A 72089-nucleotide genomic window follows, 5' to 3' on the forward strand; every position below is an offset into this window, starting at 1 on the left:
TCGCTTGAGACTTTGTTTATATTTTGGCAAAAGAAAGATGGCGGCGTGGTCCGACTTGCCGAAAGGACTAAGAGCCTGTGACTTGTACCCATTCTTAAATTGCGAGTATAAATGGTCTAATATGTTCTCGCCTCTGGTGGGACAGGTCACATGCTGATAGAAATTCGGCAACACCTTTTTAAGACGCGCGCTGTTGAAATCGCCTAGAACCAAAATGGCAGCGTCAACATTAGCTGTCTGAAGTTTATTTACCTCATCGTGTAGCTTTGAAAGTGCGGCCCCAGTGTTCGCTTGTGGTGGAATGTACACTCCGATGAGGATGATGGACGTTAGCTCTCTCGGGAGAAAGAAGGGTCGGCATTTGATGGTGATATACTCCAGGTCCGGGGAGCAGTGGTTAGACAATTCCTTTGCGTTGCCTATATCGCACCACTCCTTGTTTACCATGAAAGCAATGCCGCCTCCTTTCGTCTTTAGTGATTCCGTCGTTCGGTCCTTGCGGAGAACGAAGAAGTGATCTGCCGGTTCTATTGCATGGTTCGGAACGTCTGGAGACAGCCAAGTTTCTGTGAAACAGAGGACGTTGCAGTCCCGAATGTCCCTCTGGAATTGGATCCGTGCTCTGATGTCGTCCAGTTTGTTTCCCATCGATTGCACATTGGCCAACAATATGCTGGGCAATGTGGTTCTGTGCCGTTTGGACCTCAATCTATTTCGGACGCCTGCTCTCCTTCCACGTCGTCGCGCCTTCTCCTGGCCTTGGCCACAACAAAGGATCTCCGCTGGCCACTGATGTTGTTCAGCAATCCGATCCAGAGAGCAATCCAGTCGGTAAGTTTTCCTTAATCCAATGTCAATGAGTGACTGACGGTCATACACATATAATGCACCCACAGTTGGTGCAAATAAAACTCTTAAAACTATAAAAATTAACAAAAGTAAGCACAGTCTCGACAGAGCGATCAGAAAGGCAGCCGTTCGGTGCGCCAACGTTATCTACTTGTTGCTACATGTTCCGTAAATATGACTTTGATATTAGGACTGAGATTATGACTGTAAAATGATGACTGAATTATGACATTGATATTATGACTGAGATTATGACTGTAAAATGATGATAGTGTTATGGTTTGACACCGACCCCAAACGCAACGACACAAGAGAGTAGATTCAGAGTTGCCAAAAACAAGGGCTTGTTTATTTACACTAAATAAACAGCATAGACTTGGTAGAATCAAACAAAGACTGGAATACAAGCATGGAAGAATGTTGCTGCTCTGCAGCTTCTCCCGGGATGGTAGTCTGGGGAAGCAGACGATGACGTCAGAGCCGCTCTGCAGACTTCTCTCGGCAGAATCTCCGAGGTGGTAGCGGGACCGAGAGGGAGAGAGGGAGCGAGTTAGCTCAGAGTGCAGTTGGAACAGAGCAGGTGACAGGAGAGGTGACTTGTACCCAAAAACAGAGAAATCCAAGTGACTGAATCTTCGGTGTATATACACACTGTGAGTAACGTCCCAAACACAATTCCACGTGATAGAAATCTTCGGTGCAAAATAAACACTGTGAGCGAAGTCCCAAAATACAATTCCAAGTGATAATATCTTCGGTGTGTAAACACACAGTGAGCGATGTAAAGGCCAAAATATTATCCCAATGAAACAATCCAAAAAAGCTGAACGCTGGGTGAGTGACTGTGGAAATCTTCAGTGTTATATAAACACACGAAAAACGGATAGGATAAAAGACAGTCATAAAAACTCACCCAGGCGCTGTGCGTAAAGAGCGTTGGAACAAAACGGAGCGAGCGCGTCGCCACGGGAAACGGGTGTCCAAGAGGAATACTTCAGGAATATCCTGGAGGCAAAGCACAGGGAAAACAGCAGGCAAAGCAGGAACGGCGAATGCAACTGAAATATCAAAACGATCCAACAAAACTTGAATGGGGAAACGGGGTATAAATAATCAGGGAATGCTTAATTGACAAGCAGTGACAGCTGAGGGATGTGATTGACAAGCGTGTGGTTGGGGGAGCACCAATCAACGACGTCTATGGGAAGAAGCGTGTGAATAGGGGAATGCAATGATTAACAGAAAACAAAAGGAAAAACAGAGCGAGTAGGCTTAAAGGAACAGAGCGAGTAAGTGAGCAATGGACAAAAACCTCACAGTACCCCCCCCTCCACGGGAGCCACCCGGCGACCAGGCCGACCCGGCTCGTCAGGATGGGCACGATGGAAGTCAGTGATCAAGCCGGGATCCACGATGAGCTGCCGGGAGACCCAGCTCCGCTCCTCAGGGCCGTAACCCTCCCAGTCCACCAGGTATTGGAACCCCCGACCCCGCCGACGAACGCCCATCAACCGGCGGACTGGGGGTGACCATCCACCAACACGGGAGGCGGAGGATCAGGAGCTGGAGGCATCAGGGGACTGAGGGAGACGGGCTTAACCCGGGAGACATGGAACACGGGGTGAATGTGCATGGACGCAGGAAGTTTCAGGCGCAGGGCCGCCGGACTGAGTACCTTCAGGACCTCGAAAGGTCCGACGAAACGGGGGTTGAGCTTCTTGGCCGAGGATCGAAGCGGGAGGTCCTTCGCGGAGAGCCACACCCTCTGCCCAGGGTGGTAAGTCGGCACAGGAACCCGGCGCCGGTCGGCCCCACGACAGGCGCGCTCAGATGTCCGGAGCAGCGCGGTCCTGGTGATCTCCCAAACTCGTCGGCAGCGGTCGAGGTGGACCTGTACGGAGGGAACTGCCACTTCCGCCTCCTGTGCGGGGAAAAGAGGGGGTTGGTAGCCCAGGGAAACCTCAAATGGTGAGAGGCCGGTGGCGGAACTGACCATTGAATTGATGGAGTACTCAACCCAGGGAAGGAAACGGCTCCAGGATGCCGGTCTCTCGGCTGCCACACACCGAAGAGCAGACTCCACGCTCTGGTTCATCCTCTCCGTCTGTCCGTTAGTCTGGGGATGATAACCAGAGGAAAGACTGACCGTCGCCCCCAATCCCTTGCAAAAGGCCCGCCATACCTGGGAGGTGAACTGGGGCCCCCGGTCAGAGACGATGTCCTGGGGAAACCCATGAAGGCGGAACACGTGGTGAGTCATGAGGTCCGCCGTCTCGGCCGCCGAGGGAAGCTTGGAAAGGGCCACGAGGTGAACCCCCTTGCTGAATCGATCCACCACGGTCAGAAGGCAAGTGTTCCCCTGGGAGGAGGGAAGACCTGTGACGAAGTCTAGCGCCACATGTGACCAAGGACGGCTTGGAACGGGAAGTGGCTGTAAGAGCCCGGAGGGTGCCTGGTGCGAGGCCTTGCTGCGGGCACAGACCGCGCAGGCCAATACGAACTCCTTGACGTCGTTCCGCATGGTGGGCCACCAGAAACGACGAGCCAGGAAGGAGAACGTGCAATGGACGCCCGGGTGGCAGGCGAACCGGCTGGTATGGCCCCAAAGCAGCACCCGGGACCGGACAGAGTCGGGGACGAAGAGACGATGAATCGGAACGTTGCTTGGAGCACGCTGGAAGCGTAGGGCACGTCTAACCACACCCTCGATGCCCAAGGTGATGACTCCAACCACCCGGGCCTCCGGGAGGATGGGAGTCGGGTCCTCAGAGGGTGGAGCCCCCTTGGAGTGTAACCGGGACAGGGAGTCGGCCTTCGTGTTGCGGGAACCGGGACGGAAGGTCTGCGAGAAGTCGAACCGACTGAGGAAACTGGCCCATCTTGCCTGCCGACCGTTGAGGCGCCTGGAAGCGCGGATGAACGTCAGGTTCTTGTGGTCCGTCCAGATGGTAAAAGGCTCCTCGGCCCCCTCTAGCCAATGACGCCACTCCTCCAACGCAGCCACGACCGCCAGCAGCTCCCGATTGCCGGTGTCGTAGTTCCTCTCGGCAGGGAGGAACCGACGCGAGTAGAAGGCGCAAGGATGTACCTTCTGGTCCGAAAGCGAACGTTGGGATAAGACAGCGCCCAGTCCAGTATCCGAGGCGTCCACCTCTACAATGAACTGTCTCTTGGGGTCAGGGTGGAGCAGAATAGGGGCGGAAGTGAACCTCTTCTTGAGGGAGCGGAACGCAGCACATGCCGCTGGGGACCAGTCGAACGGCAGAGCGGGAGAGGTCAGTCTGGTAAGTGGCTCCGCCACTTGACTGTAGTTCCGGATGAACCTTCGGTAGAAGTTGGCGAACCCGAGGAAACTCTGTAACTCCTTCCGAGTGGTGGGTTCAGGCCAATCCTCCACAGCTTGGATCTTGCAAGGATCCGCTCGGGTCAAGCCCTTCTCAACGATGAAGCCCAGGTAGTCGACGGAGTCGGAGTGGAAACGGCACTTCTCCGCCTTGACGAAGAGCCGATTGTGGAGGAGGCGCTCCAGCACACGGCGGACATGCTGGATGTGTTCCTCGAGGGACCTGGAGAAGATGAGGATGTCGTCCAGGTACACCACCACGAACACCTCCAGCATGTCACGAAGGACGTCGTTCATGAGTGCCTGGAATACCGCCGGGGCGTTGGTGAGGCCGAACGGCATCACTAGGTACTCGTAGTGGCCCCTGGGGGTCTTGAAGGCGGTCTTCCATTCATCGCCCTCACGGATACGGACAAGATGGTAGGCACTCCGGAGGTCCAGCTTGGTGAAGACGGTTGCCTGGGTGAGTGGCTCGAAGGTGGAGTTCATGAGAGGTAGAGGGTACTTGTTCTTGATGGTGATCTCGTTGAGCTGGCGATAGTCGATGCAGGGTCGAAGGTCCCCATCCTTCTTCCCAACAAAGAAGAAACCGGCCGCCACCGGGGAGGAGGAAGGCCGAATGAGTCCTGCTTCCAATGACTCAGAGATGTACAGATCCATCGCCTTCTTCTCCGGAACGGTCAGACTGTAAAGGCGGCTGCCGGGAAGGGGAGCCCCTTGGCGGAGGTCAATGGCGCAGTCGTAGGGGCGGTGAGGTGGAAGGGCCTGAGCCCTGGATTTACTAAAAACCTCCAAGAGGTCGTGGTACTCCGGGGCGGGGGACAGGACGCCGCCTGCAGACACAGGGCGTGACAGGAGGAGCTCCAGCCCTTGATGGTACCGGAGGACCAGGCGATGTGGGGCTCGTGCAGCGCGAGCCAGGGCCTACCCAGGACCACCGGGACAAGGGGGGATCGGGTGATGAGGAACTGGATTCTCTCGACGTGGTTCCCAGCGATGGTCAGCACGACTGGGCCGGTGCGTTGAGAGATGTCGGCCAGGCGGTGTTGGTCCAACGCAAAGATCTCCAAGGGCCTCACCAGGTCCTCAAGTGGAATGTTGGCTCGGGTAGCAAACTCGAAGTCGAGGAAATTCTCGTCTGCCCCAGAGTCGATGAGGGCCTCCACCGTGGCTCGTTGGTTTCCCCAGGCCAGGGTGACGCTCATCAGATGGCCAGGTGGTGCGCGGCTCTGGGAATGGGAAAAACGGCTCACCAGGATTTCCCGGGGTCTCGGCGAGCCTGGTCTTTTGGCCGGGTGGGGCAGTTGGCGATTCGGTGTCCCTCCCTTCCGCAGTAGAGGCAGAGACCGGACCTGAGCCTTGCCTCACGTTCAGCCTGGCTCAGATGAGAGCGTCCCAGCTGCATGGGTTCCTCCTCGCGAACCGAACGGGAGGGTCCGCTACCACCAGTCGTGTTGAGGGCAGGGCGACCAGCAGTGACGTCATGCGTCCGGGGAATCCGGGGTCCCTCAGGAGGTAACAGTCGGGTCCTCTCGCGCCTTCTCTCCTGGAGGCGTCCGTCGATGCGGATGGCGAGGCTAAACAGGTCCTCGAGGGAGTCGGGCACCTCCCGGGTAGCGAGCTGGTCCCTGACTGCGTCACTGAGCCCCCTCAAGAAGGTTAGGCGAAGTGCAGGGTCGTTCCATCCACTCTCCACCGCCGCCAGTCGAAACTCCAGGACGTAGTCAGTTACCCCGCCGCTCCCCTGTCGGAAGGTCCCCAATCGGGCTCCAGGGTCCAGACCACGGGCTGGATGGTGGAACACTCTGCGGAGCTCCGCCACGAAGTCTGGATAGGAGAAAACAAAATCTGCATCCATTGCCCAGGAGGAAGTGACCCACTGGGCAGCCCGGCCTGAAAGCAAGTTTGTCATATAGGCCACTTGGGCCCCTCTAGAAGTGAATCGACTTGGTTGATGACGGAAAACCAACTCACATTGCATGATGAATGTGGCACACTCCTCGGGATTGCCGTCGAACAGCCGTGGGATGGAGAGACGGGGTTCCCGAGGTGCGGGATCGGGGTACGTGGGAACTGCTGGGGCTGCGGGGAATGCTCCTGAAGGAAGTGAGGGAAGCAAAGCGTTAACGGTGTCGCTCAGCGAGTGAAGCTGAACGAGAATACCAGACTGTTGTCCTGCCAGAGCAGCCAGTGACCCTTGAATTGGCTGGACTTGTTCCCTGAGATCCTGCACCGCAGCCGCAGCCCTCTCTAGTTGGTGACTGTGATCCTTGGTCAACTCGATCTGATTAGCTAGTGCGGTTCTGACCCTCTCTGTGTCGGCTGGGGTCGTCATTTTGGTTGGATCGTAATGTTATGGTTTGACACCGACCCCAAACGCAACGACACAAGAGAGTAGATTCAGAGTTGCCAAAAACAAGGGCTTGTTTATTTACACTAAATAAACAGCATAGACTTGGTAGAATCAAACAAAGACTGGAATACAAGCATGGAAGAATGTTGCTGCTCTGCAGCTTCTCCCGGGATGGTAGTCTGGGGAAGCAGACGATGACGTCAGAGCCGCTCTGCAGACTTCTCTCGGCAGAATCTCCGAGGTGGTAGCGGGACCGAGAGGGAGAGAGGGAGCGAGTTAGCTCAGAGTGCAGTTGGAACAGAGCAGGTGACAGGAGAGGTGACTTGTACCCAAAAACAGAGAAATCCAAGTGACTGAATCTTCGGTGTATATACACACTGTGAGTAACGTCCCAAACACAATTCCACGTGATAGAAATCTTCGGTGCAAAATAAACACTGTGAGCGAAGTCCCAAAATACAATTCCAAGTGATAATATCTTCGGTGTGTAAACACACAGTGAGCGATGTAAAGGCCAAAATATTATCCCAATGAAACAATCCAAAAAAGCTGAACGCTGGGTGAGTGACTGTCTGATAAAAAGCAGGAAATCTTCAGTGTTATATAAACACACGAAAAACGGATAGGATCAAAGACAGTCATAAAAACTCACCCAGGCGCTGTGCGTAAAGAGCGTTGGAACAAAACGGAGCGAGCGCGTCGCCACGGGAAACGGGTGTCCAAGAGGAATACTTCAGGAATATCCTGGAGGCAAAGCACAGGGAAAACAGCAGGCAAAGCAGGAACGGCGAATGCAACTGAAATATCAAAACGATCCAACAAAACTTGAATGGGGAAACGGGGTATAAATAATCAGGGAATGCTTAATTGACAAGCAGTGACAGCTGAGGGATGTGATTGACAAGCGTGTGGTTGGGGGAGCACCAATCAACGACGTCTATGGGAAGAAGCGTGTGAATAGGGGAATGCAATGATTAACAGAAAACAAAAGGAAAAACAGAGCGAGTAGGCTTAAAGGAACAGAGCGAGTAAGTGAGCAATGGACAAAAACCTCACAGATAGTGAGATTATGACTTTGATATTATGACTGAGAAAATTATGACTGTGAGATTATGACATTGATATTATGACTGAGATTATGACTGTAAAATGATGACTGTGAGATTATGACTTTGATATTATGACTGAGATTATGACTGTAAAATTATGACTGTGAGATTATGACTTTGATATTATGACTGATATTATGACTGTAAAATGATGACTGAGATTATGACTGTGAGATTATGACTGAGATGATAACTGTGAGATTATGACTGAGATGATGTGGCCCCAGGTAAAAGCATATGCTACAAAGAAACCTTTCTTAAATAACTATTTAAATGTGAAACCCATGCATGTTAGATGAAGAAAAATCTAAGACCAATTTTCACTTGCATTTAAAACTGTGTACCAGCAGATGGCGCCACAAACCCGTAGTCAGCCAGCCTACAGTAACATGTCACAGCCATAGAATAAACGGTCACAGCTCTCAGACTAGTTCCTGCCATAGACTCATAAGCAAATAATGTACCTTTCGCCTCGGACCCCCTCCTCTACCGGAGGATATCCTTGCAGAGGCCCAGTGAGAAAATAGCCAGCATAATGTTGGGTAGAGAAGCAAAGTAGTCTTCATTTAGCTGGGGACACTGTCTTTGAGGGGGTGACCCCAACTTTGAGAGCCTCTCTGACCCTACCAGACGAACCCTCGTCTGTTTTATTCCTAATTCTGATATTGAACAACGTCATTAGCATTCTAATATGATTTGTTTGCAGTTGATCTGTTGATCTATGATCTGTTTGCAGTTGGCCTATAGGGCTCCTTAATTAAAGACTAGGCTTTTATACGACAGGCCTAAGCCTATTTAATTTATCCCAGGTTACAACACAATCATCTTTTATGCTAGTTACCCCTTCCCCTTGACTTACTGGGGTTGTAACACAGACTAAAGCGAATGTTAAAATGATTGTTGATCCATGAAAGACAGTAGCAGTATGCCGTAACTGAAACTACACTACAGCAAAATGCTGACAAAACTGAACCATTACTTCAGTCATACAACGAGGCCATCTTGTGGCCTAATGATGTAACTGCGTACTTCAATTATGAGAGAATAATTTAGGGCAATATTGCGCGTCTCTACATTTCGTAGCCGCATTTCTGCAGACCCCTCTCTGGTTGGTTGAGCGAAGCCCCTCTCTGATTGGTTGAGCGTCATGGTACAGTTAGCGTAAGTGGGGAGTGTAAACAAGTTGAACGCGTCGCGTGAAATAACGTTATGTGAATAAACCTATAACGTTACAATGTACAGTTTCTGATTAACCCAGTTAATGCTTTAGACAGTTACAATGTAACATTTCTTTAGACAGTTACAATGTAACATTTAGATTAACACAGTTAATGCCTAACTAGACAGTTACAATATAACATTTAGATTAACACAGTTCAAGTTTCAAGTTTCAAGTTTCTTTAATAGTTGTCATACAGAAGTACAGAATACTTTCATACAAAATGCTTCTTACTGTTACGCTCCAGAGACTGTGCTAGACAAGATAGTATCAAATAACATAGTATAGCATGTAATTTAGAAGAAGAAAATGAGGTCACAGTGTTCGGTATAGACATATGTACAATGTTCTGAGTTACCATATAATATACAATACTATGCAGTGTACTAATGTACAGTACTATATAGTGCAAAGCAGAAATGGGATGAGGTACAGTTTAGGTACAATTTACAGTAAGGTGTACGAGTTGTAGTGCAATCCTTCATCAATAAATATAAAGTGTGGGGAGTGGGTGCTACAGTGTGTTTGTTTAAAGTGGGTGTGTGCTATAAAGTGTGTGGAGTGGGTGCTACAGTGTGTCTGTTTAAAGTGAGTGTGTGCGTGTGGATGTGTGTGCTATGTGCGTTTGGTGGTTGTTGTTGTGTAGTGTTCATTGTTCGTTTAGCAGTCTGATGGCCTGGGGATAGAAGCTTCTTCTGAGTCTTTCTGTGCTCGCCTTGAGACTCCGGTATCGCTTGCCTGACCGCAGAAGTTCAAAGAGGCAGTTGTTCGGGTGACTGGAGTCTTTAATGATTCTCTTAGCCTTGCCCTTGCAACGCTTGTTGTAAATGTTCTGGAGGGTGGGGAGCCCCCCTCCAATTGTGCGTTCGGCTGAACGTGTCACTCTTTGTAGTCTGCTTCGGTCTTGTGCAGTGCTATTCCCAAACCAGGAGGTGATGTTGCCAGTCAAGATGCTCTCTATTGTACATGAGTAGAAGTTCTTAAGGATCTTCTGACTGACTTGGAACTTCCTTAGGCGCCTGAGGAAGTAGAGGCGTTGTCGTGCCTTCTTCACAACACTGTCAATGTGTGTGGTCCATGTCAAGTCCTCGGATATGTAGGCTCCGAGGTACTTAAAGCTGTTGACTCTCTCAACCGGTGCACTGTCGATGCTGAGGGGGCTGTAGTCCTTGACCCCAGACCTCCTGAAGTCCACAATCATCTCCTTTGTTTTGCTGACGTTCAGGGAGAGGCTGTTTTCCTGGCACCATCCCGCCAGGACCTTGACCTCTTCCAGGTAGGCCCTCTCGTCGTTGGCAGAGATCAGGCCCACCACCACTGTGTCGTCAGCAAATTTGATGATTGTATTGCTACTCCGCTGAGCCACACAGTCGTGTGTGTACAGGGAGTAGAGGAGGGGACTCAGAACACAGCCCTGGGGGGCCCCTATGTTGAGGGTGATGGATGAGGAGGTGCAGTTGCCTGCTCTCACCACCTGGGGTCTGCCAGTCAGGAAGTCCAAGACCCACTGGCAGAGGTCATAGTTCAAGCCCAGGTCCCTGAGCTTGGCTATGAGTATGGAGGGGACTATGGTATTGAATGCCGAGCTGTAGTCGATGAATAGCATTCTCACATAGTTCCCCTGCCTCTTGTCCAGGTGTGATGCTGCTGTGTGCAGCACATGGGCTATGGCGTCCTCCGTGGACCTGTTGGGGCGGTATGCAAATTGCAGGGGGTCCATGTTGATGGGGAGGGAGGAGCAGATGTAGCCCTTTACTAGCTTCTCAAAGCACTTCATGGCTATGGAGGTGAGAGCTACAGGGCGGTAGTCGTTGAGGCAAGCAGGCTTGGATTTTTTGGGTACAGGGATAATAGTGGACTTCTTCAGGCAGGTGGGGATGACAGCCTGTTCTAAGGACAGGTTAAATATGTCAGTGAATACCGGGGCTAGTTGGTCGGCACAGACTTTTAGGACGCGGCCGGGGATGCCGTCCGGACCTGCTGCCTTCCTGATATTCACTTTTTTAAAGGTCCGCCTCACCTCATGCTCTGTTACCATGAACACTGAGTCTCCATCAGCAGCAGACCCCCCCCCCCCCCATTGCCGTGGCTTGTGGGCTGGTGTTGTTATTACCAGCATCAAACCTTGCATAGAAGGTATTGAGGTAATTTGCTAAGGAGATGTCACTGTTCAGTTTGAGGGAGGCGCCTTTGTAGTCTGTCATCGTTTTGAGCCCCTGCCACATAGCTCTAGAGTCAGCTTGTTCAAACTGGAGTTCAATTTTATCCCTGTAGCGCCGTTTGGCCTCTGTCACTGTCCTCCTTACGTTGTATCGCGCCACCTTGTGGTCATTCATGTTGCCTGCCACTAGGCCGTCGTTGTATGCTTTGGTGCGCTCTCTCAGAGCTTCACGGACTCTAATGCCTAACTAGACAGTTACAATATAACATTTAGATTAATTAACCCAGTTAATGAGAGAGGCTGGTGCCTGGTGGTCAAGTCAAGTCAAGAGTTTTATTTGTCACAAGTTGTTTATTTGCATACAAGTTTACAATGAAATGCGGGTGGTCAGAGAGAGGCTGGTGGTCAAGTCAAGTCAAGAGTTTTATTTGTCACAAGTTGTTTATTTGCATACAAGTTTACAATGAAATGCGGGTGGTAACTGTACATTGTAACGTTATGTTATTTCGCGGCCTGCCCATTTGATGTTCCCAAATCACTGCAGGTGATCTAAGAACTGCAGGTTTTCAGCCTCTCTCCTCTCTCCTGGAGCTTAAGGGGGAGCTTAGTATTCCTGCCTCTGAGGAGCGCGTCGCGGCTCATGCGCATGCACGCGCTCGGCCAATCAGAGAAACGCGGAAGCGCATGTTGGTTGCCTAAAGTGTTCACGCGGTCCGGCGCTCTCAGGTCCGGCGGTCTGGGGCCCGCTCCGCAGCGCCACCCACCCAATGGCTGAATTGCCAATGGCTAAATTGGAGTATTGGACTGTGCGGGCACAGCTGTGAGATCCGCGCGAGGCCAGATATCTTGAATGAATGCGTTTATTTAAACTTTAATTAACAGATTGCAGAATGGGTACAGTACAGTACAGCTCAATACACACAATTGTTAAGGGGATGCAGAGTTGCAGACCAGCTAGCCTAGCTTAGCACAAATGAATGGAAGCGGATACGGACCAGCTAGCCTAGCTGTTGGCCAAAAGCACCAGTTTTAAGCTAGGCTAGTGGTCTGTATCCGCTTCCATTAATTTGTGCTAGGCTAGGCTAGCATGCAGCCGGATAGCTTTCTACTGAACGCATAGAGAGGAAAGTGGTGTCCATCTTCTCGTCTGACTCTGGAGAAGATGGTGAGACTCACGAGAGAGAGAGAGAGAGAGAGAGAGAGAGAGAGAGAGAGAGAGAGAGAGAGAGAGAGAGAGAGAGAGAGAGAGAGAGAGAGAGAGAGAGCAGGAAGAAGAACATCTTATTTAGCCTGCCTCTTACTCAAAACGATACATAAGTCAGAATTAGACTGGTGTGGTAAGTTGGTACGTACCGGAGCGCCCGCAGTCAGAGCAGGACACCAGCTCCTCCGACTGGCCCGTCTTGTGGTTGGTGTTAGAATCCCCCAGGCAGAAGTCACAGTAGTTATTGGGCAGTGCCAGACCATCTGGACCTTTCTTATAGCTGACAGGAAGAAGATTTATTATTTTACTGTCAATTTACATTATTAGGTTATGGTGAGACAACACCAGTCTGTGTAGACTTTTAATCTCTTTGATGAAAGTTCTACTGGGGTTCTACTGTGTTTGACTGGAGTTCTACTGTGTTTGACTGGAGTTCTACTGTATTTGACTGGAGTTCTACTGTATTTGACTGGAGTTCTACTGTGTTTGACTGGAGTTCTACTGTATTTGACTGGAGTTCTACTGTATTTGACTACTGGGGTTCTACTGTGTTTGTTCTACTGGGGTTCTACTGTGTTTGACTGGGGTTCTACTGTGTTTGACTGGAGTTCTACTGTGTTTGTTGACTTACTCTTGACCTCGTCAGGCGGGGGCGGGGCCGCAGCGCGGGGCTCCTCCTCCTCTGCAGGCCCCCCCCCCCCCCCCCCCAGGTGAGCGTGTGTGTCATAGTAGCTCAGCGCGGGGCTCCTCCCCCTCCAGGTGAGCGTGTCATGGTAGCTCAGCCCGGGGCTCCTCCTCCTCTGCAGGCTCCTCCCCCACCAGGTGAGCGTGTCATGGTAGCTCAGCCCGGGGCTCCTCCCCCTCTGCAGGCTCCTCCCCCTCCAGGTGAGCGTGTGTGTCATGGTAGCTCAACCCGGGGCGGTTCCTGTATCGCTTCCCGCACGCTGAGGCCAAGAAGCACAAAACAGTGTCAGTGTTGGAAGACGTGTGTTTGACAACGATTATATCGCAATGTTTTGCGTGCCAATATTATATCGATACATTGACGTCAAGTATCGATATAAAAGAAGACAAAAAAATTTTTTTTTAGCTTGACATCCCATTTTACTGCAAGAAACATTATTCACAGAATGAAAACGTTATCTCATTAGTTAAAACAGATGATGTACTGGAGGCTATTTTTATTGCAGATGTTAACAAGGCTTTCTGTTGGGGACATAATTTGCAATTGATATATCGCAATATTACAATATTGTGACTCTAGTATGGTGATAATATGGTAATATGTGGCCTCTGGTGACTCACACACATCGCTAAGATAGAAGAAACTATTAGTTGGATCGTTGTAAGACGTTGTTTTTTCTTTCGCAAAGCAGGTTAATACTAAAAATTTGCTTCTCTCTACCTCAGTGCTTCCCAATCCCAATCCTCTCCTCGAAGCACCCCAGCCGTTCCATGTATTTATTAAATTCCACCACCAGCACACCTCAGGGCAGCTCTGGCTGCAATTGTAGCTTACCACCACAGGTATGACTGTGTATGAACGAATAATGGACTCTGTGAAGCGCTCTGGGTGTCATGAAGAGCGCTATATAAATCCAAGTCATTATTATTATTATTATTATTAACAAGCCCTTTATTAGTTGAATCAGGTGTGCAGTGTGCTGGTGGTGGAATTTAACAAATACATGGAACGGCTCGGGTGCTTCGAGGAGAGGAGCTGGTTCATCAGTGCCCTGTCGCCCTCTAGCATCAGGAAGTGCTAACTGCAAGTAAATGAACGGGAGTGAACTGGTTAAGAGTGTAGTTTATGGTGTTCTAGTTATTTCAAACCTTAAAGGAGAGTTGTGATGGAACCCTCAACCCTGGTCCTATTTGCTACTTGCTGTCTCCCTCTCAGCCTTCCTACTGTCTCAATAAATAACCTTCTCCCCTGTGTCTCATCTACTCTGTCTCCCTCTCAGCCTTCCTACTGTCTCAATAAAGAACCTTCTCCCCTGTGTCTCATCTACTCTGTCTCCCTCTCAGCCTTCCTACTGTCTCAATAAAGAACCTTCTCCCCTGTGTCTCATCTACTCTGTCTCCCTCTCAGCCTTCCTACTGTCTCAATAAAGAACCTGCTCCCCTGTGTCTCATCTACTCTGTCTCCCTCTCAGCCTTCCTACTGTCTCAATAAAGAACCTTCTCTCCTACTCTGTCTCGCTCTCAGCCTTTAAAACAGCGGGTACCAAGTTGAAACCTTGACTTACATTTCCTAAAATGTACACGCTGTGAGTGATAGACCTACATTAACTGAACCCGCAACGATGTCATTTATCCAATCCGGTGCGTTTCACGTGGGGAAATGGGAAGTAGGGAGGGGATACATGCACACAAAACATGAAAACAACAACATTCATTTTGGACCCGCCAACACTTTTAAAAAGACAGGAGGCATGTGGTAGTCTACACCCTCCCCAGACCAACAGAGGAGGCATGTGGTAGTCTACACCCTCCCCAGACCAACAGAGGAGTCTACACCCGCCCCAGACACTTTTAAAAACACAGGAGGCATGTGGTAGTCTACACCCTCCCCAGACCAACAGAGGAGACATGTGGTAGTCTACACCCTCCCCAGACCGACAGAGGAGGCATGTGGTAGTCTACACCCTCCCCAGACCAACCGAGGAGACATGTGGTAGTCTACACCCGCCCCAGACCAACAGAGGAGGCATGTGGTAGTCTACACCCTCCCCAGACCAACAGAGGAGGCATGTGGTAGTCTACACCCTCCCCAGACCAACAGAGGAGGCATGTGGTAGTCTACACCCTCCCCAGACCGACAGAGGAGGCATGTGGTAGTCTACACCCTCCCCAGACCAACAGAGGAGACATGTGGTAGTCTACACCCTCCCCAGACCGACAGAGGAGGCATGTGGTAGTCTACACCCTCCCCAGACCAACAGTAGGTCAATGTGCACAATGACCAGGAAGGGACTTGGCATAACAACTAAATCGATAACAACAATTTGATGCCGGTCTGTAACACACACGCACGCACGCACGCACGCACACACACACACACACACACACACACACACACACACACACACACACACACACACACACACACACACACACACACACACACACACACACACACACACACACACACACACACACACACACGCATGCACACACAGAGGAGACACAACAGGCAGGCAGCAGAGAGGGAGAAAAGGCACAGGCAGGCAGGTTGGAGGAGGCAGGCAGGTTGGAGGAAATAGAGAAATAAGATAAATGTACCTCTTTCAGAAGGTTTGGAAATGTGCTTTTGTTTGATAGTGTCTGGAAGAGAGAAAAGGAGAGAGAAAGAGAGAGAGAGAGAGCAGAAACTCAGAGAGACAGGTCTGAAACTACTTTGATGAGGGTTAACTGGGCCTGTTGTGTTTGTTTTGTTTCTTTCTCACAAGCTTGGGGGGCGACAGTGGCTCAGGAGGTAGAGCGGTCTTCTGGTAATCAGAAGGTTCCTGGTTCAATTCCCACTCCTCCCGGGCAGCATGTTGAAGTGTCCCTGAGCAAGACACTTAACCCCTAATTGCTCCCGATGTGCAGGTTGGCACCTTGCATGGTCGCCTCTGCCATCTGTGTGTGGATGTGTGAGTGAATGGGTGAAATGTGAGGAACAAATTGTAAAGCTTTGGATAAAAGCTGTTCTGTAAATGCACCATTTACCATTTACCTGCTTCCTGCAGTGTTTTCCATTGATGACCCGATGCAGGAGTTGTTCACCTTGACACACAGCGTGGTCCTTGTCCATAACCAGCTTGTCCATAGCCTAACCTTAACACTCTGTAGTGTATACGAGCAATTTTTTTTGTTATTTTGTTATTTCATCTTTGAGTTTGTATCATGACATCATTTGAACTATGAATTATAAAAATGCAGGGTTTATGAATTATGATGAAATATGAAAACTGAGGATTGTTGATAATTTGATTGACAAATCATGATTTACAATATGTGTACTTCCCCTTTAAGAGACCTACCTGAGCTATTCACCTGTATGGTTTACCTTAATAAAGGGTGGTGGCTTGAGTGGGAGAGGAGGACCGGGAAAGCAAACAGTTTTTCTACTGCATTATGAGATGATTATGAGAGTTTTGTTTGTTATGCAAATCGGAAAAAAATAAATTATTCATTGTATACAGCCAAACGGATGGATCAAACGCTTTATTATGTGCACATAGATAGGCTATTCCCGGAGTGGAAGTGGGAAGTAAGAAATCCAAAATAGTTTGTAAATTTCCACTATACACTCCTTGTATATAGCCTAACCATAACGCTCCTTGTCCATAGCCCAACCTTAACACTCCTAGTCCTTAACCTAACCTTAACCTAACAAGGAAAACGTCAAAATAGAACCTAAAAAAAATATAACATGTTGACTATGAGATCTGTGGCCACCACCAGCGTCCATCAGCAAGGTCCTCTGTGTCTCCAGTTACAATGTCCAGTCTTCAGTTGTGTGATGGCTGAGATGTGTGTCCTGCATGGTGTTTACCGTTCTTCTACTGGATACAGAGAAACACTACAAGACAAGTCCCATCCATAGGTCCCATCACATGCTTGAGTTGTGTTGAAAATGGAATCCAATAATGAGTGCTACAGTGACACCTAGTGGAGTGGAGATGTTATAGCAAGGCTTGTTGGTTTACACTGTAAATGTACAGTGGTTCTCTAGTCTTAGCATGTCAAGAACCACCATATTGGTGCATAGTGATAGGATTTTATCCCAGGGACCATCTGAGAAGACTGTAGTTTCTAGTGAATAAAATTATAGTGAAATTAAACTATTTAGTTGGGCACCCCCTGGAACCCTCGGACGCCATTTTGAGAAGCTGTAAAACACACAAACAAGCAACACTGAATACTGACACCAGCGAGGATGTGGTCTGTTACGACCCCTGAATACTGACACCAGCCAGGATGTAGTCCTGAATACTGACACCAGCCAGGTCTGTTACGATCCCTGAATACTGACACCAGCCAGGTCTGCTACGACCCCTGAATACTGACACAGGCAAGGTCTGTTACGACCCCTGAATACTGACACAGGCAAGGTCTGTTACGACCCCTGAATACTGACACAGGCAAGGTCTGTTACGACCCCTGAATACTGACACAGGCAAGGTCTGTTATGACCCCTGAATACTGACACAGGCAAGGTTTGTTATGACCCCTGAATACTGACACAGGCAAGGTCTGTTACGACCCCTGAATACTGACACCAGTGAGGTCTGTTACGACCCCTGAATACTGACACCAGCGAGGTCTGTTACGACCCCTGAATACTGACACCAGCCAGGTCTGTTACGACCCCTGAATACTGACACCAGCGAGGTCTGTTACGACCCCTGAATACTGACACCAGTGAGGTCTGTTACGACCCCTGAATACTGACACCAGCGAGGTCTGTTACGACCCCTGAATACTGACACCAGTGAGGTCTGTTACGACCCCTGAATACTGACACCAGCGAGGTCTGTTACGACCCCTGAATACTGACACCAGTGAGGTCTGTTACGACCCCTGAATACTGACACCAGCGAGGTCTGTTACGACCCCTGAATACTGACACCAGTGAGGTCTGTTACGACCCCTGAATACTGACACCAGCGAGGTCTGTTACGACCCCTGAATACTGACACCAGCCAGGTCTGTTACGACTCCTGAATACTGACACCAGTGAGGTCTGTTACGACCCCTGAATACTGACACCAGCAAGGTCTGTTACGACCCCTGAATACTGACACCAGTGAGGTCTGTTACGACCCCTGAATACTGACACCAGCAAGGTCTGTTACGACCCCTGAATACTGACACCAGCAAGGTCTGTTACGACCCCTGAATACTGACACCAGCGAGGTCTGTTACGACCCCTGAATACTGACACCAGCCAGGATGTGGTCTGGTACAATCCCTGAGGTCTAAGGGTACATTTACATTTACATTTACATAAAGGGCTGTATCATAAAAATTGGTTGACGGAAATGATGACCAGGTTTGTAAACAAAAAGGATATTTATTAACATAAAAGGAAGCACAGGTGGGCGGCTACGTGGTGCAGTGGACAAGGCGCTCACCACGAATACTGGAGACGCTGGGTTCGCCTGTTCGATCCCAGCGCTCCACATTGCTTTCAGTTTAGCTGGTCGTCCGTACTAATACACATTGGCAGTATTAGGGGGTGGGAAACTGATGCGTGGGGATCGGGCGTTGTGGACAGCGACTCCTACAGGTCGGTTGGTGCGCCTGCGCAGTAGAATCAGGAAGCGATGGGGGCAGCGCCCCTCCAAAGCGCAGACCCCTGACGCTGAAAGATCGCGCCGCGCAGGTGGAAAGATGCGACTGCTGTTACCTCGAGGGGACTCGTGCTATGTATGACTTAGTCCACATTGCAGCCGGCTTGTGGGAGGCAAGAAACAGCGTTCGAGACAGGGGAGGGTTGAATTGGATGATACGAAATTGGGATGGGAGAAAAATAGAAAATGGGATAAAAAATGGATAAAAAAAGGAAGCACAGGTAAGGGTGAGCCAAGGCCAAAATAACAAACACCACTATCTCAAAACAAACCAACCTAACCTATGGTAAAGGAAAATACATTCAGTAACCTAAACCATTAACTAACAAAAACAGGAGAAAACGGTGGGGCTAATCGAAAGGACTGGACACGGACAAGTTAAACAGCAATCAATTAATTTAATATAACAGTCCGGTTCTGTGTTTGTTGGTGTCTGTAGATTGTTGGTGAACAACTAACTTTAGGTTAGTTTAACTTGTCGTGTCCAGTCCTTTCGATTAGCCCCACCGTTCATTGTAAACAATGATGCATGTAACTGTGTGTTGTTGTAGCCACCGGTTAATTCACGATTTTTTTATTGGTTTGTCATGACAAACCAATTACATAATCCAACAGGGGCTTGTCGCGGCTCATGCGCATGCGCACGCTCGGCCAATCAGAGCAACGCGGAAGGGCTTGTTGCTTGCCGAAAGTATTCACGCGGACCTGAGAGCGCCGTGCTCTGCGGCTCTGCAGTTGGATACTATTGACTCAAACACTCTGATTGTCATCCAATCCGGTAGGTGGCGCTGTCTTGAAAACACGATGGTCTCCGGGGCTGCAGCGTCACGTTCCCAGCAGTATCCTGCTTCCTTCAGTGAGTGTGGTCCTGCTGCTGCTGCTGCTGCTCGGCGTGGGACCGACATCTGAGCCCCGTCCTCCTGGTGATGGAGGATCGTCAGGTAGTGACTGACATGTGTTTTCTAGCTGCATGTAGAGAGTGTTTGAGGGGAGTTCTCCTCTTACTGTGTTGTTAGCAGCGTCCACAGCTGCTGCTTATCGTCGTGGTGGTTGATGTTGGCCTAGTTAGCACAGCCAGCCATTAGCGCTCTCTCTCGTTTGGTTTATTTGTTTTCGGTCTTGCTCCACGTTCATTCCAATAGTTTTCATTACTGTTATTAGTTTTCCTTCTGTATCTGGAGCTAGTGTCTTCTTAGCTGGTACCTCTGTATCTGGAGCTAGTATCATCTTAGCTGGTACCTCTGTATCTGGAGCTAGTACCTTCTCAGCTGGTACCTCTGTATCTGGAGCTAGTATCGTAGCTGGTACCTCTGTATCTGGGGCTAGTATCTTCTTAGCTGGTACCTCTGTATCTGGAGCTAGTGTCTTCTTAGCTGGTACCTCTGTATCTGGAGCTAGTATCTTAGCTGGTACCTCTGTATCTGGAGCTAGTATCTTCTTAGCTGGTACCTCTGTATCTGGGGCTTGTATCTTCTCAGCTGGTACCTCTGTATCTGGAGCTAGTATCTTAGCTGGTACCTCTGGAGCTAGTATCTTCTCAGCTGGTACCTCTGTATCTGGAGCTAGTATCTTCTCAGCTGGTACCTCTGTATCTGGAGCTAGTATCTTCTCAGCTGGTACCTCTGTATCTGGAGCTAGTATCTTCTCAGCTGGTACCTCTGTATCTGGAGCTAGTATCTTCTCAGCTGGTACCTCTGTATCTGGAGCTAGTATCTTAGCTGGTACCTCTGTATCTGGAGCTAGTATCTTAGCTGGTACCTCTGTATCTGGAGCTAGTATCTTCTCAGCTGGTACCTCTGTATCTGGAGCTAGTATCTTCTCAGCTGGTACCTCTGTATCTGGAGCTAGTATCTTCTCAGCTGGTACCTCTGTATCTGGAGCTAGTATCTTAGCTGGTACCTCTGTATCTGGAGCTAGTATCTTAGCTGGTACCTCTGTATCTGGAGCTAGTATCTTCTTAGCTGGTACCTCTGTATCTGGAGCTAGTATCTTCTTAGCTGATACCTCTGTATCTGGGGCTTGTATCTTCTTAGCTGGTACCTCTGTATCTGGAGCTAGTATCTTCTCAGCTGGTACCTCTGTATCTGGAGCTAGTATCTTCTCAGCTGGTACCTCTGTATCTGGAGCTAGTATCTTCTTAGCTGGTACCTCTGTATCTGGAGCTACCTCTGTATCTGGAGCTAGTATCTTCTTAGCTGATACCTCTGTATCTGGGGCTTGTATCTTCTTAGCTGGTACCTCTGTATCTGGAGCTAGTATCTTCTCAGCTGGTACCTCTGTATCTGGAGCTAGTATCTTAGCTGGTACCTCTGTATCTGGAGCTAGTATCTTCTCAGCTGGTACCTCTGTATCTGGGGCTAGTATCGTAGCTGGTACCTCTGTATCTGGAGCTAGTATCTTCTTAGCTGTTACCTCTGTATCTGGGGCTAGTATCTTCTTAGCTGGTACCTCTGTATCTGGGGCTAGTGTCTTAGCTGGTACCTCTGTATCTGGGGCTTGTGTTACTGTGTTAGCTTAGCTGGAGGTAGTGTCGTCTGTAGATGTCCACAAAAGTCTTCACAGGGGGACATATCCGCGGGGTGATGTCCACTTAAAAAGGAAACTAAAATATCATTTGACATTTATATTTTTGAGCTCTTCTAAACAATCTAGGGGTGCACCGATACATCGGTCGGGTATCGGTATCGGCCGATAACTGCCTTGTTGACTGCCATAAGCTCAAATGTGCCGATGGCAGTAGCTGATAAATATCCATCAATTTGTCGCGTCAATCTGGCCCACACGTTCAAACATTGAAAAAAGTTTCAGTCAAGCGACCTGCACAACGCCGCCCCCACACACACACACGCTACTGCATCAAAGTTACTTATGATTAACAAAGGCATTCGTTTTGTGGCATTAACGTTATATATAGTTACAAGTTCAATAACATCAGCGTATTTACCCGACCATATAGCATTGTTGGTCATTCATATCTCAGTTCCTTCCTTTGCTCAGAGAGCCTGTACTGAATTGTACCCATTCTGCAATCTGTTAATAAAGTTTTCAATCAGACAAATGTATAGAAAAGCTTTTATTAAAACATTCGTTGCAGTAAAATTAGTGCGGAGCGCTGGTAATCTACTCGTGGGCCGCGGGGAGCTAACTTTATTAGCTTTGTTGTTGAGCTCATCAAAATCAATGGCGGACTTCCTAGAACTAAAAAACGAATAAGCGTTTGCCGATTGGTGGTAAGAACAGCAGGAGGTGGGTGCTAGCGGTGTGACGTAATTGGCAGAATCGACTGTCAATCAAAATGGTTTGGTTGTACCTGACACGACACATGCATTGCAAACTCAGATTATGGAGATATTACTGGAGAACATGGAGCTTTGTTTGAGAGAGATACAGTGAGTGCTGTCTCTTAAACTCTTAAAACTCATAAACTTTTTTCCAGTGGGTATTGTATGACTCAGACTTTAGCAATAATAATGAGTCAAATGATCAAATCAAATCAAATTTATTTGTAAGGCCAGACAACACACGTTAACGGTTAATGTCCCCATGGGCCGTACACGTCTTCTTTAAACAAGTCAAGAAGAACCCTATTAGTCAAGAACAGAACAAGAACACCATAGGTCCAACAAATTTTAAATAAATGCAAATAAATTAAAGAATGAAAGAATGCAAGCACTCCCAGACATACCCCACGCGAAGGTAAGGAAAAACTCACTAAAACCTAACAATAGGGAAAAATGCTCCACAGGCAGTGTGGAGGAGAGAAACCTTAGAAGGGCCATTCAAGGGGGGATCTCCCTTCTTAGATGTCGGTGATAGTAGTGTTGCAGACTAACAGTTGGTAAGCAAAATAAAATATATAAAAAACATGATGGAATACCATAAACATATTTCTTGGCTGTTTCCTTTTTTAAGTAAGTAAAGAGGCCTATGTTTATCGGTGAGCACAATTTGTAACACAAAAAGAGAGACGTTTAGCCTATTTATTTATTTATTTATTTATTTAATATTTTATTTATTAATTTTATTTATTTTATTTGTTGCCATGCCTAAAATAATAGTCAAGCATAGGGCTAACACATTTTCATAAACAATAATATCATTTTTTGTTATATGGTTATAATAAAAGCTTTTCGGGGCGGTTAGGTGGCGTAGCGGAGATTGCGTTCGTCACCAACCCCGAAGCTGTGAGCTGGATTCGCCTGTTCGAGTCCAGCTCACAGCTCCGGGGTTGTCACCAGCTTGGCTGGCCGTTCACACTAATACAATTGGCTGTATTAGAGGGTGGGAGAAGCTGGCGGGGTGGGTCCGGGTCGTTGTAAACAGCGACTCCTACAGTTCGGTCGGGGCGCCTGCTAAGCGCGGATAGGACCTGAGTGGGATAGTGTGATCCTTCCACACGCTACGCCCTCTCAGGGAGGATCCGCGCTGCCAGGTGAAAAGAAGCGGTTGATTGGCTGGACGTGTGTCGGAGGAAGCACGTGATAGCCTCCACTCTCCCAGATGATCTGACTGTTGGGGGTAAGTGCGCAGCGACCAGGAAGGGATTGCGAATTGGCATACGACTAACATTGGGATGGGAGAAAAATCGGAGGAAAATGGAGGGGGAAAAAGATCAATAAAAAAAAAAAATAATAATAATAAAAGCTTTTCTATACATTTGTCTGATTGATTGATTGAAAACTTTATTAACAGATTGCAGAATGGGTACAGTACAGCTCAATACAACAACAGTGCTAAGACTGGAGGATGAAGACCAGAAAAATACTTTAGGCTTTTTTACATAAGGGTCCTCCATTTTCAATTCATCAAAACATTTAGTTTCATAAAAAAAAATTCAATTTTTCGATGTCATACATCACTCTCCCAGCAGCTTTCTGTGGGGGGGCAGGTGTGGAAGTAAGTAGTAGGCTGATTATGGTGATTTGTGCGTCGCCCTCCCTGCCACAGGTGATTTTATTTAATTTTTTTGCATAAATCTTTTACAAAATAATGATGTAGGATAAATATAATTATAAAAAAAATCATATCATATATGAATATCATACTCCAATCAGCAGCAGTATCCAATTTTGTTCTAGAATGAATCTCAGAATCACTGTCTGACACTCCATGGGCGACTTCTCTCTGGCTGCTGATCGCCCCTCAGTCCTCTTGTACATTCATGTGTTGGCATTTTCTTTTTCAAACACCACAACCTCCAATGCATTTCTATGGGTTGTTTTAGTGCAGGGGTCGGCAACCTGCGGATCCGGAGCCGCATGCGGCTCTTTAGCCAATCAGCTGCGGCTCCCTGACCCAAAAAAAAAGAGATTTTTTTTACTTTTTTCTCTTTTCTTATTTTGGAGATCGATGTCATACTGTGACACTGAAATGAAAAAATATTTTCATCAACAAAAATATTTCATCAACTAAAATATACAGTACGTCACACCCCGCGCCTCTCCCTGCCGTCTGCAGGTGGCTAATCTTGAGTTTCCGACCCCCCAGTAAGCTAACCATGGATAAATCCAAAAAAAGGAGTCTGAGGAAAATAGATGGTTTAATTCAGCGTGGACAGATTAATTTGCTTTCACGACTAACGATGCAGGCTTACCTGTATGCCTGATATCTGGTGCGAAATTTGCGAACATCTGGTGCGAAATTTGCGAACAATGAAAATTTAACTTTTTATTTTATAGATTTTCCACAAATATGGGAAGGACTCAAATAGAGCTGCACTCTCTATGGCAGGGGTGGCCAACCAGTCAGAGACTAAGAGCCACAAAAAAATGACTGTGGTACCACAAAGAGCCACACCATATACCAGCGTTTCTCAACCTTTTTTTTCAGTCATGGCACCCTTCATGTGTTTATAGGTCTCACCCTCTGGCCTCTGAAGTTGCTAATGTCTTTTTTATTTGGGCCTCACAGGGTTAAAAGTACCCTGTGAGACCCACGGTTGCAAAATTACAAAATCACTTTTAGCCATTTAAAAAAATAATGTTTATTTAAAAAATGTTAAAGGGGAACTATTTTACTATTTCTTTCACTATTTGGGCACTTTTACACAATTCCTGTGAGTCTATGGAACACCTAGGTTTTTTTCCAAAAAAATGCATTGTTTTGTATTTCTAATCAAGTACTAAAAAACGCATTTTTCTACCTCAAGATCTTAAGCCGTTTTGAGGCTGGGCTCCAACCACTGTGTGGCCTGGTGCCAACTGCCACATCAACTGCCACATTATTATGCAGCTGAGAAATCTCTGACATCACAGATATGCACATTTTCAGATGACTCAGTTCAGTGAGGGTGAATATTGTGAGAGGAGAATTGGAAGAATTCGCCAATATGAGAATTCGAGACATATTATATCCTATTAATATAAGTCCACATAGCTAAGAAACAATGGTAAACACTGAAAAAAGCCATTTATAAGATAGTTCCCCTTTAAGCACATGTATAGTCAATTGGTCCTGTTGTTCAGTCTCACAATGCTATTTGATAGTAAATGTGTTTATATGTCCCACCCTCTGGCCTCTGAAGTTGCTAATTTCTTTTTAATTTGGGCCTCACAGGGTTAACCTCTTAAGCCCGAGATATACAGTAAAAGTGTATATTTTCAGCATTATGTTTGTTTACCAATTATTTTAACTGTTATTAGTGAAATATAAGATTATAGAAATCTCAGGGCATTGAGTCGGAAACCGGCGCATATTGACAGGAGGAAGTGGCACAGCCAAAAGTGAGTGTAGTCTTTTGAAGGAAGAGACTCAGGGCTTTCAAATTTCGAAAAACTACCCTACCCAGCTCACACCAGCCCCTGTCAATCATCTGACTTCTGGATTTACTTTTTAATTTCTCTTATTTTTTGGGATTATCTCCCACAAACCTGAACGTTATTGCCATAAAACAGAACGCAGTTAGTTTCTCTACCTTTCTGTGAACGTCTTGCAAAAAACGGTGTTGCAATATGATGAAGAATGGTGGAGAAATTTACATTATAAAAAAGATGGCAGAATTCAGTACTGTATCTACAAAACCTTCTGTTTAATCATCTTCCCTTTATTCATTTGCTTAGATTTTTCAGGTCTGGTAAATTTTAGCATGGTGTTATTTACAGTCAAAGATAATATTTTCTTTAAATAGAATTGATATTCTCCTTTGGTTCATTACAATTTACTCAAGCCTAGTAACAGACACACTATTTCTGACACTGATCCATATATGTCCCTAGATTCAGATACCAAGAACATGGAAATGGACCATTTAAAAAAAAAATTGTAAATGTTTATTCTACGTCCTTATGGAATGAGTGACATAAAAAAAAAAAAGTAAAAAAAAAATGTTTTATTTTGTTTTATTTTTTTTTATGGATGGAAGAGCCGCACATTGACGGGCAAAGAGCCGCATGCGGCTCGCGAGCCGCGGGTTGGCCACCCCTGCTCTATGGGGTCTCGGCTGCTTTCTGCCCTGAAACTCGCGTGCATCCAATCGTGACGTTGCCAGAAACCCATGTATTATATCATGTGCCAGCTATAGCTAACGTGTCTTTGATTAAACGTTTTTTTTAAATGATTTTATTCCAGGTATCGCCATAGCCAGTGTGTTTGACGGCATGTTTACTGAATGGAGAATCTGGAAAGAAAATGTGCACGTCGTGCTTCGAGACAACGCACGCAATATGGTGAAGGCAATGGAGGAGTGTGGTGTTAAAAGCCTGGGCTGTATGGCTCATTCGGGGCAGTTAGCAGTGCACAATGCAGTATTAAGCCAGCGAAGAGTCATTGACTCTTTGGCTATAGCGAGAAAAATAGTTGGACATTTTAAAAGCTCCCCCCTTAGTACCTCTCGGCTGAGAGACATCCAGAGAGACATGGGGATGAAGATCAAGATGCTACAACAGGACGTCCCGACACGATGGAATAGCACATTCATGATGATGAGAACTATCCTGGAACAGAAGCGCGCACTGGTTATGTACAAGGCTGACCACGGACTGCCTGTATTTCTCAACGCAAACCAGTGGAGTCTCATTGACAAAATGACTACACATCTGGCACCCTTTGAAGAATTGACAAGAGAGATTAGCTCTCATACAGCTACAGCTGCTGACGTGATCCCATCTGTTGTGGCACTCAAGCGTTTTCTGAACAAGACAGCCGAAACCGACAGTGGGGTGAAAACAACCAAGTCTGCACTGCTTGAAGCCGTGAACAAGAGATTCGATACCACTTTCTCCGAGCAACTCTACTACTTGGCAACAATCCTGGACCCGAGATACAAAGATCGCTACTTTGACACAGACCTCAAGTAAGTGGCAAAAAACAAGCTAGAGAAAGAAGTGGACAAGATGACAGCGGCAGCGACGACCAGCGCCAGTGCCACAGTGCCTACACCAGACGCAGAAGACGATGAGCCAGAAGAAAAGAGAATGTGTATGCCAAGTGCAGGCCATTAGTTCCTGGACATGTTCGATGAAATTCTGGAGGAAAAGGAGCAGGATGAACAGGCAACGGGTCTAACAAGTGTGCAGGTAGGCCATGTTTCAAGTTTCTTTATTAGTTGTTGTCATACAGAATATTTTATATGAAATGCTTCTTTCTGTTTTGCTCCTGAGAGTGTGCTAGATAAAAATAGATATAGGTATAAAATAAGTAAAGTGTAAACAAAAGTGTTCAATATACATAAATGCTGTCAATATGTCATTTATTGACAGTCAAATCTCATGCAAAACTGTGGTAGTTATTATTCAACTTGTAGGATTGCTGGTGCACACCACGGCTAACATGGGTGCATCATTCTCAATAGTCTGTCTCATCTAAAATTCAGTGATAGGCCTGTAATGGGTCTACTGGGCTGACCAATGAATGGGGTAGGTGCTCTCTCCAGTGGATAGATGGTGAAAACAATCTTATCAACTGGCTACTACATTGAAATTACTAGGCCTCTTACATATACTGGGACTTATAGAGTTTACTTTTCTGAATTCAGAGTTTTGGCCTCACAAGAAAAATAGATAATTGAATGAACAGTTATTTTATTTCATTTGGTGTCATGAATGCAAATGTTGAATAATAATTTCCTGATGATTTGCCAGAGATGTATATTTACACTTGACTTGTCTATATTTCTTTTAGGTGCATGGTTACCTGAGTGAGCCCACCATCCCCAGAAACGTGAACCCGCTGCAGTACTGGCAAAGCAACATGACCCGCTTCCCTGCCCTCGCCTCAGTGGCACGCAAGTACCTGTCCGTTCCTTGCACTAGCGTGGATAGTGAACGTCTCTTCTCTGCTGCTTCAAATGTTGTCCGTGAAAAGATAAATGGGATCGGTACAGAGAGAGAGTTTGTTAAGCACAACATTTGTCTGCTTCCAAAGCCCGGGAAGGCCACGGGTTAGGCCTAACCCTAAAGTACTGGGCAGTTACTGTACTTAAAATTCAGAAGACTGCAAAAGCCAATGTCTGTTCAGTTTGTTCTGGCTCCATTTTCACATTTTATCTTATAAATACCAATACTGTTGGCTTTGGCCATTTAAGGCCTACTACTGTCCTCAAAAGTTTTGAACTGTTGTACAATGTATTTTTATTTAAATATTTTTTTTTCATTTAACATGTTTTGGTCTTATATTTATATCAGTAATATCAGTCATTTCTGAAAATAAATTACAAAAGTAAAAAAATGTGTTTTGGAAATAGTTCTTTATTTGATTATCATAAAAAAGTGTTTTCTATACAGAGATATCGACATCGGTATATATATCAAAAAAAATATCAAAGGATCTAAAAACGTAATATTACGTGTTTTGGCGCTCAAATGTTGGCGAGGAAACACGTAATATTACGTGGTTGGCGCTGAATGAGTTAAGTGTGGGGTCCCCAAAAAAATCCTAAATAAAATGGGGTCACGGTATGAAAAAGTTTGAGAACCCCTGGGCTATATACATATTTTAATTAAATCAATATCTTCCTTTTGAATAAAATAGGCTCAGGAATCAGGATTGTTAAAGCTAATTAGCCTAATCCATGTCAAAAAGAGTAGCCTATAGTAAAGTTATACATACACACACAAGAGGGGGTATAGCTGATAGCAGACTTAATGATTTTACAATATTTTTGCTAATGAAGTGAAATATTTATTATCATCAACTATCCAGTTAGTTTTTATAGTGTAACGCTACTTCAAATCATTGGACGTACAGAGAGATAGACGGGCTCATCCCCCCTCACCCCCACCCACCTTTCCTCACTATTGGTGGGGGCAGCGGGCTCAGCCCCTCCCTTCCAGCTGGAGTTTACTTGAAACACGGAAGTTATCAAATGCAAGCGAAGTCCTGGCTCTAGGAGGAATCGTGAATATGAATGAATTACCTTTATTTATATAGCACCCTGCACAGCACGAATGCACAGGGTGCTTTACACTACAGCTAGTATATAAAAACACAAATCTGAAAGAAATGACAACAGACGGCAGTTAAAAACGGTGAAACCAAATAAAATAATAGAATAAAATAATTTAAATAGAATCATCAGAGTAGTGGTTAAAAGTGAATAGTGGTTTAAGAGAAGTTATTTATATTTTGAACGTGATTCATTGGGCACTAGTTAGATTATATATACATAAATGCTGTCAATATGTCATTTATTGACAGTCAAATCTCATGCAAAACTGTGGTAGTTATTATTCAACTTGTAGGATTGCTGGTGCACACCACGGCTAACATGGGTGCATCATTCTCAATAGTCTGTCTCGTCTAAAATTCAGTGATAGGCCTATAATGGGTCTACTGGGCTGACCAATGAATGGGGTAGGTGCTCTCTCCAGTGGATAGATGGTGAAAACAATCTTATCAACTGGCTACTACATCCTGTAAGGGTGATTGATATTGCAACTGGGATTGTTACGAAGCAAATAAGTCAACATGTGAATGCAGCGTGACGTGAATGCAGCGTGACATGAATGCATAGGGGAATAGGAGCGAGTGTTTTAATGCAACTGATCTCCATATTGATGCAAATACATCAGAATCGTCATTTAGAAATGAGATCGCATACATGTATGAATCGAGATCGCGATTTTATCGTGCAGCCCTATTTGCAATTTAATATTTCAAAATGTTTTACTAGTATCCTCAGGTAGGGGTGGGACGATACACCGATCCAGATCGATACATCGATCTAATTATCAAGGATCCAATAGGATCGATGCAACGTAAAAAGATTGGTTCATATCGATTTGAAAATCCCGTGCCAAGTCTCATATCCGCCCAACAGCACTAGCTCTGTGTGTGTCCGCCGATAAGTCCCTGCTTTTTTCCCCCGCAACAGGTAAAATGCATCTAACATGCTTTGCATCCATTTGTTTATGCCCACGTCGCGTTAAAGACTTAAACTAACGTTAGCTGCTTACGCTAACTAAGCTAACCCTGATCAGAGGCAGAGAAAACAGCAGAGTTCCAATAGTGGGGAAGGGGGGGGGGGGGCATTCTCCCTTTCCGTGTGTGTGTGTTTTCACGTCCCATCTCTGGTCTTTGGAAAGACCAGATGAGGTGAGAGGAGTTTGATAGCATTATTGAGGATGGACAGATAATGTTGATATTTAATATAATACATAATAAATTAATACATGATCAATCATGCAACATAAAAAAAAATTGTTGTAGGAACGGGTTGCGAGAGAGAGGTAGGGAGGGGTTTTAGGTTACGAGTTCAAAAAAATGTATCTTAAAGTTTAAAGCTCAATATATCAAAACGTGGCACTTTACAGTGAACAGGTCTATTTGTATTAAAAACAATAGTTTGTTTTTCATTTAAATGTCGAAGAGCTAAAAAATTTAAATGTCAAATATTTTCATTGCCTTTTTTGAGTTGATCTTAATGTTACTGATTGTGTTAAATGGGCATATGATATCGTCTCATATCGATCGCAGGCACCTGAATCGTATCGTATCGTGGCAGACTTTGTGATATTGGCAAATATCATATCATTGTCCAAATAATCGATATTGTATCGTATCGTGATGAAACTGGTGATTCCCACCTAGGGCTGGACGGTATGGTCTAAAATGTATATCACGGTATCATTTGAAGCGTAGACGGTCGGTAACGGTATATCACGGTATATTATCTTATCTTAAAATGTCTATAATACATGCTTCTGAAGGGGTAAACACTGGCAGCTATTACTGTACTCTTGTATTACTAGGACATATTTCACATAGTACAGAGGTATTTTAAGAACATTTATTGTGCAAAACTGCAATAGAAAAATGCAAAACCTTTTCTCAAGTGTCTGCAGGCAGGTAACGCATATCTTGGATCGTGTTTTGAGAATGGGTCTCATTCCCAAACGAATTTACGACCAAAAATTTCCTCTTAGGAAGATTTCTGCCCATTTAAGACATATTAGGGCTGGGAGCGCGAGTCCCCAAATTTTCCTGAGATCAGATTTGATCGTGGCTGAGAGCAGATTTAAGAGTGCTGAGGAGCACTCTTATGATTGATTGACTAATTGAACATTTTATTAACTTGACAGACTGTGTTCTCATAGTGATTCCTTCATGTTAACGCTCCAGGCCTCCTTGGAATTAATTACGTAATCATAATTAAAATAAATATGACAATATTTGTACGATAAGAAATTACGCATTTGATGTCGGAAAAATAAATAATATGGATTCATCTGATCACAGGGCAGCTGCTTAACCATATCTGAACCAGCTATTTTGGACAAATGTATAATTACTTTAATTACTCAGATATTCAAACACAATTATGCAATTATTGTGAAATGATTGAAAATAATAATTATTTAATGCCTTCTGTGGAATTTGTATTTCTTATTTGTTACACATCTGTTTTAATGATTAATTATATACATTTGAAAGAATGCAGGTCAACATGCAATGTATCCCATTGATTGGTATACAATGGGACAGACCTTTGTTTGATTGATTGAAAACTTTATTAACAGATTGCAGCATGGGTACAGTACAGCTCAATTACATACAATTGTTAAGGGGATGTAGACCAGAGAAGGACTTTAGTCTTGTTTACATAAGGGTCCCCCATTTTCAATTCATCATAACATATGTCACACACGACATACAGATAGACAGTACTGCTACATCTATACATTTATGACATACCAGATTTGCAAATACAGTACTGTTTGTGATACAAAAAGTGTCCAGAAAAAGAGTGTATATACATTTGACGTAGAAACTGTTGGAGGAGGTTGGGTAGGAGGGGTGCGTGGGGGACACTGTACAAGCAAAACTGTACATTGGAGGGGGTTGATATAGCTATAAACCTGCATTCCTTCGAATATATCATTAATCAATTAAACTTATATTGAAATACACTATATAGCCTATACACTAACACGAGAGAGAGAGAGAGAGAGAGAGAGAGAGAGAGAGATGCTGAAGCTACATCAACAGGCTGCTAGTAGAGCTAACGTTAGCTTTCTGAGGCTACATCAACATTTAACATTACTTAAGATTTTAGCGCGATGTGGGCATTCCAGAATGGCGAAGATGCAAAACATGTTAGACCATTGGATCAGACGCAGAGTTTACATTACACATAGAAACTGCGCGACTCGCGAGAGAAGTTGTCACACAGCTGTGTGCAACGCAGGGCTGAAGTGCTAGTTTGCTTCTAGAATTGAAGGTCTGCTCTGTTCCGTGTCTATTATGAAATGACAATTGCGCGTTGACACGCCCACTATGCAAAGCCTCTGTGCTCCTAAATAATTTTTCCAGTTCAGACATATCTATTTTTAGGGGGAAATCCGAGTGAAATAGTCGCACTGTGGAGCCCTGTCTCGGCGGGCTGGTGTTGGCTCCGCTCCTGGCAGCCCCCTCCCCCCACACTGTGTTGCTCTACCGGTCACAAGGTATAGTCAAAATCCATACCGTAGCGCAAATTCATACCGTTTATACTGTATACCGTTTATACCGTCCACCCCTATCCTCAGGTCACATGGGTAGTTGCCTCTTTGACACCACCTACTGAATACCCAGAGTAGATGAGCCATGCAGTTTATTTATGTCTATAAATGCTGTGTAGTGTGGATGCCCACTGTATATGAGTAGGGTGAGTAACCTACATGCCATTACTGCTTTTTATCTATTGACTCATTATAGCTACTTTATTATCTTGAAATAATATAACGGCGAACGGATGCTATTTGCAGATTTTAGCTCTGTGTTTGATACTGTTCGCCCTCACCTGCTTGTCCAGAAGCTTATGAGTTTGGGATAAACCCCTCAATAATCAAATGGTTCTATTCTCTTCTTACCAACAGGACACAACAAGTCAAAGTGAATGACACACTCTGAGGTCAAATTCTGCAGCACCGGGGTGCCTCAAGGTGTGGTGAGCTCCCCTCTCCTATTTACACTGTACACCAATGAGTGTAGCAGCAGTCAGCCTAACAGTCATGTCCTGAAATGTACACACACACAGACACAATATGTGTGACGTGGCTTGGTTTCATGTTTTGAGGTACCTTCAATTATCTGTAAATAATACATAGCAGGGGGAATACTGTATCTAAATTAGCCCTTTCCTGTGTGAGTGTTCCATCTGGTCATAATCACACATTGTGTTAAGATATTATAGATGGAAATAGATGAAATATTATTGTCCCTGAGGGCAAGTTGTGTTGTTGTCTTGATATATCTACAAATAGCAGACGGATAGCCGGTTGCCTCAGGATCAATGTCTAATATTGAATCATATTATTAGCTATTTTTAACATCCCTAACTCCAACAGTCAAAAGAGGCTTGTTTCAACTTGATACATGAAAAAACCCACACACTCAACAACATCCACCTCAAACACAACAAGAGATACAATTTTTTTTAAAGAATGATGATAAACAAGAGAACAGAGCATCTCATGAACTTATGTCGTGGACTTTATGGATGCACTGTCAGCTGAACTCCCACCAATGCATAGGGAAATAGTCAGACATCCCAGAATTATTTCATAATACAAAGTTTCTGAATGGACGTTTGGATCAAACCAAGTTGTATGTAGTGATGAAGGGTCTTTCCCCGCGGAACACAAGTTACTTAACGTTACACAGGTTGCACTATGCATGCTTAGCTTGCTAACGTTAACACATTGGTTGTCACGCCCCTTTGCCCAGATAACCCCTTGAGTGCCAGCGCTTTAGTCAATGGGAAGTTGGGGATATTTGCGAACGCTTAAACTATATCTTAAATTATGGCTATGGGTCTAAAACACCCCTCGCTTATCAATGACTTGCTTGCAGTCAACATGTACGAAACGGATAGTTTTTTCATTGGTACATTTCCGTTTTATACCGTTTTGAATAAGAGTATAGTTTCGGAGAGTTCTAGTAATTTCAGAGAAATTCCGCGATAATAGCCCTTTAGTGGAATACACAAAACGCATTTTTCAGCTGATTTATGAATCGTTTTCAAATAAACGCTAGATTATCGATAGTATATGTGTACTTATGCACGTTAGAGAAGCGAGCTGAAAAATCTATTATCCATGACCTGGTCAGCACTAACGTCATACACACACACACACAGACACGTTGTGATCGCTATGAAAAAAAACATCTGATTAACCCAATACTGGTAAAATAGAGTCCATACCTCACATCAGATGTTCTGCAAAAAGATTAATCCAATTCCTGATCGCCATTCCAAATATTGATCGCGTTTATTGATCCAACGTTATAGTCAGAAACACATAATCGAAAGCTGCTCTGAGCCTCCCCAGTGAATGTGATAACAGACACTGCTTGCCAGAGATGGAGAAACCCCTGACCGGAGTTTTTCTCTGATGCACATGGCCACTCAATCCAATCCAATGATGTGCATTACCATCCGGGAGACGATAGGCGGCGGTATTTGCCTTTTTCGAGCTCAGAGCCATTCCCAATGATAACGTCAGGCTGGATGAATGAAAAATTAATGGATATCGCTAATAAAAGAAATAACGATTAAATAACGAGAAATCTCGTCATTGGCACCCAAATGGGTTAACACTTTCAATGCCCAAAACGCGATAAGACGTTTTATCAGCCCAATGCCTGAATGCCCACGATGACAATTAGTGTTAAAAAAAATTGTTATCGATCTGAATTCATATTTCATCAACCGAGTCTCCCGTTGGTATGCAGCCCCTGTAGGAGCTCAGATGTGAAAAAACCGCCCCCTATCGTCTCCCAGATGGTAATGCACCCTTTTGGAATGGACTCAATGAAAATGGATGAGAAAAGAGAAATCCCGAATCCACATTTTACTTCTCAGGCATGTAACCCGAGCCGATCGGATTCATTGTGGAGCCTCAGAACAGCGTGGAATACATATATATATAGTATGTACTGTAGCGTTGGATCAATAAAAGCGATCGATTTTTGGAATGGCGATCAGGAATTGGAATGATCTTTTTGGAGAACATCTGATCTGAGGTAAGGAATCTATTTTACAAGTCTTGGGATAATCAGAGTTGTATTCGCTGAGATCTCAGCCTTAGCCCTGTGTGTGTGTGTGTCGCTTTGAGGAAATCAGAGAATCGATTTTTCAGATCGCCTATATAGCGTGCATACGTACATATACTATTGATAATCTAGCATTTATTTGAAAACTATTCATAAATAGGCCGAAAAATGTCACCGTTTTTGTGTATTCTAGAATATTCTGGTAAAGGGCGATTATCATGGAATATTTATATTTTCCTTGAAAACAAGGGCTTTTCAAAATGCTATAAAATGAAAATGAACCGATAAAAAAACAATCCGCTTCGACAATGTTGACTGGAAAACGAGTCATTGATAAGCGATGGGCAGATTAGACACATAGCCATAATTTAAAATTGGGGGGCGGTGGGTATTCAAGCGGTACATCAAGATTAAGCTTGGGCTCTGAAAGTGTTAAGAGGTTAAAAAATATATATATATATATATATATTTGTTTTAGTGCTGTCGGGCGATAAAAAAAATTAATCTAATTAATTACAGGATTTGTAATTAATTAATCTAATTAATCGCATTTTAATCGCATAACCATTTTATGCCTGATATTTTATATTCTATAATCATATTTCAAATTGCATGTGTCCGGATGGCAGAATTCAGTACTGCATCTACAAAACCTTCTGTTTAATCATCTTCCATCTATTAATTTGCTTAGATTTTTCAGGTCTGGTCAATTTGAGCATGGTGTTTGTAACTGAGGGGTACAATTCCCTGACTGTATTACTAGATATGATACTTACTACCACTACCTTTGTACTTAATATTCGGCCACCCAGTACACGGCATAAATATATTATGATGAACACTGTCACGTAGATGAAACGGATCCAACACAAATGTACGAATTAGAAATAGGTCTTTATTTCTACACAGCGATGGTGTGTAGAGCAAGCACTTAATCAAATCAATCACATTTATGAATGGGAATTAGTATGCACTTTTATGGCAAGAGTATTCGTCGGTATATCAATAGAGAATGTCCAATCTCTGAAGGCGCAGGTGGTACATATACGACCTGGAATAGTTTAAGGAATAACAGCAATGATACTTTAATGATTATAGACTGGATACACTAGGGGGGGTTAATCCGGTCGCTTGTAAGCCGACAGGAGTAGGAAGGGGGGGGGGGGTAGAATCCGGCTGCCTCATCCGGCCAAGGGTATCCCAGGTGAACCCACTGTAGTGCCGTTCAATGCGCCGGCGATCCTTGGACCACAGCTGAAAGCAGGTGGACTCTTTGTGGGCCGGCGTCCTCCGGTCCACGGGGGAGAGACGTGAAGCGACCTCGTCTTGCAGAGCGTCTCCTCACCTTGCGTCCTCTCCAGGGGGGGGGGGGGTTCCAACACACGGCAGTGTCGGGGGTCTTTATCCATGGAATAATCAACGTATACAAAGCATAATCCGTGCCTGGGAAGGCGGGCTGTCGTCGGTAGAATAATCCGGTATACAGGTCCACTCGCTCGTCGGCTCTGGGGCTCCTCGGGTGCAGCTTCACGTAGGGTCAACCACCCTGGATAAGCAGCCAGTTTTCTGCCCGAAACGATGGGGTGCTGACTACGGTAGTATTCTCACCGCACGAAGCACTATATATTAACAGACTATTATTAGCTTAATAGACTACGTCCAACTCGACGATATAGTGCCAAATATGACTATTCAAATATTAATATACACGATGTCTCAATACCGATGGTAAGCCGAACTTGGCCTTACTCCCACACGTGGCGTCGCGGGGAGGCTTTACGTCTGTGACTCTATTGGAGGGTAAGAAACTGGACTGAAAAGGAAGTCCTACTTTAGTAGCGCAGTATATATACGCACTATGAACAAATAGTCCCATTAGTGGTGCGGTAGCCAGATTCCTACGCGGAACTAGGACTTGTTCGTACATGTTGAGCGGTACGTTTGAACTGGGTCTGAGGGGTATGGCAGCCTGGCACCAAGGTCTCGACCAATAGTAGAATGGAGACTATTATGGGATGTTCAGTAGGCTAGAATGGATATTCAATGCATATTGTACAAGGAATATACAAGGGATATCAGGGAATATTAGAGAATATACAAATACAATTAAATATATATATATAAATAAATATATATATTCGGTTTAATCTGGCCCTTCACAACAGTGTTATTCACAGTCAAAGATAAACATTTTTGTATTGATATTCTCATTTGGTTCATTACAATTTACTCAAAATAAAATTTTCATTCAATCAATCACCGCGCAGATTGATTGATTGAATGAAAATGTTATGAACAGATTGCAGAATGGGTACAATACAATACGGCTCAATACACACAATTGTTAAGGGGATGCAGACCAGAGAAAGACTTTCGTCTTGTTTACATCAGGGTCCCCCATTTTCAATTCATAATGAATTGTAAGTAAGGGTGCAACTTGCACCGTGCAATCCATTCTTTGTGGATCTAGCCCACAGTATTTCTGACACTGGGAATACATTCCCTGAGATTCATAGATGTCCCTAGAATCAGATACCAAGAACATGCAAATGGACCATATTAAAAAAAAGTCTGTAAATGTGTATTCTACATTGTTATGGAATGAATGATAAAAAAAAAAAAAAAATTGTAATTAATTTTGAGTTAATTTTCATAACGTGATCATTTGCTGTGTAATTAATCTAATTAACGCGATAAACTGAGAGCCCTAATTTTTTTATTAAACAACAAATGTAGGTTTATTTTGCAGCAATTCTTTGTCGTTGCCGCCATCTTTAGTGTTACAGCCCCTCACACTCCAGTTCTCAGGCTGCAGCTGGTTTGAAAGCGAACGTAAACAGGCTTCTCTGCTGTTTGGTGGACAAACCACCGCACATGTGCACCGTGACTCGTGACTGGAGACTAGCTCTGCTAGCACACATAGCCTACTGTGTACAGACGGTTTCAAACTGTATTTTAAATTAGAAAGCAAACAAAATAAATGGACAAGAGAGAAATAAATCTCAATTTGGTCAGTATTGTCATTTGGACAAGCAAAGCCAATACTTTAAGTTGCAAGAAAGACAAGTCTGTCCACTGTTGCAGGTCACAATTTTTTTTTTAAATTAAATATATATATAATTTTTTATTATCGATCGATAAAATATATCCCGATAATTATCGTTTTATCGCCCAGCCCTAAGCTATGTTCTCAATGGCATTAACGTTAGTTGGGTACGGTCATTGTATTTAGTTGGTTAGCTATTTAGCTAATGTTGATGGCATTGAATAGCATCAATGCTAGCTGGCTACAACGAATTCTCACAAGCTGGCACCATAAAAAAAAAAGTGCGTCCTAGTAAATAATTTAAGATCGAGTTTTCTCATAGCCGTGAGTAATCGATCAATCAATTACTCACGCCCACCTCTACTCCGGACACATGCAATATGAATGTAGAATATAAAATGCCAGGCCTATAATTGGATTTATAGGGTCAAGTGAGGCATCATTTGAAAGGTCAGAATCTCCTCTATTATACTACCATAGTTAAATCTGTAACCCTCTTACATAGAAACTAAATCACCAATTATCTTTCTCTCCTTCCTCTTGACACTCTTCTCCATCACCATCTCCCTCCAGATAGCTGTCCTGTCAGGCCAGGGAAGAAACCAAGAGTTAATGTACTATAGGCTACTTTTTTTTTTTTACATGGATTAGGCTAATTAGCGTTAACAATCCTGATTCCTGAGCCTATTTTATTAAAAAGGAAGATTTGATTGATTTAAATATGTTTATAGCCTATATAGAATTTTTTTTTTAATTATCATATCTCCTGTGCTGGCACAAGCACTACCATAGCGTGGAGTGGAGAGATGACACACAATACATTTAATAACTCAAAGGGATAAACTAAAAAGCTATTTACAAATTTTGGCTGGTAAAAATATCTCTGGCTGGTCACTCATTTCCAAATCTAAAAAGAAAATGTTGTTCCTTGAATGAAAAACAGCATTTAGCTACAGTATGTATGTAATGATAAATAATGTCATAGTAACGGGCGGTTGTTATGGGTCTCCACTCTCCGCACAGCGGTTTGTGCCAGATAATTTTCCAGATTTTTCCAGATTGCGAAAGTACAGAATGTAAGCTTTCAGATGATGTGTCATATGTTGAAATCTGAGAATTTCTTGAACATGATGTGCTCATTTATAACTTGTAAAGCCGTCTGTTTTCTAGAACACTTAAGAGAAGAAAATCCTTCTTAGGCTGCGGTTACATTAAAGGAAAACGACAACGTTTCATTTTCACTTTTCTGAACGTTGCGTTATGGCAGTCAGGTTAGACGTCGTTTGTCTCCTGTACTCTTTTCGTTGTCGGAAGCTAGGCGTGGTCAGACTGCAACGGATCGCGTCACTGAATTCAACACTGAGCATGCGCGGGAGGTATTTTGTCCCGTGCACAAATCCAAAGAGTGCACACGCGAGCTCACAAGTCGACAACAAGAAGCCATTACCCGTCTCCAGAAGAGGCTACAGCGCTTAGGAAAGAGTTCCCACACAACCCACAAGATATCACAAAAGGTATGTTGTAGAGCTAGCGTTAGCTAGAATGTTTGGGCTTGTTGATAAAAAGCAACAAAACGGGGACTGGTTTTGGGCCCTAACGTTACGTGGGGGTAACGTTAGCCACTGGGTAGCACACGGTGTATCCTGTTCGTAATATAACAAGTAACATTAGGCAAATTGAAGAGCATGATTATGTGGGTAAATCATTTTAATTGGCTACTTCTGTGATCGGCTCGCAATGTGAATATTATTACCTCGAACCTAACGTTAGCAACCCTTTGTCTGTGGGGGGGGGGGGGGGGGTTCAGTTGAGACCATTGGAATTTTGCTCTTGCTGTGGCCTATCATCCTGGTTAGAGGCCTACAGGCTAATGTATTGCACTAGCTAGTATCTACAGTTATTTGTTCCTGACATAGTCCTATAGTTTTGTTTTTTTAATTAGTGACTGATGATTTTATTTAAATGATTTTATTCTATTTTATTTGGTTTCACTGTTTTTAACTGCTGTCTGTTGTTGTTGTCATTTATTTCAAATTTTTGTTTTTGTTTTTATATACTAGCTGTAGTGTAAAGCGTCCTGTGCATTCGTGCTGTGAAGGGTGCTATATAAATAAGTCATTCATTTATTCAAGCATGTATGTAAACTTTTTTTTTTCTGGTGATTTGTCTTCACAGGGAAATTGACCACCAAGCTAAAGGGGATTCGAAACAAGTACAGGAAAGCCTGTGATGATGGGAGGCGAAGTGGCCATGGGCGTGTGATCGCTGCCGGCAGAATCATCAGCAAGCGAAAGCTGGCCTTACAGTGCGAATATCTGGCCCTAAAGAAGCAAGCCATGGATAGGGACAGAGGACAGAGAGGGATATCAGGGATACAGAGAGGGATGTTGCTCTGTTTGCCTCATTGAACACGCTCACCTGCTTTGAGCAGTTGGTGCAGCACATGGTGGGTCCAGGTTCCATGGTGCCACCCTCCCCAACACACATTCTGTGTTGGTGTTGTCAGTCATTTACCAGTGTTCAAGTATGACTTGGCAGCATCCCGCATCACATGTGCAGATCACTCCAATAATTTCATTAAAGATAAACTTGTGCCCCATCTTGTGTTTTTTGTATGTTTGTGTTTATGGGGTTATTAAACTCAAATATATGCAGGTGCAGATGCTTTGTTTACAATGGCTCCTTAATGCATGTACTTATTCATCATTGATTTTTTAGTTAGGTTCATGTTGGTATTCATAAAAAAAAGAATTGGAACGAAATATTACAAATTAAGTTGTATGACCTTGAACGTGATGCAATATTTTCATGCACTGATGCGCCAACTCTATCAGTTACGTAGGGAGGGATAAGGGTTAAAGGAACATTTCTTCCATTTGTAATATTATTTTAAAAGTGCACTGCAGAAAGGGGGTTTTGGTTGCAGAGCCTGCTAAATACATTTACTTCTTTTGTGTTATTATAAATGAAAACAAAACTCCATAGTGCACCTTTAATCCAAATAACCGTAAGATCACCTATTGTTTATACCCACAAGTAGACGTAAAATATGCCCTTTACAATTGTTTCATTATGAATAAGTTACTAGTACTACCATAGTATCTTTATACCGACATCACTGTACATAACTCTAATATAACTATGGCACTTTGTTACATTTGCACTCTGGTTGGATGCCAAACAAAATTGTATCTAGTAGGGATATGTATAGATATAGTATCTACAGGTATGTACCATCAGAACATCTGGCAGTTTAATAAGGTTTACAATAACGTTTCATACAGGAGAGAAGCCCTACCACTGTGACCAATGTAGGAAGGGCTTCAGTCACCCTGGACATGGATTTATGTACAGTATTTACACATTTCCAAAACCTTCTTAAGACCATGTGCTATCAGAGGCCAGTCTAATTATTCCATAATGCATTTTCTTGTTGATCTAACCTGGACCATGCATACAATCTGCAAATATCCTGGTAGCAACACATCTTTCTCTCACACAATCCACTCGTAGACAGACGGGCAGACATTTTTTTTTATTGTTATTGTTCTGAGCACATACACTAGTGATTTGCAGGCAAAATGTTCACTTACTTTATTCTACTCAATACACAATGTCCACGGAGGTTGATCACGGACAATCTTGACATTCTAAAGTTCTCACGCCATTCCTCAGGAAGCCTAACTCCGTCGACAAAATTACTCCACCATAGTCGCGTTCTCCCTGGCCTCATCCAGAACCGGCGCTCCAGGAGGGTCGATAACTGGGATGCTCGTGTGCGTGAAACATTCCCAACGTGCGTCTGCATCTTGTTCAAGCAGCGTTCTGTGATATCATCAACTGAATTATAGTTTTAAAAAGAAGAAAGGCCACGAACACCTGAGCTACTTGGTCGTTCATGTTGATAATCCAGCGCTGCAAAAATATGGCTGGATCCTGTTCTCTTCCGGTTCTCTTCAACGTTCTCAGCCCTCATATTGGTGAGGGCAGGCGGACGTCGGTGTCTAGTGCGCATGGGCGTTGGGCGTGAATGGCTCCATCTCGGCTCGCACAAGTTTACATGCCACCATTCCAAGGGAGTTTTGAGAACGAAAACCCCCTTTGAGCGTTGCCGCTAGGAGAACGAAAATGCCAGCTAAAACACTGTTGCTTTTTAACTTGGACATGCAAACTAAATCATTCAAAAATTAAATGTTGTTGTTTTCCTTTAGTGTAACCAAGGCCTTAAAGGCAGGCCACATTTTCACAATTCAGACAGTTTGAGCTGGGCGTCAAACAATACCTCCAGCAACGCCCCTCATCTGAATAGGTTAACATAATTAAGTGCTGCCACAATGTCATGACTGTGAAAAGTTATCCCTCCTCAGGACCCTGATGTAAACAAGACTAAAGTATTTTTCTGGTCTTCATTCTCTTAGCAGTTGTTTGTATTGAGCTGTACTGTATTGTACCCATTCTGCAATCTGTTAATAAAGTTTTAAACTCTTAATATTAATATTAATATTAGAGTTTAATAAACTCATACCCATCTTAAAAAACAATGGGTCTGTTTTACTCTAATGTTTACAGACTCCTAGTTACACACAGTCCTCATATCCCTCCTAGTTATACATACACACAGTCATCATATCCCTCCTAGTTACACATACACACAGTCCTCATATCCCTACTAGTTACACATAGTCCTCATATCCCTACTAGTTACACGTACACAGTCCTCATATCCCTCCTAGTTACACATACAGTCCTCATATCCCTCCTAGTTACACATACATACAGTCCTCATATCCCTCCTAGTTACATACAGTCCTCATATCCCTCCTAGCTACACACAGTCCTCATATCCCTCCTAGTTACACACAGTCATCATATCCCTCCTAGTTATATATCGTATAGCTTACGCTCTGCTCTTAGTGGAACTGTCCCTTTATCCAGTCTAATAATGAATAATTTTCTCCACATGCACACACCCATCCGCCTGGCCACACCCACATCCGCACCTCTACATAAGCGGGGTCGTGGCCACACCATCAGCTCCTTCCCTATTTTCACCACCGAAAAGTGTCTGTACAACACCACTTTTAAGTTTAGTGCCGAAATAGTTATTGGAGAAGAGGAGCTGCGTTGACATTGTAACTTTGTTTTCTCGCTCACTATTTTCGAGGAAATAAAGCGATAATGTCTTCGCCACCGGAGTGTCTAGAAGATGATGATCATTCTGACCTCCACCGGCGCTTCGCATTAGGGGTGCGCGTCGCTGAGCAATCCCCGCCGGCATTGTCTCCGGCTCTGCAGCTGGGAGGTGCTGCTTCGGGAGGTGGTCGGCTGTGTGAGGGCTGACGGCCTCTCTGGGCGGGTGATGTTTTTTGCGACGCGAGCGCCAGGTGTGTCCGTTGTGGGGGGGACAACTGCACAGCTTGCGAAGGTCGGCTCCAGGCTAGAATCCTTTTCGCTGCCCCTTAGCGGCGTGGAGGGGGTTCTAGTCTGATGCCCCACGATAACATAGGCTCCACCTCAGTGAAGTCGTAGCTTTGTTTTCCTGGGACCGTGATTCCGAATCTGCGGTTCAATTCCCCGGGTCTCTGGACAAACGGATACTCTGCCGCCGCGCTGGCCCCGCTTTACAAGACGAAAAACACCCGGCGCGAGGGGGGTGAGCTTGGTGTTTCATTATGAGAATATCTCCGAGCTCAGGTCGGCTGCAGCCCGCGTACAACGAGGGGCTTGCTACCGATGCCGCTGTGTCTGGTAAACACTGTTCTGTGTGAGGGACGTGTGTTGCCTTTATTTCCTTTTTTCTTCGGATAAGAAGAGGAAAAGACAGCGGCTGTCTGAAGTGTTGGCCTGTATTGCTATTCTCACGTTGTACAGCTTCAGTAGTAGCCGCTTAGCTTGCCACTGCGTTAGCTGGCGGCTACGCTCGGCTAGAAATGTTAGCTTGATGCTATCAGTTAGCCTGGAGTTAGCTGTTAGCTTATGCTCCAACCATTGGCGCTAGCTGTGAGGGTAGCGGGCTCTGGCACTCTGTCATCTCTTGCAGAAGATGTTGTCGGGCCTGCGCCATGACCGGCTGCAGGAGGGGGGCGTCACGCCGGATCGAGGCTCCAGCCATTGCCTCTTCTGGCCTTGCCAGCGAGAGGCCTTGTCAACGTGGTAGACCAACCTGTGTTGCGGCCTTTCGTCCTGCGTACGTAGGTGCAGGTAAGATGTCCGTAGGACATTGCTCCACAAGGCCTGTAACCAGCACTTGATAGAGGACTTATGTCTTCTCTCATCATAAAAAACTGTGTTCCTCTTGCAGTAGTGAGAGAACTTTTTGCCCTTTTTTATTGTGAAAGAGGGTTGTGTGTATCGTGTTTCACGTTTAAGTAAACGTGGCATTGAGTCCTCAACTGGGTTAGGTGTTGGCCTACAGAAGTTTATATGTGTAGCTCTTGTACCAAGGCCTTTGGCGCCTCTCTTTGGTCTGTGTTTTTCTTACTTTAGGGTAAAGGTGTAAAAATTCAGGTGGCAAGTTCGCACATGAGCCTGAAGCCGTGTATAAAGCCAGTTTTTGCACAAACAAGGTTATCGTGTGGCTGGCGTGCAGAATGTGAAGCTGTTACCCTAACAGGTATAATGCGCTTTCATGTAGCGCGCTACGACTGGTGTCATGGCTCTGCTTTGTTGTTGCATCGTATCAGGGGTGAGGGGTTATAAGGGGTGGGCTAATAAACCCCCCCCCCCCCTTTACTCATTGGCCGGGAGGTGGGACCTCCTGCCTGTCAGGGAGACTGTCGGCTGAGGGGTCAGCGCATCACAGGGAGGGGGGGCGTTCCCCTGGTTCCACTCCATGTTAGGATGGGTGGGTCACGGGATTTCCCCCCGGCCATGGAATATGTCACTGGGCGCGTTTTCCTATTGGCCATGAGACATCCGTGAGGTTACAGGCTCTGTGCTGCAGACCGCTGTCTTTGTCAAAGTTGGATGATGAGATGCATTCGAAAACTGTTCGTTTTCTGCTCTGCTCCCTATTACAGTGTGTATCGGGCCGTTGGTCACTTGGCCCAATTATTATTACATGTATCTTTTTCAATTGTTACTCACGTAGAGGTCTCTCTGGGGGAACTTCTGTCTTCCCCTCTTATGTAAGGAGCAGAATTGACGGGGTTGCCCTCAGACGCGTCATATGAGACCCGTGTCTGTCTTATTGACCGGCTTCCTGCTGCTCGTCCCAGACAGCATGGAGGGAATGTTGTCTGGTGTTTCTTATTAGAATTCACCATTGATGTGTTTCGGGTTCTTGACGTGCATATAGCGCTGTCCCTGGGTGCTTCCAATGTGGAACCACGTTATGGGCCGGCGCGCCTTGGTTGCCCAATTCATAGAAACTGCGTTTTTTATGCGGGCGACTGGGAAGGAGATTTTTATCTCTACCTAGCGCCAGTGCACTAGGTTAGACTCGATGACTCACGTGCATCTCCGGGGGGAGATGACTGAGTAGATCATTACATTGGCGGAGGGGTCTCACGCCCATGAGGTGGGCCACCAGGAGCAGCGCATTCACGTACTGTCCATCTTGGTGGCACCCTCTGTGATGTTTTAGATCGACACGCCTACCTACCCCCCTCTTAGGACTGGGGATGGCGCTGTGTGACTAGGACCAGGTCAGTTAACCCGTTGTCCGCCGGGGTGCTGTTCACAGTTGCCCATAACAGTGACGTGCTTGTCCATACTGTGTTGTACCTTGCGCTATGTTAGGGGGCCTGGTCCTTCTCCATTGTTTCACCCCTCCCTCCCCCTGCTGGGTGGGGATGGGAGGGGGCTGTCGGGGTGGTTGCTGTCAGCCCCTCTAGGCATCCCTGTGTAGGTCCCAGTCCGCCAGGCCCAGGTCCGGACTCGTTCTCTTCGACCTGTTGGCCTGGGTTAACCCTTTGAAAACTGAAACACTTGTACTGCTTGTATAGCCTGTGTATACGCGCAGTTATGTTTCTAAGTTTTCTTGGTGGGTTAAGGGAACAACCGCCTCCTGTTAAACTAAACATAGGGAGGTGGTTGGTTCTCCGGTGTGTTGGTAGCAGAGTCGACTCTCGGGTTGAGGCCGGGCTTGACCCTGTCTGCCCGAGAGTATGCCCCTGCATCTTTCATGATGTCTGCCAATTGTGTCAGCCTCTCCTTTGTACCTCGACCCCGCTCACCCTGTGCATTTTGAGGTGCTAAACCCTCTTCGCACAGTCTGATCCGATTCCCTCCCATCCTCCGCTAGGGGGGTCCAGGGGGCTCGGGTCCTCCCCGGTTCTGATGGTTGTGGGGGGCCTCAGCGGGTACATCTGTCGAGCTTCTGCTCAGCTCCTGTTCCACTAAGAGCAGAGCGTAAGCTTATATGATATATAACGTACGGTTATTCTATAACCATAGTTATGAGTATAGCGAGCGCTCTGCTCTGACTCACTGAGGACCCCGTGGTCGTCGCCTTCGTGGTGAAAGACTTGGGAAGGAGCTGATGGTGTAGCCACGACCCCGCTTATGTAGAGGAGCGGATGTAGGTGTAGTCAGGTGGATGGGTGTGTGCATGTGGAGAAAATTGTTCATTATTAGACTGGATAAAGGGACAGTTCCACTAAGAGCAGAGCGCTCTCTATACTCATATAACTCATGAACCGGTACCCTGGGAATCGATACCGGTACCATAATGTACCTTTTTTAGGTACTTTCATTATAACAAATGTTATTTCTGTGGTAAAACTAAAGTCTAAACTTCTCAATTTCAACATTATCACACCACACAAACTAAAACCCCACCCTACCTTCCTCTCCCAACTGTTCCTACAACAATTTTTTAATGTTGCATGATCATGTATACATTTATTATGTATTCTTTTTTAAGTTTAAATATCAACACTATCTGGCCAAATACTATCAAACTCCTATGACCTCATCTGGTCTTTCCAAAGACCAGAGTTTGGACGGGCACTCGTGTGCACACACACAGAAAGGGAGAATGGCTTATGAATGAAGTTAAATCAACTATCAGTTCGTTTTATAGTGTAACGTTTGGCTACTTGAAGGGGAGAGAGAGAGAGACTCTTGTTACGCATGACACTAGTCAGTGACTTGCGGAGCGCGCACTGCACTCAGTTGTCTCGGAATGGATTTGGTAACTGTCATTTCTGCGTCTCCGTAGACCGTGCCGTATCACCGTTTTAAAGTCATAGTGAAGATTGATTTATATGAAAACCGATTTATGTATAATTTAAGCAAATTTCACGCCATTCGGCGATAATTCAGAATTCCGTGTTAATTTCTCATTTCGATCGTGGATTCCATAGGGCCCTACTCTGACCTTTTTCTAAAGACCAGAGATGGGATGCGAGCATGCGTGAGCACACGCACACACTAGGGGTGGAATGTTTCACAAAATCCACGGTTCGGTTTGTATCACGGTTTTGAGGTCACGGTTTTTGGTTTGGTTCGGTATACACTTTTTTATTTAACACATTTTTTACACAAAAAATACCATAAATCAGCATAAGATATATACTAAATAATTAAACTTTTCAGTTATTCTCAAGGACGTAGTCATGCAAAAACTGAAAGAATGAGGCAGTTTGACATCAGGCACATCATTTTGACAGTGACTGGTTAGAGCTAGGAGAGATTTTGGTACAGAAAGAGAGGAGGCATTGCTGATTTAAACATGCTTCTCATTTATTTGGTAAAAAAAAGGTTTACAGCGGTTTGCCACACAAAGAACTGACTGAAAAATATAGGCTACATTTGTCAAAGTATTAACTTAGTGCAAACAAACAAAATAATTAAACCTTTCTATTTTTGTGGCCACATTATAGACAAAGGCCATCAACATAAAGTATGCATATGCTCAACCAGCACTAGACTTACCTTTCTTTAAAACATTAACTGCCACGCAGTTTGCCCCTCTCTGCCACCACTCTAAGCCTATGGAGATGTTCACCTTCTTTGCAGGGCTATAACTTTTTAAATTGTATTGCTAAATTGACATTACTATGGCCCATTCAACATCGATTATCTATCGTTCAGGATGTAGGAACGTTATACTTTTTCATTCAAACATTCATACGAAAATACCGTCTAGAATATAAGTGTTTTTATCGTTTTCTGCAGTAATTCCTAGAACGCTAGTTATAGGCCTAAACGCATATATAGATTATTATTATTATTCGCGATACACGCTATATTAAAAAATCCAACTGTATATGATCCTATACGTCAGCGGTTCTCAACAGGGGTTCCCCGGCACACAGGGGTTCCGCGGAGAGCTGCCAGGGGTTCCGCGAGATGCCTGGCAATGTTCTTTAAAAATATAGAATGACAACAGTCTTATTTTGAAAATCCTATAGCGGGTCTCATTTCTGCCCACGCGCAGCTCCAGCTAAATAACTAGGCTCCGAAAGCTAGCAACATTTAGGTCATTATGATACTCTTATTTTGAAACTCCGTGGTGTCGTGACTCATATCCGCTCTACAGCACACAGCCAATAAGGATGCATCTCAACACAGCAGGCTGAGCAGTGAGCTTAGCGTCTCTCAGCTCAGCAGTAGTAGCGTACTCTGGATCTGGAACGCGGACATTGAAACACAGCAAGGATAGTGTTTTTGCGACCCAAAACAAATCCCTGCTGTTTTATTCCGCAACGGGTCAAATGCATATAACATGCTTTGCAATCCTTGCCATTCCTTTGTGGCCACGTTGTGTTTAAGACCGGAATTAATGTTCCTTTAGCATAAGCTAACAACAAGCCCTGTTCAGAGCGACAGAGAACAGCAGGGTGGGGACTTGGAAGGAGGACTGGGAAGGGGGGGGGGGCATTCTCCCTCTATGTGTGTGCGTTTGAAAAGATATGATGAAGTCAGACTACTATATTATATTGATAGTAAATGTACTGAGGGTGGACAGACTAGACAGATTATGTTGATATTTAAACATAAAAAATACAATACATAATAAATGTATCCATGATCATCATGCAACATAAAACAATTGCAGGAACGGTTTGGGAGAGGAAGGTGTTTTAGGTTGCGTGTTCCAAAAAATGTACTTAAAGTTTAAAGCTCAATATATCAAAACGTGGCACTTTATAGTGAACAGGCACTTTATAGTGAATCCAAATTATTTGTTGGATTACAGAAAATTATCCCTAAAGTGCTATCTGATGCAGCTGCACTGGTTTCCATGAAAATACCATATTTGGATAAGTTTGACCATTTCTAAAAATCTGAATCATTAAGTCACTCTGGATAAAAAAAGACTTTACAGACAACATTGAGACAAAGCTTCCTGACACATCTCCATCCAAACTCTTGGAAGAACTCATTGAAATCTCATCTGATACCACCTGGAGAGCTAGTTTCAGAGTGTGGTGCTGAGTACCAAGTATCTCATGATGCTGCAGTTAAGGTGTTGATACCATTCAGCCCCACATATCTGTGTGAAGCTGGCTTTTCATCCATGACAGCTCTGAAAACAAAATATAGGGCCAAGTTGAGCCTTGATGATGACATGCGTGTTGCCTTGTCAAAGATCTCCCCACGTATTGACCGTATTATTAGCCAGCAGCAGCGGACCTCGCATTGAGCTAGAAATGTCCACTGAGTGAACGAGTGCTTATTTTCTGTATTTATTTATATTTTTTGAGAAATGGTAACTTGGTGATCCTTTTCTGTATTTAAAAAAAATACATGATTTTCTGTTTTTGAGAAATTGTCAAACTTATCCAAATATGCTATTTTTATGGAGAACAGTGCAGCTGCAACAGATAGCACTTTAGTGATCCTTTTCTGTATTAAAAAAAAAATACATGATTTTCAGTTTTTTCTTAAATAAACATTATTTTGAAAGCAAGCACTTTTGTCATCAGATTCAGACAACTTTATTGATCCCGCGTGGGGCAATTCATATTTGCAGATTCACCAACAAGCAACAAAGACAAACAAACAACAAAACATCTCAACGACAGCACGGCAAATAAAGAATCATTGTATCATCATTGTAGCAAAAAAGACAGGACCGAAAAAGTCTTTATCGTATGTAGGGGTGCCCTGGAATATTTTATTGAACACAGGGGTGCCTTGGCAGCAGAAAGGTTGAGAACCCCTGCTATACGTTATGACTCATCATGCGCGGATGAACGGGGGGGGGGGGGGGGGTTGTTTATAATTCCGTGATCGTCAGTAAATGCTTTATGTAGTATGGGTGATATATAGATCTGATCGGTTTGCAGTGAAATAAATAAACAATTGGGATGAAAATAGCGTCAGTGTCCTCTTACCGTGCGTCAATGAGACTGGCGGTGAAAGATCCCAGGTATAGGCCGTCGATCGCCTAGGTCCATTTCCGGTTTGTATGTCGCAATAAACGCCGAAATCATATCGATTATTAAGTTTAGAAAGCGATCCATTATGTACATAGTGTCTGTCCGGAGTCCTGCAACAATGTCTGACGGCCGGATGAATTTAATCGACGCACACCCCACCACTTCCTGTTTCGAGTGTAACTCGCCCGACCATCCACCAGGCGGCGGTATTGAGCCGTCGTTGAATTGAGCCGTAGGGTCCAGCTTCAGCGCCGGAGGTGTATATATGAATTATGAATGCCATGGCGAAAAAATTAAATATGATCTCAATAACGTCGTACAGCGTGGTCTGGCAGAATTAGCATGGCCAGCCGTTTTTGGTGGTGGATGTGTTAAAATAGCACAAAAAAACAATGTCAGCAATGTTAAATTCCCTGATTGTCAGTTCTTAACACATTCCCCGCCAATCACGTTGTACAACGTTATTGCCGGCCATGCGTTGTCTGCCAGACCACACTGTACAACGTGATTGATATCAATATTTAATTTTTTCGCCATGGCATTCATAATTCATATATACACCGCCGGCGCTGCAGCTGGACCTTACGGCTCAATACAACGCCGGCTCAATACCGCCGCCTGGTGGATGGTCGGGCGAGTTACACTGGTAAACAGGATATGGCTGCTGTGCGTCGATTAAATTCATCCGGCCGTCAGATATTGTCGCAAGGCTCCCGACAGACACTATGTACATAATGGATTGCTTTATAAACTTAATAATCTATATGATTTCGGCGTTTATTGCGACATACAAACCGGAAATGGACCTAGGCGATCGATGTCCTATACCTGGGATTTTTCATCGCCAGTCTCATTGACGCACGGTAAGAGGACGCTGACGCTATTTTCACCCCAATTGTTTATTCATTTCACTGCAAACCGATCCGATCAATATGTCACCCATACTACATAAAGCATTTACTGACGATCACGGAATTATAAACACCCCCCCCCCCCTTTCATCCGTGCATGATAACGCATAACGTATAGGATCATATACAGTTGAATTGTTTTATATAGCGTGTATCGGGAATAAACGGCAATTGATAATCTATATATGCGTTTATGCCTATAACTCACGTTCTATGAATTACTGCAGAAAACGATAAAAACATACTTATATTCTAGAAGGTATTAACACAACAATGTATGAATGAAAAAGTATAACGTTCCTACATCCTGAACGATAGATAATCGATGTTGAATGGGAATGTCAATTTAGCAATACAATTTAAAAAGTTCTAGCCCTGCAAAGAAGGTGAACATCTCCATAGGCTTAGAGTGGTGGCAGACTGTGGCAGGGAATGTGTTAATGGGAAGATTATTTTTCCGCTTGAAATTAAAGTGCAGTATTTGTAATACAACGAAAGGAATATGGCTGGATTTCTTATCAAAAGGAAAAGTGTCACTGTTATTTTAAATAAACAAATTAGAAGGCCATCAATATAAAATGCAGCATAAATCAAACTAACACACACTGTACTGTTTCAAAACAACACTGCTGCTCTGTTCATTATTTATTAAAAAAAAAAAAAAAACGTACATTGTATGTACATTTATTTAGACTAACATTATTTAAATATTGAGTTTAACACAGTAATTGTGTGTTTCTCCTAGGATTCTTTTCAGGGGGGGGTGGTAGGCCCCCAAAACTACTAGTGTTTTCACGGGGCGCGCATGTCACGGATACGTGGTGTCAACAGTGTCGTCATAGACACGCGCAGTAAGGCGGTTGTTAGTATCTGTGCATTTCTCTACACTGAGCTGAAATGAAACGATTGCACATAAATTAGGTAAATAAATATTAACAAGGTGATTGATTGAATGAAAACTTTATTAACAGATTGCAGAATGGGTACAATACAGTACGGCTCAATACACACAATTGTTAAGTTTCAAGTTTCTTTATTAGTTGTCATACAGAAGTACAGAATACTTTTATACAAAATGCTTCTTTCTGTTACGCTCCAGAGACTGTGCTAGACAAAAATAGATAAGTAAAAAATAAAATAAGTATAGCAAGTAAAAAAAAATAGAAGTCACGTACATAGACAAGTGTTCAGTATGTACATGTGTACAATGTTCAATGCAGAGTAGAAGTAACTGAGTTACCATACAATATACTAATATACAATATACTATATAGTGCAAAGCAGAAATGGGATGAGGTACAATTTACAGTAAGGTGTAATGAGGTATGGGTTGTAGTGCAAATTCTTTACCAATAAATATAATTTAGGTGTTCTAAAGTGTGTAAAGTGGGTGCTGCAGTGAGTTGTTTGTTTAAAGTGAGTGTGTGCGCCAGGGTTTCCGTTAGAAAAAATTGTTGCCGGCCTCAGTGTCCGGTAGATTTCAATCTACCGGTCAAATGAGAGAAATTCCGGTCAGAGTTTATTGAGCTTAAAAACAATTGATAGGCAAAAGAATGACAACAAAACAAAAGAATGACATCATCAAGGCATGTAGATTTATAATATTTTTACTTAAAACTAGGCTACTTTTGCGTATAAAGTCATTATATTCCAAATAAAATAAGTCCAGAGACTCGTGCTGCTGCCGACTTTAAATCAAATAGGTGTCTGTGGGCAGTCGCCCGACATTAATAAACAACAGTCTGTTATAATCACATTTTTATGAGCTAACGAATTCCGTTATATTGGACATTTGTATTAATTATATCAAGCGAAGAACTGAGAAATTTGGCAGAGAGAGACGGCAACATTATCGTGGGTTTGCGTGACGACTCTCTCTCTCTACCTCCCAATGACTTATTTGCGAGAGTATGTCGATGCAGAGCAGCAGATTCAGCTGTTATTGGCTCTTTTCTGGGGACCGCACAGCAGCGCCCCCCACCCAACATTGAATTGAAAATGGCTGAATTGGAGTACTGCTGGAGTACTGCATTGTGCTGCTGCTGCTCCGGCTCTGCAGCTTCACAAAAGTTCGCACACCCAGCACTAAGCTCTCGCTGACAACGTCGTTGTCATTATTAGAAGCAAGTCAAGCAACGATGAAACAAATGTAATGATTGTTTCGTTCATCGCATAGGCTATTTAATTTTAGCCTATTTTAATACAATTCAAATAATCAAATTGTGCTTAGACTCAGGGAATTATTTTCACCGGACATTAAGACCGGAGAGATTAAATATGTCGGACTTCAACAGATTTTGCCGGTCAAATACCGGTAATTACCGGCTAACGGAAACGCTGGTGTGCGTGTGCCGTGTGTATGTGTGTGCTGTGAGTGCATTTGATGGTTGTTACATAGTGTTATTGTTCGTTGAGCATCCTGATGGCCTGGGGATAGAAGCTTCTTCTGAGTCTTTCTGTGCTTGCCATGAGACTCCGGTATCACTTGCCTGACTGCAGCAGTTCAAAGAGGCAGTTGTTTGGGTGGCTGGAGTCTTCGATAATTCTCTTAGCCTTACCCATGCACTGCTTGTTGTAAATGTTCTGGAAAGTGGGAGGCCCCGCTCCTATTGTGCAGACCAGAGAGACTGTCCAGAGAAAGATGTCCAAGGGGATGCAGACCAGAGAGACTTTCGTCTTGTTTACATCAGGGTCCCCCATTTTCAATTAATAATGAATTGTAAGTAAGGGTGCAATTAACACTGTGCAATCCATTCTTTGTGGATCTAGCCCTGAGACTTGTTACGTGCGATGCTAGTCAGTCTCGGAGTTGTCTCGGAATGGATTTGGTAGCTTTTTTCTGCGTCTCTGTAGACCGTGCCGCACCACCGTTTTAATGTCTTAGTGAAGATTGATTTATATGAAAATCGATTTAAAACTTAAAAAAATAATATTAATTTCTTAAATTTTTTTTGGAGGGGCGGGCCGCCCCGCCAAGGCAATGGTAGGGGAAACACTAATGTAATTCACCCATGGAACAGTCTATGGGTTGGGGGGTCCGTACGGACAATTTAGCATGTGGTACCTTTGTACCTTCTCGACTCTACCTGCAGTGGAAGTAGAGTCGAATCGAGTATATAGTCCCGGTTGGATAGTTAGTAAACACAGTTGTATGTTAGCCTTCTTGGATGTTGAATAAACGCCTAGCATTGTCTTTCGACACCCCGCCTCAGACTCCCATTTTCTCCTCTGCTAGCTACGGTAACATTTCATTGATGTCTGATAATGATTTCACTGGCTGTATTGGAGCTGGCGTGCTACCATAGTCATAGTGCGTTGTACTTGTAGTGTCACAAACCGTACTAACATTATGGCAAGATGTGTGTAGGCATATGTAATGTAAATGCCTATGTTTTTACCTGCTGCTGCAGCCGGCGCTTCACCTGTCCCGCCTCTGTGCGCATCCCCTGAACCGAACAATACCCACATGGCCCAAACCGTGGAGGTCGTACCAAACGGTGTACCGTTCCGCCCCTAACGCACAGAAAGGGAGAATGGTCAGTGATGGGCAAGCTACTTGGGAAATGTAGCAAGCTACACTACAAGTTACTCTCGATTAAATATAGCTCAACTTCAATGGAAGCTATCCCCAGATAAATGTAACAAGCTACACTACAAGAACATGTCAAAAATAGCTAGCTACATCGGCACTACTTTTACTTCATTATCAAGTTTCCACCAAACAGGCAAAAAAAATGCTAAGTTTCTTTTCTATTCTATCTTTATGTATTATTTATCCCTAAACTCTGCATCTTCTGGCTGCCTGATACCCTCTCCTAGCTGAAACCTGCCCACTTTATCAACCAAAAACACTTATTCAATATCTGAATTTTAACTAATAATAACTGTCTTACTGCATTTTACTATTATGCTACCATGTCTATACTACCACCAACTATGCTAATATGTCTATACTACTACAGTATAGTATGTACTACTCAGAGTATAACACTCAAGCTTGACACTGCTAGACAAACAATACTATTTATCCTTGTCTGCTAGATATGTACCACTCATGCTGACTTGTTGTACACAATTTGTAAGTTGCTTTGAATGAAAGCGTCAGCTAAATGACCAAATGTATTTAAATATGTAACTCACAAAACATTCCATGGCCCCAAAATCATGTGGGGACCCCAGACCACAGATCAGATCAATCACCATGGTAAGTTAACAGACGAAGAAAGTGCCAACACACAGCCCAATGCTGCAGTGCACGGCGGCAGTTTAACAACATTATTATCTCTTACCTTAGATACGCCGCGCCTGCATCCCACAACTTCATCTTTTCCATTCATTCATTCCATGGAGAGACATTGTTGTTATTGACATCATCTTCATCAATGCCATCACAAGCCCTGGAAACATCGAATCCCTCTGCCATTTCGCGCGGACTGGTTCGTTCATCAGTGGTCTGTTTTGATTTTCACTTCCTGATTTGCGGTTGGAGTCCCGCCCTATCCTGCCTCTGATTGGCCTACCCGTAAAGTTTTGGCCTAACCATACCCAATCGTGAGTCGTCATACTCATATCAAACCAACCAACCAATCATAGTGGGTTTTCTACGTGGAGTTTTTTTTTCTCCTTATAGTCTAGACTGTTATATATATCTATGATCTAAGATATAGTAGCGTTGTCGCCGTTGTAGCGTTTCCTCGTCGCTACTCACTACTTCGTTCTATAAATAGCTGCGTTACAGAAAACGCTACCCTGGTTAAAAATAATTGTAGTTAAGCTATGTAGCTTCGCTACTTGTAGCAAGCTACTGCCCATCACTGAGAATGGTTTATAGCAGACTTAATGATTTTAGAATATTTCAGCTAATTAAATGTTTATTATCATCCAGTTAATATTTTTTTTGTTGGACACATTGATCGCGTCTATTATGAAATGACAATTGAGTGCCATTGGAATTCAGATTATTTTCTGGCAGGGCGGGTCTTAGGTGGGGGTGGGGGAAAAATCGATACATAGTAGTATTGCGATACTTTGCGTGGCGATACTGTATCGATACAGGGACGCCACGTATCGATATAAAAATTTTTATTACAAAAATCGATTTTATTTTTTTATAAGGAAGTTCCATTGTTAATTTCAATACCTGTAATAGTACAGTAGTCCACACACGCATTCAGTTAAGTTGGAATATGACTGTAATACAAACAGTTCAGTTTGTCAGGTACATGCAACACAGATTACAGTGTTTACATCTGTCTGCTTGAGAAAATACCATGTTCTGCAATAAAAATTATTGAAGCGAGATGAACAGACTGAACTTTATTTTATTAGATAAAACATGTTGACAAAGTTTTACTTTGCAGTTGAAAAAAGGTAATAAATCGCAATATATCGCAACATTAACATCGCAATACTCAGCATATCGCAATATATTTAGTATCGCAATACTATCGTATCGTGACTCAAGTATCATGATAGTATCGTATCGTGAGGCCTCTGGTGATTCCCAACCCTAGTCTTAGGTATCAAAATGTGGCATCGATTGATCTAACGTGAATTGGTACTCTGTAGTACCAACGTAATTCGCTCTGTACCCTTAAAAGTACCAGGTTCGGTACCCATTCCTAGTAGGAATCCACACTACACAGCATTTATAGACATAAATAAACTTCATGGCTCATCTCCTACTCGGGGTATTCAGTAGATGGTGTCAAAGAGGCAACTACCCATGTGACCTAAGGATACTAGTAAAACATAGAATCTTCTTCCAGGCAAGAAACGGCAACGGTTATAGTAGAATTGACGTATACGGCTATTACTCAGCCTTTCGGGAATTACCCCAGACCGCTCTGAAATTATACTTATATTCACCACGGGATAAGGCGCGAATGTATGCATGGAAAAATTATCTCTTTTTTGCATCTTGACCTGGAAGAAAGTCACTGTCAAATGACCATAGTATTGTATCCATGGCTATAATATAGAATATAGATTTAGCTCTACAAACAAGGTGACGCACTCCTATCTTTTAAAGCGCTGGCAGAACTGGAGACCACTCTTGACTACACTGTGTTCTTAAACCATAAAACCCAGCTACATACCATTATAAACCTCTTACATGGAAATTAAAGCTGAATAAAATCACCAAATCTCTCCTTCCTCTGACACTCTTCTCCATCCAGAGAGCTGTCCTGTCAGGCCTGGGAAGAAACCAAGAGGCTTGGATGGAAGAAAAGGTCCCTGCTGTGACCAGTGTGGAAAAAGCTTCAGTTCAAAGATGAATCTCAATAAACACCAACGCATTCACACAGGAAAGAAACTCTATTCCTGTGACCAGTGTGGGAAGAGCTTTAGTCAACTGAGTAATCTGAAATCACACCAGAGAATTCACACAGGAGAGAAGCCCTACTCCTGTGACCAGTGTGGAAAGAGCTTTAGACACCTGTCTCATCTGCAAAGACACCACAGAATTCACACAGGAGAGAAGCCCTACTCCTGTGACCACTGTGGGAAGAGCTTTAGTCGTCAATATGATCTGCAAACTCACCAGAGAATTCACACAGGAGAAAAGCCCTACTCCTGTGACCAGTGTGGGAAGAGCTTTAGTCGACTGGATAGTCTGCAAACACACCAGAGAATTCACACAGGAGAAAAGCCCTACTCCTGTGACAAGTGTGGGGAGAGCTTTAGTCGACTGCCTTATCTTAAATCACACCAGATGATTCACACAGAATGGAAGGCCTTCTTTTGTGACCAGTGTGAGAAGAGCTTTAGGCATTCGAGTAGTCTGCAAAGACACCAGAGAATTCACACAGGATGGAAGCCCTACTCCTGTGACCAGTGTGAGAAGAGCTTTCGTCAACTGGGTAGTCTGCAAAGACACCAGAGAATTCACACAGGATGGAAGCCCTACTTTTGTGACCAGTGTGAGAAGAGCTTTAGTCTTCAACATACTCTGCAAACACACCAGAGAATTCACACAGGAGAGAAGCCCTACTGTTGTGACCAGTGTGGGAAGAGCTTTAATAAACGGGCTAATCTACAAGATCACCAGATAATTCACACAGGAGAGAAGCCACTTCATTGTGGTTTGTGTGATAAGAGATTCAGTTTATTAAGATATTTGAGAAAACATGAGAAAATTCACTTGGGAGAGAAGATTCAGGGAAATGTTAAACTTGTCAATTCACCTGCACATTGTTAGAGAGAAACCCTACAGCTGTAGCCAGTGTTAGAAGAGTTCCACTCATAGTGAATGTGTTGAAAACACTTCAGTACGTCATTACAGCTATCAGTCCATAAACAATCATAAGAATAATAGTGGTAGTAATATTTGACCGTTTCTTTTTTAAATGAAAAACTACTACCAAGAGCTTTTGACCTGCACAGAAGCCTCTGTGAGAGAGAAGCAGTAATAGCATAGACACAGTAGTAGTAGGGATGGGCATTTTAAAGAAAAATCCAGATTGATTGATCGCATGCTATACTCGATTGATCGTGTATTACTCGAAAAGGGAAAAAAAACGTTAAAAATATATATATTTACATATATATTAGCATTTCCTTTACTTTTTTTTTTCTTTACTTATTTTTGTTCATTCACGTATATATGTTTAAGGAAACCAACAAACAGTTATAATCTTACACATACATGTGAAAAGATATATAAAAAAAAAATCGTTTTTCATAAAGATTTATAATTTGATTTTTTTTCTTTCGATTTTTACTCACACCCATCCCTAAGTAGTAGACACATTGATAACAGTTGTGTTTCTGTTGCTCTGAGGAGTGAGACAGTGTGGATGTTCCTGGGACAATATGTCATTGGTATAAGAGTGAAACACATTGTTCTAGTGTTTTAAATACTGGGATCATAGGAATTCTGACCTCAGTATCGGGTGACCAGCCAAAAGCCAAGCTAGTTAACAAACATGTGGTGTACACTGGACGGGAAACTGCTTCTGGTGTGGACTTTTATATTTGTATGTGGACACTAGTGATGTATTGAACTAATGTCACACATATTGTCAACATTCATAGTAGAACATGTTTTTTTTTACTTTCACAAGAAGTGTTTATTTTAGAGTAATGTTCCATCCTTTTTATGATCTACCTCCTCCCACTCGGTGATATCATAAGGAAACACGGCCTCCACTTCCACTCTTACGCAGACGACACGCAGCTTTACCTCCACACCAAACCCTCTGCTCCCCTCCCTCGACCACCTTGTTCTCTCCGTGGATGGCCACTCCATCTGCCCCTCCACGGAGGTAAGGAACTTGGGCGTAATACTGGACTCAACCCTCTCATTTCACCCTCACGTCAAGCCTGTCACCAGATCCATCTTCTTCCACCTCAGAACCATTTCCCGCCTCCGCCCCTCACTCTCTGACACCTCAGCGGAAACACTCATTCACGCCTTCATCACTTCCCGCCTCGACTACTGTAACGGAATCCTTCTTGGTGCTTCCAAGAAGGTTCTGGATCGCTTACAGTACGTCCAAAACTCTGCTGCGAGGGTCCTCAGGCGCACCAAACCCTGGCAGCACATCACCCCCACCCTGCAAAAACTCCACTGGCTCCCCATCAACTACCGAATCCCCTACAAGATCCTCCTCCTCACCTACAAATCCCTGCATGGGTTGGCCCCTTCCTACCTGACCAACCTACTCCACCCCTACACTCCAGCACAAGGCCTCCGCTCCTCCAACTCCGACCTCCTCACCATCCCCCTCACCAGGCGTTCCACACTGGGAGACCGAGCTTTCGCTGTAGCTGCCCCCAGACTGTGGAACTCCCTCTCCCCCTCCATCCGAGGCTCTGACACCATCAACCTCTTCAAAACCAAGCTAAAAACCCACCTGTTCACACTTGCCTTCACGTAACACGGCCCCGCTCCCAAGTAGCCCACCCCTGACTCTTTTCTTTTAAGCCACAGATCCTGTTGTTTTGTTTTGTTGTTTGTTGTTTGTAATTTCAACCACTTCATCCAATTGGACAGCACCTTGCTTCCTTTTTTTTATCTCTTATCTTATTTGTTTTTTTTTCTGTTGTTACTATACACATATTCATAATTTTTTATCTTTTATTTGTTCAACATTTTTATTTGTCCACCCTTTCCTTGTACAGTGTCCTTGAGTCTGAGAAAGGCGCTTCTCTCTTAAAATCCAATTTATTATTATTATTATTATTATTATTATTATGTATTGTCTTCTAGATGTTTTTTCTACCATCTAACTGCTTGTGTGTTTATGGGAATTGCAGAGCAACCTATTACTAACTAACTATTTTGTCATTGTGTGTATATTGACAGAGTAATGGCTGTAGTATTGATGAAACTATCAAAACGTTATAGGGTTGAAATCAATTCACTTTAAATTCAATCAATTCAAATCGAAACAAATTGTTTACTTTCTGATTATAGAACATCCATTCACATTTACTTGTCATAAGGTTGGATAGTAAAACCTTTTCATGACCGAACTTAAAAATATTTAAAATAAAAACTACATCTTGAATTAAAAAGTGAATTGATCCCAACTTTGAAACATTCTCATTAGAATGTATGATTAGCTAATACTATGGATGAATTGTAAGCATCAAGATAAGTGGGAAGGTGTGAATTAATGTCTTAGAAGTAACTGTAACTCAGAAGTATGAAAATGAAATATTACATTTTAACCTACTTTGTATGAAAGGCTTCCTCTTCGTGCAACAATGATCATTTTTAGAGAATGTTCTGCTGTTGACTAAACACCTCTTAAAACAATATCTGAAATAATAAAGAATTTAAATCTACCTATGTTGCTAATATGTCTATATTACTATGCACTCAGAGTGTAACACTCAAGCTTGATGTTATTTGATGAACAATGCCACTGACCCTTAGCTGCCACAGATGTACCTCCTGGTGACATGCTGTTCACAATCTGTAAGTCGCTTTGGATAAAAGCCTCCGCTAAATCACTAAAAATGGTGAAATGTGAGAATTCAAAACTTGTCATTGTTTATTTATCCTGATGAGAAATAAATCAAACTTTTTTTTCGCTTTTAGAATTTTTTATAAACAAGCCATTACAAGTTCAAACATGTATGTTCAGTTGAAAAGATTGCTCCAGGTAAAAAGTTGAGACCAAAAATACATGAAGCCAAAGCAGACTCTGAAATAAAGTAAAACATTTTGGAAAATAGTGTTAAAATGGTTCAACCTTGAATTCTGGTCACAAGGGTCTTTGAGTGAGAAATTACATTGAATCAACACTTAATAACGGACACAGATACAAATAAATTGCGGTGCATTACGGGCGGCATGTTTTCAGAACTGAAATGTCTAGATATTTTATTGGAAATATATAAAGTATCAACATTTTTCCAAAAGGTACAGCTTTTCCTTTTCCCCCCAGTTTTTTTTAACAAACAGTTAAACAATTAAATAAAGAGACAAACCGAAAGATAAACCCACCCATCCTCGGATAAATGCTTTAGGTTGATTATTTACCAATGATTCCAGGATTCTTGCTAGATATGAATGTTTGGTCCATAGTTATTTAGGTCACATCTACCTCCACCTTCATGTAATGGAGATACATGAGCTGTAGATATATTTATAAAATGACTTCATGAACCTTTACTCTGAAACTAGAGATATGGGGTGAGAGTTTATGGTGTATATGTACATTGATGATAAAGAGGGGTTTCTGAGACACTTTCACAAATAAAAGCTGGGACCAGGTTTTGCAGGATGTCCAGATTGTTTTTTATTATATTGTTTTGTCAATCTGAAGAAGCAATTAAAAAAACTAAAAAAGTTTAGTCTGTTAATCATGCTAGAGTGGTCTGGGACCCCCATGCCAAGCCTAAAGGCCTTCCAGGGGGACACCTAAACATACGCAGTATCACCCCTAAAAGTGAACAGATTAAACAACTACTCTTAGAATACAATTTGGATTATTTATTTGTCTCTGAAACCTGGCTTCATGAGAACTCCCCAGCTGCTGCTCTGACTACCTGGCTATAATATATTTAGAGCCACCTGAAGGGAGATGGGGAGGTGTGATGTATTATGTTAAAGATAACATCCACTGTACCCAGATCCACTTTTCAGATAAGGAATTAGAGTGTCTCCCCAAATGTCCTTTACCCTCCTAGGGCTGTACTACCGACCACCAGACTCCAAAGCTATATTTTTGGACCAGCTGAACACCATACTTAGAGAGTGCAACTTTGATAAAGAAGTACTTTTGATTGGAGATTTCAACATAAACTGGGAAGATAAACGTGGTAGAAAAGGCCTCAAACAATTTACAATGAAATGAGATTTTGTTTAGATGATTAAAGGGCCAACTAGGATAAGACCCAAATTGACCTAGTCAGAGAGGATTACTAAATCATTACATTTAGTCACTGGCCTATCTGACCTTAACGCTTGTATCTAGAAAACTGTATAAGAATGGATTTAATGTGCCTACCACCAAAAAGCAGACCTACCTCAGAATCCCTAAGGCTGACCAAGGTCACTTTGAAGCAGCAATACATGGAATTGACTGGAGTGATATACCCCTATTAGTTGATTAGTCAACTAATCGGTTGAAAGGAGCCGTAGTCGACTGCCAACCTCTTAGTCGAAAACAAAAAATATATATATATATAAATCTAAAAAAAAAAAATGTATCTTTCTTTCCAAAAGAAAAGAGGCCTAGAAGCGTGGCTAACGCTAATGTCACGCATACCAGAGGCTAACTGCCTACGAAAACAGGCACAGAGGCACTGAAAGAGGATTTCACTTGTCTAATGAACACACTAGACTAGACAAATATCAAGATGTATCCATCAGTGGACCAATTGCATGCTTTTGCAGACGTCCTGACGTCTTTTGCCTTCATTCGACTCCTTCAGACATTAAGCACCCCCCACAGCCCGAATGGAATGATAAAAAATATATATATATATATTCTATATATATTCTTTTTTGACTAATAGTCGACTAACGGCAAATTTTGGCCAATCATAGTCGACTATCCAAATCCTTAGTCGGGGACAGCCCTAACGATCAGCGACTGATGTAGAAACTGACAGTCACCTGTTCCTCTCCACTATCAAATCTACAATGGACAGCTTTCTTAAAGAAATTAAATCCAAATGTGTCCAAAAGAGCACCCTCCCTTGGATAAACGAAAATATATTAGACATTAAATGTCAATGAAAGAAAGATCATGCCCTAAAAGTAGCCCTTAAGTCCAACATGGAACACAACAAACGTAGGTTTACAACCCTAAGAAATAAGGTGACCAAAGAACTGAGACAGGCAAAGGCATCTGTTTTTATTGGCATAATCAATGAAGCAAATGGAAACAGTAAGCTGATTTGGGATAATATTGTAATAAAAAGTGGGTTAAAGCACAAGCAGGAGAAACTGCTAGTTAGCAGGGAAGCTGCTGTTTGTCAAAGCCCTTAAATAATCAAATGCACAACCAAGTCAAGAGTCACTTTATTGTCCCATCAGCTGGGAAATTTGTCTTGGGCTTACACCCACTACAGACACATACAGACAGACATGACACAACACAACTGACTCCAAACAGAGGAGATACACAATATAAAAGTTACAGTAAAGTACCTGCACAGCAGGATGTCTGGCAACACCACATTAGAATAGTATACCCAAATATACTAGTATATAATAGTATACCCAAAAAACCCAAATATCGAATATCGATAATATAATTAACAACCAAATATCAGTTATTCGATAGTTGCCCTTTATCTGGCACTATTTAAAAGTTTAACTGAGATCGGAATAAATGAGTTTTTAAACCTATTTAGTCTAGAGCGTGGAACTCTAGTTCTCAGTCTTCTTAACATTTAAAACCAGACAGTTATTGTCGCACCAGTTTACAAACCTCTGGATTTCCAAATAATAGTCAGCTAGGTCACTGTCATTCTTAATTAGAGCTAAAATGGCAGTGTCATCAGAAAATGTTATGAAGCGGTTGTTAGGATAGATGCTTCTGCACTCGTTTGTATATAAGGTCAAAGGCACAGGTGAACTTACTATACACTGGGGAGCTCCAGTGCTCAGGGTTCTAGATTCTGAAAGAGTGCCGTTAACACTGACCTGCTGTGTACGGTTAGTTAAAAAGGAATAATACCATTTTATAATGAGAGGGTGGACATTAAGCCCATTCAGCTTTCAATTAAAAGGTGCGGCTGTATCGTATTAAAAGCTGAACTAAAATCTACAAATAAAAGTCGGACATAAGAGGTAGGATCCTCTAAGTGCTTAGATATAAAATGAACCAAGGCTGAGGCCCCATCATCAGTACCTGTATTACACCTTTAAGCAAACTGAAACGGATCCAAAGAACAGCTGACATCAGTTTTCACTAGATTGATAATTATTTTCTCTAAACACTTCATGACCACTGAGGTCAAAGCAACTGGTCGAAAGTCATTATTTTCCTTGCAGCTAGCTTTCTTAGGAACAGGAATAATAATAGTCTTTCCAGGTGGACGGAACAGTGTGAGAGTCCAGAGACTTCTGGTAGATTGGGCACCAGGCCTCTGCCAGCTCCTCACTGCATGACTTCAGCATGCGGCCAGAGATGCCATCCGGTCCAGAGGCCTTCCCAGGGCAGATGTTGGAGAACAGTCTCTGAACCACACGTGGATCAATTATAATTGGTTCTTCTAATGCAGGTAGTGCCTGGAGAGCCGTTACTTGCTCCTGTGAGATGTCGGCAGTCTCAAACCTGGCATAAAAGTTATTAAGTTCGTTGGCCTTCTCACCCTCATTTAGAACACTAAGAGACCTTTTAGCTGGGGCCATATTTGTCATAAACTTCATAGAGTCCCACAATTTTTTTGTGTTCATAGAAGAGCAATGGGATTCAAATGTCTCTTTCTGTTTCCTCCTGGCCCCCCTTCATTTCTGATTAAGTTCTTTCTGGATATTCCTCATGGCCACAAGATCCTTGTTTCTGAATGCAATTCTCTTCTTAACTGCACTCTTTAATTTCCTTTGAAATATAAGATTTATTGTTTGGGTACATAGTTATTGATTTCTGGAGTAACACATTATCCCTGCAGAATTGTATATAATCTGTAATAGTATCAGTGGCCTCTTCGAGGTCCAGGTCATGAAAGAGGTCCCAGTTGGTACAGGAAAAACAGCCTCTAAGGGTGTCAATGCTGTCTTCGTTCCAAACATGGACCGTTTTTACTTGTGGCTTGCTACTCTTGAGCAGAGATTTATATGTGGGAATTAAGTGGACAACATTGTGGTCAGAATTGCCTAGAGGGGGTTTAGCCTTGGCAGTATAGGCTTTGTTAATATTGCCATAGCATTTGTCCAGAATTCGTTTACCTCGTGTGTTACAGTTTACATATTGCTTGAATCCAGGCAGCACAGCCTCAAGTTTACAATGATTAAAATCTCCAGCAATAAAGCAAGGTGCTTCAGGAGTACGTTTCAATTGTCTGTGTACACAGTCCGCGATAGCACTGGCTGCTTTAGCAGCATTACCATTGGGTGGAACTGGGGTACAAAAGGTAACAATCGTTATTGGATGGTTAGCATAAATAATGAGACCAAAGTTCATATTCCTACCAGGGAGAACAGGGTTAACAGACATGGGGGCAACCAGCCACAGTAAGGCTTCTATTAAGTTAAGGAAACCACTACACCTCGGGCTAAGCCTAATAGCCTAGCTTTAGAGCACACCACTAACCACGGCACGCTAACACCCTCTACAAGAGGCACTGCACATCAAACAATGCACACAATCAACCAGCACTGCAACCGACCATCACTGGTCCAATGTGAACACAGGGGACCACCTCCTGGTACTAGTTACCCCTCCCTCATCTGCTTCCCCCCGCCACCCTCCAATTAGTTAACATATGACAGGCCTGAAATATACCGCAATACAAGAATGATATTACAAAATACAATATGTAAAAGTGGACTTCCCGGGGAAAACGGCTTCGCTGGACGGCGTGTACCACAAGGCTGTAGGCTTCAATCAGGAAATCTCACTCTGTGTCCACAAGAAGGTCCCGAGTGCAGCGTATGGGAGCTATGCAGCGCAGCACTCTCTCTCTCTCCCCGTCCCTGTCTGGCTCCAGGAGGTTAAGCCTCCCCTCCTCAGCACTAACAGGAACCTGGGGGCCGCTGGCTGTCTGTCTTCATCGCCGGCGGTCCTAACTGACCGTGACCTCACTCCCCCCAACATCCAACAGAGTGCTGACACTGTAGCGACATGAGAGTCCTACTGTCTCTTTAGTGTTCAGCGTCTCATCCCATAATCAGGGAGTCCCTGCTCCTGACGTCATTGCCCTGCAGCTCATTCACATCACAGTATTCTCCCCACTCTGCCAATAGCAAATTGTGTATTTAATAGCCTTAACCACTTTTAACTATGCTGTTATATAAAAATACTGTATACTATATTATAAGTATGTTCTTAAAATGTCTATTCTGTTTTTACCTGGCATTCTACATCTAGCCTAGGGACTGCAGTTGAAAACTAGCTACCCAGCTAACACTGGAATATTTACAGTGGTGGTACTTTGTCTCATTACTGTTGAATAATGTGCACTGTCCCTATTCAAATAAATGTAATAAAAACTCACCTAGGGCACCAAATGTAACAGGGCTGGCCCTGCTTTCTGTTAAAGTGACTAAGGCCTCTGCATGCTACAGAAACTGCAACGCAACTGCAGCACAACATCAGCACGACTTCAACGCAACATGTTGCAGAGGGTGTTGTAGAGTGTGTTGTGAGGATGTTGCGTACCTCTCCCCAAAATCTAATCTGAACAACCTTGCGTTGATGTTGCGTAGCAGTGATTGGTTGGTTAGCGAATGGGGGCAGGGCTGTCATAGAATAATATTGGTCCCGCAGGGAGGAATACCATCCTCAAGTTAATATAATTTATACAAATGGAAGTATTGATTTCGCCGTAACGAACCATTAAAAATATATACCGTTAACTGGAATATGTGTTTCTTACACATATGTTGGATTATGTAATTGGTTTGTCATGACAAACTAATAAAAAAATCGCGAATTAAATTAACCGGTGGTTATCTAGTATAGCCCTAGTTATGTACATTTCAACAAAGTGGAGCCGCAGGGGACTTCCATAGCATACACCTTCAAATCATCTTACCTTGACGATTAAAAGCCTCCACAATTTAGTAAATAGTATCCCCATGGCATGGTGTTGAGCCGTAGCCAGCAAGCTATGCTATCAATATTAGCTAAATAATTAGCGTCACATAGCTGGCCTTTTTCTGAAAACCCAAGCACATATTGTTCAATAGCATACGCCTTCAGTTGATCATGACAAATCCTCTCTTACCTTGATGATTAAAAAGCCTCCATAATTTAGTAAATAAAGCTGTAGCCAGCCAGCTAGCATTGATGCTATTCAAAATGCTATCCACATTAGCTACATAGCTAACCAACTAAATACAATGGTATCCTGAGGTAACGTTAAATACAACGTTTGCTAGTCGAAATGACTGGACACACACAGGGACAAGTTAAACATCAATAAATTAATTTATTCCAACATGTAGTTTGAGCTGCATGTTGAGCCGAGGTCTTTCTCTCCTCTCCATTGGAAACGTAAGGTTATGTATATAACCAAGTTCTATGAATACTGGTGACGCTCAGCGTCAGTCTGCACTAACCTCACTTTGTGCACAGCACTGAATAAAAAACTCCACAATGTACCTTTACATACCGACATCCGTCTGGCCACACCCCTATCCGCTTACCTTCATAAGCAGGTGTGTGGTCACCTACTCGCCTCCTTCCCAAACTTTCACCACAAGGCGAGGTCAAGGGCCGCAGTGGCGTCCTGACGCTGAGCGTCACCAGTATTCATAGAACTTGGTTATATACATAACCTTACCTTCTATTTCATACTGGTTTCCGCTCAGCGTCAGTCTGCACAACAGGAGCTGAGCGGAAGCCAGAAGCTCGACAAATGTACCCCGCTGAGGCCCCCCACAACCATCAGACCGGAGAGGACCGAGCCCCCCCGACCCTCCCTAATGGAGGGATACCCTCCCTAATGGAGGGATACCCTCCCTATTGGAGGACGGGAGGGAGACGGATCCAACCGTGCGAAGAGGAACTCGAGCAACTCAACGCACAGGGTGAGCAGACCGTGGCTTGACCCCACGACTACGCACACGCACAACCCGCATGCCACCAGGGAACGAACGGAAGGAACAAACCTCGTTACTGCCCCCAAAATCACGGAGTCAAGAGCAAACTCAACCCCGTGGCAAGGCCGTAGCAGCGGAGCGCGAAGGAAGACCCAGACCCCTTTAAGGGACTGGATCCCCTGGAAAAAGGGGGCCCGGAGAGGTCAATGACGCCAAGCATCAAGACCTCACCAGGCGGTCACTTAGTGACACCGCCCCCCACATCGGCAGCGTATTCGGACAGGGCCCCTCCAAGAGCGGGCCCTTCCCCCCACTAGTACGCCGCCTGGCACACTGACCCTGCAACACAGGCAGTCAGCATGGCCGTAACTTGAAGCACTCAAAAGGCTAACCATAACGGAAGCAGGCAACGCACCGGGGGGAAACCAGGCAGCAGGCTTTAGACCCGAGCCTGGAGCACTGCGGACGAGACAGGCGCCAAAGGGGTCAACTGAAAACAGCACCTCGGTGGAAGGGGCGTATGCTGGCATTCTTGCGCACCATGACAAAGCCTCCATAAAAAAAACCCACCCAGAGGGGTCGAGGCAGAGAAGGCTGACACGATTGGCAGACGTCATGAACGTGCAGGGGCACACTCAACCGGGTAACCCGGGAGTTGACTCTGCTCCAACACACCAGGGAATCAACCACCCTCTTGGTACCACATACGGTGGTTGTTCCTATAACCCCTCAAGAAAAAACTCCAAAACACACCTGCGGGTATACACCAGCTATACCGCAGTACAAGTGTTTCAGTTTCCAAAAAAGGGTTATTCCAGGCCTACGGGTCAACGAAACATTACTTCGGACCGGGCCCGGCGGCTCGGGAAGCACACAGGGCTACCAGAGGAGGTCCAGAAGACCACCCCAACAGCCCCCTCTTCGCCATGCGTGAGAGAGGAGCGAAAAGAATGGAGAACCAGCCCCTTTACGATAGTGCCGAGTACAACATGTACCCAACAAAGGGTCTGCATAACGCCTAACCCTGTGACACCCGGGCCGACCCGGCATTTTTCCCCCCGAAAAAAGCACAAGTCCCTCAGGGTACCAGAACAGCAGATCTGCGTCCCCAACGGACAACGGGTTAACTGACCTGGACCAGCGCGACCAGAACCAGTCCCGTGCCCTAACCACGCCGACATGCCCACTCCAGGAGAGGGGGTAGGTATGCGTGTCGATCTAAAACATGAAAAGAGGGCGCCACCCAGACGGTCCCATTTGTACCGCGCTCAGTGGCTATGTTCTGATCTATTCCGTTAACATCCCCCAGATATGAACGAGAATCCATCAAGACACAGCAACAGGCGCTCGGAAGAGGAAAAAATCCCCCATCCCAGTTGCCCTATAAAAACGCTGTTTTAATAACGAGCAACCAAGGCGTACTAGCCTCCTGCATGATTCTTATCAGAAAACACCCCGAGCCAGCACTATGTTCGCGTCGAGACCCAAACACATCAATGGATAGTCTAACCAGACATTGGTCCTTCAAGTCGCCTGGGAGAACGACAAGAAGTTGTCGTGCTTCATATTCTTCACTCTTTTTATTCTTAAAAATAAAGAAACACCGACTGACATAGATCCCACGTGACGCGGCCAAGGGTAATTTTTTTTTACATTCTTACATCCCGCCACCCTCACCACAGAGAGGAGACGGGAATCCTCAGAGAGACTTCCCACGTGAGCCATAGATTGAAAAGTCACGGTAACATTGAGTCATGTGACCAACAGACTCAAGTCACACAACAGACCCTACATACGGGTCTGAAAAAACTCACGGAAGCCGTCATCCAATAGAAACGTGCCTAGTGACGTTTGCTATGACAGGGGGAAACCCATGACTTAACCGCCTGTGATAGGTGCGGTGTCAGGGAAACCCTTCCCCCCCCCCCCGTGCCAAGCTGCCTAACAGCTTGGCCCTGACCGAATGAAAAGAGAGTCCCAGAAACACCCTGACCAATCAGAAGAGGGAAGGAGGGGTTTATAGGGGTTCATAGATGACCTATGAGATCGTCAGGAATAGGAACAGGCAGTGGCTGCGGCAGCGGCACGCCGTTTGCGACTGCCGCCGCCGCCATGAGCTCAGGAAACAAAGCACGCAGTTCCCCCTGCATACTTTCCCCCACCGAGCTTGCGTCCCTCACATGCAGCAGACTACTGGTTAAATAGCCACATTCTGATGTGGCTGATAGCAGGGCATCCCGCCGCCGAGTCGGAGGTTCTAACCCAACATCTGCATACGAGGAATCCCAAGGAGACATCTCACCCCCCTCCAGTGTTACCTGGACGGGCGGGGGACATGTCTCCACCGGGGCTTCGAACAAGAACCCGTCCGCTTCTACCATGTAGTCCTCTGTTTCCATCGGCCATGGAGAATCAGACGCATCCTCATCCGGCTCCAGCAACTCACCAAAACCAGGCCGTTCGCGTCTACAAGCCACCATCTTGCGACGGGAGCGAGCTGACGCAAAAAGTTTGCGTCTCAAATCCCCCGCAACCAGAGGAGCCGGCCGCCCAACAGCGGATGACTCCCCGGAGGCAGAGGAACCAGAGCCGGAACCAGGCCATCGCACAGGAGACGGCGCTGGTGCACCAGCTCCATGGAGAGGCAAACTATCCATCGGACGCCTACCGGGCGTGGCTGCCGACCACGAAAGAGGCCTCAACCCCGCTCCAAGACGCACGACAGAGGAGGCAATGGAGAACCGCTGGTGAAGAGTGATGTTGCGAGCACGACCCTCCGAGGTAAACATTATGACTTAGCTTTTTTCTTTTTAAATATATGAGAGAAGAAAAAAGCAAGAACAAATTTAAACACGTATAAACTTTCTTCGCTAACAACCTCGTCAAGTGGGGTATATACCAAGGCGCTTCCTTGTGGTGAAAGTGAAGAAGGAGGCGAGTAGGTGACCACACACCTGCTTATGAAGGTAAGCGGATAGGGGTGTGGCCAGACGGATGTCGGTATGTAAAGGTACATTGTGGAGTTTTTTATTCAGTGCTGTGCACGAAGTGAGGTTAGTGCAGACTGACGCTGAGCCGAAACCAGTATGAAATAGAACTAAGCTGTAAGCTGTGGTCTGCTACTGTTCCTAATTTATGCAAATGACATGTCATCAGCTTGTGACTGCAACTTGTTCCTGTTTGCGGACGACTCAGCCCTGCTGGTCTCTGACAAGAACAAGTTACAGGTTGAAAAAACCCTCAGCTCAGAACTAGGCAAAATATGCATATGGCTTGCTGATAACAAACTATCATTACACATGGGCAAAACAGAGTCCATTCTCTTTGGTTCAAATAACAAACTCAGCAAGACCGACGGCTTCTCAGTTACAGTGGGTGACAATATTGTCACAAGGAAAGAAGATATTACCTACCTGGGTTCCATCCTAGAGGCAAATCTTTCCTGTGACAAAATGGCATCCAATGTAATAAAAAAAGTCAACCAACGAACTCGATTCTTTTACCGGATCTCCTCACTGGTAAACAAGAATACCCTGAAGACTCTGGCAGGAGCACTCATTCAAGGGTACTAC

At 44.2% G+C, this 72089-nt stretch overlaps 1 protein-coding gene across 1 annotated transcript; it reads left to right on the plus strand.

The window, feature by feature from the left end:
- Positions 1-19436: 19436 nt before the first annotated feature.
- LOC311233008 (uncharacterized protein) lies at positions 19437-58951 on the plus strand. The gene is made up of 3 exons (XM_084319861.1): positions 19437-19523; positions 32874-32939; positions 57521-58951. The coding sequence occupies exons 2-3, from the start codon at positions 32894-32896 to the stop codon at positions 58540-58542; spliced, it is 1068 nt and encodes a 355-aa protein (XP_084175987.1). The 5' UTR covers positions 19437-19523; positions 32874-32893; the 3' UTR covers positions 58543-58951.
- Positions 58952-72089: the final 13138 nt, after the last annotated feature.

The sequence above is a fragment of the Notolepis coatsorum genome (assembly GCF_963971535.1).
Source record: "Notolepis coatsorum genome assembly, chromosome: 8".
NCBI classification, from domain to species: domain Eukaryota; kingdom Metazoa; phylum Chordata; class Actinopteri; order Aulopiformes; family Paralepididae; genus Notolepis; species Notolepis coatsorum.

What these genes read in the sequence shown, in the direction of transcription:
- LOC311233008 (XM_084319861.1), top strand. Translation starts at nt 32,894, where the DNA reads ATGACACACTCTGAGGTCAAATTCTGCAGCACCGGGGTGCCTCAAG. An exon ending in CAGCACCGGGGTGCCTCAAG is followed by an intron (nt 32,940 to 57,520) that starts GTGTGGTGAGCT and finishes TTCTCCATCCAG; the next exon opens with AGAGCTGTCCTGTCAGGCCT.